We start from the raw sequence: 72,089 nt of genomic DNA, 5'->3' as shown, positions 1-72,089 counted from the left end.
TAGTCAAACTTGTATGCAAGTTGCCTAATAAAACTCGACTTTGACAAATCATTTTTTTAGAGACCAACCAAAACATCGTTTTTAAGCCCCCAAAATAATAAAAAGTTCGATCCAAAATCGATTTCGGAAACTTTTTGGCAAACCAAAATTTCATTGTCACTAGTCAAACTTGTATGCAAGTTGCCCTTTAAAACTCGACTTTGACAAATCATTTTTTCAGAGACCAACCAAAACATCATTTTTGAGCCCCCAAAATTAGCAAAAGTGAAATCCAAAATCGATTTCGGAAACTTTTTGGCAAACCAAAATGTCATTGTCACTAGTCAAACTTGTATGCAAGTTGCCTTTTAAAACTCGACTTTGACAAATCATTTTTTCAGAGACCAACCAAAACATCATTTTTAAGCCCCCAAAATAATGAAAAGTTCGATCCAAAATCGATTTCGGAAACTTTTTGGCAAACCAAAATTTCATTGTCACTAGTCAAACTTGTATGCAAGTTGCTTTTCAAAACTCGACTTTGACAAATCATTTTTTCAGAGACCAACCAAAAAATCATTTTTAAGCCCCAAAATAATGAAAAGTTCGATCCAAAATCGATTTCGGAAACTTTTTGGCAAACCAAAATTTCATTGTCACTAGTCAAACTTGTATGCAAGTTGCCTTTTAAAACTCGACTTTGACGAATCATTTTTTCAGAGACCAACCAAAACATCATTTTTAAGCCCCCAAAATAATGAAAAATGAAATCCAAAATCGATTTCGGAAACTTTTTGGCAAACCAAAACTTTTTGGCAAACCAAAATTTCATTGTCACTAGTCAAACTTGTATGCAAGCTGCCTATTAAAACTCGACTTTGACAAATCATTTTTTCAGAGACCAACCAAAACATCATTTTTAAGCCCCCAAAATAATGAAAAGTGAAATCCAAAATCGATTTCGGAAACTTCTTGGCAAACCAAAATTTCATTGTCACTAGTCAAACTTGTATGCAAGTTGCCTTTTAAAACTCGACTTTGACAAATCATTTTTTCAGAGACCAACCAAAACATCATTTTTAAGCCCCCAAAATAATGAAAAGTGAAATCCAAAATCGATTTCGGAAACGTTTTGGCAAACCAAAATTTCATTGTCATTAGTCAAACTTGTATGCAAGTTGCCCTTTAAAACTCGACTTTGACAAATCATTTTTTCAGAGACCAACCAAAACATCATTTTAGAGCCCCCAAAATTAGCAAAAGTGAAATCCAAAATCGATTTCGGAAACTTTTTGGCAAACTAAAATTTCATTGTCACTAGTCAAACTTGTATGCAAGTTGCCTTTTAAAACTCGACTTTGACAAATCATTTTTGCAGAGACCAACCAAAACATCATTTTTAAGCCCCCAAAATAATGAAAAGTGAAATCCAAAATCGATTTCGGAAACTTTTTGGCAAACCAAAATTTCATTGTCACTAGTCAAACTTGTATGCAAGTTGCCTTTTAAAACTCGACTTTGACAAATCATTTTTTCAGAGACCAATCAAAACATCATTTTTGAGCCCCCAAAATAATGAAAAGTTAAATCCAAAATCGATTTCGGAAACGTTTTGGCAAACCAAAATTTCATTGTCATTAGTCAAACTTGTATGCAAGTTGCCCTTTAAAACTCGACTTTGACAAATCATTTTTTCAGAGACCAACCAAAACATCATTTTAGAGCCCCCAAAATTAGCAAAAGTGAAATCCAAAATCGATTTCGGAAACTTTTTGGCAAACTAAAATTTCATTGTCACTAGTCAAACTTGTATGCAAGTTGCCTTTTAAAACTCGACTTTGACAAATCATTTTTGCAGAGACCAACCAAAACATCATTTTTAAGCCCCCAAAATAATGAAAAGTGAAATCCAAAATCGATTTCGGAAACTTTTTGGCAAATCAAAATTTCATTGTCACTAGTCAAACTTGTATGCAAGTTGCCTTTTAAAACTCGACTTTGACAAATCATTTTTTCAGAGACCAACCAAAACATCATTTTTAAGCCCCCAAAATAATGAAAAGTGAAATCCAAAATCGATTTCGGAAACTTTTTGGCAAACCAAAATTTCATTGTCACTAGTCAAACTTGTATGCAAGTTGCCTTTTAAAACTCGACTTTGACAAATCATTTTTTCAGAGACCAATCAAAACATCATTTTTGAGCCCCCAAAATAATGAAAAGTGAAATCCAAAATCGATTTCGGAAACGTTTTGGCAAACCAAAATTTCATTGTCATTAGTCAAACTTGTATGCAAGTTGCCCTTTAAAACTCGACTTTGACAAATCATTTTTTCAGAGACCAACCAAAACATCATTTTAGAGCCCCCAAAATTAGCAAAAGTGAAATCCAAAATCGATTTCGGAAACTTTTTGGCAAACTAAAATTTCATTGTCACTAGTCAAACTTGTATGCAAGTTGCCTTTTAAAACTCGACTTTGACAAATCATTTTTGCAGAGACCAACCAAAACATCATTTTTAAGCCCCCAAAATAATGAAAAGTGAAATCCAAAATCGATTTCGGAAACTTTTTGGCAAATCAAAATTTCATTGTCACTAGTCAAACTTGTATGCAAGTTGCCTTTTAAAACTCGACTTTGACAAATCATTTTTTCAGAGACCAACCAAAACATCATTTTTAAGCCCCCAAAATAATGAAAAGTGAAATCCAAAATCGATTTCGGAAACTTTTTGGCAAACCAAAATTTCATTGTCACTAGTCAAACTTGTATGCAAGTTGCCTTTTAAAACTCGACTTTGACAAATCATTTTTTCAGAGACCAATCAAAACATCATTTTTGAGCCCCCAAAATAATGAAAAGTGAAATCCAAAATCGATTCCGGAAACGTTTTGGCAAACCAAAATTTCATTGTCATTAGTCAAACTTGTATGCAAGTTGCCCTTTAAAACTCGACTTTGACAAATCATTTTTTCAGAGACCAACCAAAACATCATTTTAGAGCCCCCAAAATTAGCAAAAGTGAAATCCAAAATCGATTTCGGAAACTTTTTGGCAAACTAAAATTTCATTGTCATTAGTCAAACTTGTATGCAAGTTGCCCTTTAAAACTCGACTTTGACAAATCATTTTTTCAGAGACCAACCAAAACATCATTTTAGAGCCCCCAAAATTAGCAAAAGTGAAATCCAAAATCGATTTCGGAAACTTTTTGGCAAACTAAAATTTCATTGTCACTAGTCAAACTTGTATGCAAGTTGCCTTTTAAAACTCGACTTTGACAAATCATTTTTGCAGAGACCAACCAAAACATCATTTTTAAGCCCCCAAAATAATGAAAAGTGAAATCCAAAATCGATTTCGGAAACTTTTTGGCAAACCAAAATTTCATTGTCACTAGTCAAACTTGTATGCAAGTTGCCTTTTAAAACTCGACTTTGACAAATCATTTTTTCAGAGACCAATCAAAACATCATTTTTGAGCCCCCAAAATAATGAAAAGTGAAATCCAAAATCGATTTCGGAAACGTTTTGGCAAACCAAAATTTCATTGTCATTAGTCAAACTTGTATGCAAGTTGCCCTTTAAAACTCGACTTTGACAAATCATTTTTTCAGAGACCAACCAAAACATCATTTTAGAGCCCCCAAAATTAGCAAAAGTGAAATCCAAAATCGATTTCGGAAACTTTTTGGCAAACCAAAATTTCATTGTCACTAGTCAAACTTGTATGCAAGTTGCCTTTTAAAACTCGACTTTGACAAATCATTTTTTCAGAGACCAACCAAAACATCATTTTTAAGCCCCCAAAATAATGAAAAGTGAAATCCAAAATCGATTTCGGAAACTTTTTGGCAATCCAAAATTTCATTGTCACTAGTCAAACTTGTATGCAAGTTGCCTTTTAAAACTCGACTTTGACAAATCATTTTTTCAGAGACCAACCAAAACATCATTTTTAAGCCCCCAAAATAATGAAAAGTGAAATCCAAAATCGATTTCGGAAACTTTTTGGCAATCCAAAATTTCATTGTCACTAGTCAAACTTGTATGCAAGTTGCCTTTTAAAACTCGACTTTGACAAATCATTTTTTCAGAGACCAACCAAAACATCATTTTTAAGCCCCCAAAATAATGAAAAGTGAAATCCAAAATCGATTTCGGAAACTTATTGGCAAAAAAAAATTTCATTGTCACTAGTCAAACTTGTATGCAAGTTGCCTTTTAAAACTCGACTTTGACAAATCATTTTTTCAGAGACCAACCAAAACATCATTTTTGAGCCCCCAAAATAATGAAAAGTGAAATCCAAAATCGATTTCGGAAACGTTTTGGCAAACCAAAATTTCATTGTCACTAGTCAAACTTGTATGCAAGTTGCCTTTTAAAACTCGACTTTGACAAATCATTTTTTCAGAGACCAACCAAAACATCATTTTTAAGCCCCCAAAATAATGAAAAGTGAAATCCAAAATCGATTTCGGAAACTTTTTGGCAAACCAAAATTTCATTGTCACTAGTCAAACTTGTATGCAAGTTGCCTTTTAAAACTCGACTTTGACAAATCATTTTTTCAGAGACCAACCAAAACATCATTTTTAAGCCCCCAAAATAATGAAAAGTGAAATCCAAAATCGATTTCGGAAACTTTTTGGCAAACCAAAATTTCATTGTCACTAGTCACACTTGTGTGCAAGTTGCCTATTAAAACTTGACTTTGACCAACCATTTTTTCAGAGACCAACCAAAACATCATTTTTAAGCCCCCAAAATAATGAAAAGTGAAATCCAAAATCGATTTCGGAAACTTTTTGGCAAACCAAAATTTCATTGTCACTAGTCAAACTTGTATGGAGCTGCCTATTAAAACTTGACTTTGACTAATCATTTCGTCATAAACTCACCAAAACATCATTTTTAGGCCCCCAAAATCATGAAAAGTTCGATCCAAAATCGATTTCGGAAACTTTTTGGCAAACCAAAATTTCAATGTAACTAGTCAAACTTGTATGCAAGTTGCCTTTTAAAACTCGACTTTGACAAATCATTTTTTCTAAGACCAACCAAAACATCATTTTTGAGCCACCAAAATAATGAAAAGTGAAATCCAAAATCGATTTCGGAAACTTTTTGGCAAACCAAAATTTCATTGTCACTAGTCAAACTTGTATGCAAGTTGCCTTTTAAAACTTGACTTTGACCAATCATTTTTTCAGAGACCCACCAAAACATCATTTTTAAGCCCCCAAAATAATGAAAAGTGAAATCCAAAATCGATTTCGGAAACTTTTTGGCAAACCAAAATTTCATTGTCACTAGTCAAACTTGTATGCAAGTTGCCTTTTAAAACTCGACTTTGACAAATCATTTTTTCAGAGACCAACCAAAACATCATTTTTAAGCCCCCAAAATAATGAAAAGTTCGATCCAAAATCGATTTCGGAAACTATTTGGCAAACCAAAATTTCAATGTAACTAGTCAAACTTGTATGCAAGTTGCCTTTTAAAACTCGACTTTGACAAATCATTTTTTCAGAGATCAATCAAAACATAATTTTTAAGCCCCCAAAATAATGAACAGTAAAATCCAAAATCGATTTCGGAAACTTTTTGGCAAACCAAAATTTCATTGTCACTAGTCAAACTTGTATGCAAGTTGCCTTTCAAAACTCGACTTTGACAAATCATTTTTTCAGAGACCAACCAAACCATCATTTTTGAGCCCCCAAAATAATGAAAAGTTAAATCCAAAATCGATTTCGGAAACTTTTTGGCAATCCAAAATTTCATTGTCACTAGTCAAACTTGTATGCAAGTTGCCTTTTAAAACTCGACTTTGACAAATCATTTTTTCAGAGACCAACCAAAACATCATTTTTAAGCCCCCAAAATAATGAAAAGTGAAATCCAAAATCGATTTCGGAAACTTTTTGGCAAACCAAAATTTCATTGTCACTAGTCAAACTTGTATGCAAGCTGCCTATTAAAACTTGACTTTGACCAATCATTTTTTCAGAGACCCACCAAAACATCATTTTTAAGCCCCCAAAATAATGAAAAGTGAAATCCAAAATCGATTTCGGAAACTTTTTGGCAAACCAAAATTTCATTGTTACTAGTCAAACTTGTATGGAGCTGCCTATTAAAACTTGACTTTGACTAATCATTTTGTCATAAACTCACCAAAGCATCATTTTTAGGCCCCCAAAATCATGAAAAGTTCGATCCAAAATCGATTTCGGAAACTTTTTGGCAAACCAAAATTTCAATGTAACTAGTCAAACTTGTCTGCAAGTTGCCTTTTAAAACTCGACTTTGACAAATCATTTTTTCAGAGACCAACCAAAACATCATTTTTAAGCCCCCAAAATAATGAAAAGTAAAATCCAAAATCGATTTCGGAAACTTTTTGGCAAACCAAAATTTCATTGTCACTAGTCAAACTTGTATGCAAGTTGCCTTTTTAAACTCGACTTTGACAAATCATTTTTTCAGAGACCAACCAAAACATCATTTTTGAGCCCCCAAAATAATGAAAAGTAAAATCCAAAATCGACTTCGGAAACTTTTTGGCAATCCAAAATTTCAAAGTAACTAGTCAAACTTGTATGCAAGTTGCCTTTTTAAACTCGACTTTGACAGATCATTTTTTCAGAGACCAACCAAAACATCATTTTTGAGCCCCCAAAATAATGAAAAGTGAAATCCAAAATCGATTTCGGAAACTTTTTGGCAAACCAAAATTTCATTGTCACTAGTCAAACTTGTATGCATTTTCTTGTAAAAACTCGACTTTGACAAATAATTTTTTCAGAGACCAACCAAACCATCATTTTTGAGCCCCCAAAATAATGAAAAGTTCGATCCAAAATCGATTTCGGAAACTTTTTGGCAAACCAAAATTTCATTGTCACTAGTCAAACTTGTATGCAAGTTGCCTTTTAAAACTCAACTTTGACAAATCATTTTTTCAGAGACCAACCAAAACATCATTTTTAAGCCCCCAAAATAATGAAAGGTAAAATCCAAAATCGATTTCGGAAACTTTTTGGCAAACCAAAATTTCATTGTCACTAGTCAAACTTGTATGCAAGTTGCCTTTTAAAACTCGACTTTGACAAATCATTTTTTCAGAGACCAACCAAAACATCATTTTTAAGCCCCCAAAATAATGAAAAGTAAAATCCAAAATCGATTTCGGAAACTTTTTGGCAAATAAAAATTTCATTGTCACTAGTCAAACTTGTATGCAAGTTGCCTTTTCAAACTCGACTTTGACAAATCATTTTTTCAGAGACCAACCAAAACATCATTTTTGAGCCCCCAAAATAATGAAAAGTGAAATCCAAAATCGATTTCGGAAACTTTTTGGCAAACCAAAATTTCATTGTCACTAGTCAAATTTGTATGCAAGTTGCCTTTTAAAACTCGACTTTGACAAATCATTTTTTCAGAGACCAACCAAAACATCATTTTTGAGCCCCCAAAATAATGAAAAGTAAAATCCAAAATCGACTTCGGAAACTTTTCGGCAATCCAAAATTTCAAAGTAACTAGTCAAACTTGTATGCAAGTTGCCTTTTTAAACTCGACTTTGACAGATCATTTTTTCAGAGACCAACCAAAACATCATTTTTGAGCCCCCAAAATAATGAAAAGTGAAATCCAAAATCGATTTCGGAAACTTTTTGGCAAACCAAAATTTCATTGTCACTAGTCAAACTTGTATGCAAGTTGCCTTTTAAAACTCGACTTTGACAAATCATTTTTTCAGAGACCAACCAAAACATCATTTTTGAGCCCCCAAAATAATGAAAAGTGAAATCCAAAATCGATTTCGGAAACTTTTTGGCAAACCAAAATTTCATTGTCACTAGTCAAATTTGTATGCAAGTTGCCTTTTAAAACTCGACTTTGACAAATCATTTTTTTCAGAGACCAACCAAAACATCATTTTTAAGCCCCCAAAATAATGAAAAGTAAAATCCAAAATCGACTTCGGAAACTTTTTGGCAATCCAAAATTTCATTGTCACTAGTCAAACTTGTATGCAAGTTGCCTTTTAAAACTCGACTTTGACAAATCATTTTTTTCAGAGACCAACCAAAACATCATTTTTAAGCCCCCAAAATAATGAAAAGTAAAATCCAAAATCGACTTCGGAAACTTTTTGGCAAACCAAAATTTCATTGTCACTAGTCAAACTTGTATGCAAATTGCCTTTTCAAACTCGACTTTGACAAATCATTTTTTCAGAGACCAACCAAAACATCATTTTTAAGCCCCCAAAATAATGAAAAGTAAAATCCAAAATCGACTTCGGAAACTTTTTGGCAATCCAAAATTTCATTGTCACTAGTCAAACTTGTATGCAAATTGCCTTTTCAAACTCGACTTTGACAAATCATTTTTTCAGAGACCAACCAAAACATCATTTTTAAGCCCCCAAAATAATGAAAAGTAAAATCCAAAATCGACTTCGGAAACTTTTTGGCAATCCAAAATTTCATTGTCACTAGTCAAATTTGTATGCAAGTTGCCTTTTAAAACTCGACTTTGACAAATCATTTTTTTCAGAGACCAACCAAAACATCATTTTAAAGCCCCCAAAATAATGAAAAGTGAAATCCAAAATCGATTTCGGAAACTTTTTGGCAAACCAAAATTTCATTGTCACTAGTCAAACTTGTATGCATTTTCTTGTAAAAACTCGACTTTGACAAATAATTTTTTCAGAGACCAACCAAACCATCATTTTTGAGCCCCCAAAATAATGAAAAGTTCGATCCAAAATCGATTTCGGAAACTTTTTGGCAAACCAAAATTTCATTGTCACTAGTCAAACTTGTATGCAAGTTGCCTTTTAAAACTCAACTTTGACAAATCATTTTTTCAGAGACCAACCAAAACATCATTTTTGAGCCCCCAAAATAATGAAAAGTGAAATCCAAAATCGATTTCGGAAACTTTTTGGCAAACCAAAATTTCATTGTCACTAGTCAAATTTGTATGCAAGTTGCCTTTTAAAACTCGACTTTGACAAATCATTTTTTTCAGAGACCAACCAAAACATCATTTTAAAGCCCCCAAAAAAATGAAAAGTGAAATCCAAAATCGATTTCGGAAACTTTTTGGCAAACCAAAATTTCATTGTCACTAGTCAAACTTGTATGCAAGTTGCCTTTTAAAACTCGACTTTGACAAATCATTTTTTCAGAGACCAACCAAAACATCATTTTTGAGCCCCCAAAATAATAAGAAATGAAATCCAAAATCGATTTCGGAAACTTTTTGGCAAACCAAAATTTCATTGTCACTAGTCAAACTTGTATGCAAGTTGCCTTTTAAAACTCGACTTTGACAAATCATTTTTTCAGAGACCAACCAAAACATCATTTTTAAGCCCCCAAAATAATGAAAGGTAAAATCCAAAATCGATTTCGGAAACTTTTTGGCAAACCAAAATTTCATTGTCACTAGTCAAACTTGTATGCAAGTTGCCTTTTAAAACTCGACTTTGACAAATCATTTTTTCAGAGACCAACCAAAACATCATTTTTAAGCCCCCAAAATAATGAAAAGTTCGATCCAAAATCGATTTCGGAAACTTTTTGGCAAACCAAAATTTCAATGTAACTAGTCAAACTTGTATGCAAATTGCCTTTTCAAACTCGACTTTGACAAATCATTTTTTCAGAGACCAACTAAAACATCATTTTTAAGCCCCCAAAATAATGAAAAGTTAAATCCAAAATCGATTTCGGAAACTTTTTGGCAAACCAAAATTTCATTGTCACTAGTCAAACTTGTATGCAAGTTGCCTTTTAAAACTCGACTTTGACAAATCATTTTTTCAGAGACCAACTAAAACATCATTTTTAAGCCCCCAAAATAATGAAAAGTAAAATTCAAAATCGATTTCGGAAACTTTTTGGCAATCCAAAATTTCAAAGTAACTAGTCAAACTTGTATGCAAGTTGCCTTTTTAAACTCGACTTTGACAAATCATTTTTTCAGAGACCAACCAAAACATCATTTTTGAGCCCCCAAAATAATGAAAAGTAAAATCCAAAATCGACTTCGGAAACTTTTTGACAAACCAAAATTTCATTGTTACTAGTCAAACTTGTATGCAAGTTGCCTTTTAAAACTCGACTTTGACAAATCATTTTTTCAGAGACCAACCAAAACATCATTTTTAAGCCCCCAAAATAATGAAAAGTGAAATCCAAAATCGACTTCGGAAACTTTTTGGCAAACCAAAATTTCATTGTCACTAGTCAAACTTGTATGCAAATTGCCTTTTCAAACTCGACTTTGACAAATCATTTTTCAGAGACCAACCAAAACATCATTTTTAAGCCCCCAAAATAATGAAAAGTAAAATCCAAAATCGACTTCGGAAACTTTTTGGCAATCCAAAATTTCATTGTCACTAGTCAAACTTGTATGCAAGTTGCCTTTTAAAACTCGACTTTGACAAATCATTTTTTTCAGAGACCAACCAAAACATCATTTTTAAGCCCCCAAAATAATGAAAAGTAAAATCCAAAATCGACTTCGGAAACTTTTTGGCAAACCAAAATTTCATTGTCACTAGTCAAACTTGTATGCAAATTGCCTTTTCAAACTCGACTTTGACAAATCATTTTTTCAGAGACCAACCAAAACATCATTTTTAAGCCCCCAAAATAATGAAAAGTAAAATCCAAAATCGACTTCGGAAACTTTTTGGCAATCCAAAATTTCATTGTCACTAGTCAAACTTGTATGCAAATTGCCTTTTCAAACTCGACTTTGACAAATCATTTTTTCAGAGACCAACCAAAACATCATTTTTAAGCCCCCAAAATAATGAAAGGTAAAATCCAAAATCGATTTCGGAAACTTTTTGGCAAACCAAAATTTCAATGTAACTAGTCAAACTTGTATGCAAATTGCCTTTTCAAACTCGACTTTGACAAATCATTTTTTCAGAGACCAACCAAAACATCATTTTAAAGCCCCCAAAATAATGAAAAGTAAAATCCAAAATCGATTTCGGAAACTTTTTGGCAATCCAAAATTTCAAAGTAACTAGTCAAACTTGTATGCAAGTTGCCTTTTTAAACTCGACTTTGACAAATCATTTTTTCAGAGACCAACCAAAACATCATTTTTGAGCCCCCAAAATAATGAAAAGTAAAATCCAAAATCGACTTCGGAAACTTTTTGGCAAACCAAAATTTCATTGTCACTAGTCAAACTTGTATGCAAGTTGCCTTTTAAAACTCGACTTTGACAAATCATTTTTTCAGAGACCAACCAAAACATCATTTTTAAGCCCACAAAACAATGAAAAGTTCGATCCAAAATCGATTTCGGAAACTTTTTGGCAAACCAAAATTTCATTGTCACTAGTCAAACTTGTATGCAAGTTGCCTTTTAAAACTCGACTTTGACAAATCATTTTTTTCAGAGACCAACCAAAACATCATTTTTAAGCCCCCAAAATAATGAAAAGTTCGATCCAAAATCGATTTCGGAAACTTTTTGGCAAACCAAAATTTCATTGTCACTAGTCAAACTTGTATGCAAATTGCCTTTTAAAACTCGACTTTGACAAATCATTTTTGCAGAGACCAACCAAAACATCATTTTTGAGCCCCCAAAATAATAAGAAATGAAATCCAAAATCGATTTCGGAAACTTTTTGGCAAACCAAAATTTCATTGTCACTAGTCAAACTTGTATGCAAGTTGCCTTTTAAAACTCGACTTTGACAAATCATTTTTTCAGAGACCAACCAAAACATCATTTTTAAGCCCCCAAAATAATGAAAAGTTCGATCCAAAATCGATTTCGGAAACTTTTTGGCAAACCAAAATTTCAATGTAACTAGTCAAACTTGTATGCAAATTGCCTTTTCAAACTCGACTTTGACAAATCATTTTTTCAGAGACCAACCAAAACATCATTTTAAAGCCCCCAAAATAATGAAAAGTAAAATCCAAAATCGATTTCGGAAACTTTTTGGCAATCCAAAATTTCAAAGTAACTAGTCAAACTTGTATGCAAGTTGCCTTTTTAAACTCGACTTTGACAAATCATTTTTTCAGAGACCAACCAAAACATCATTTTTGAGCCCCCAAAATAATGAAAAGTAAAATCCAAAATCGACTTCGGAAACTTTTTGGCAAACCAAAATTTCATTGTCACTAGTCAAACTTGTATGCAAGTTGCCTTTTAAAACTCGACTTTGACAAATCATTTTTTCAGAGACCAACCAAAACATCATTTTTAAGCCCCCAAAATAATGAAAAGTTCGATCCAAAATCGATTTCGGAAACTTTTTGGCAAACCAAAATTTCATTGTCACTAGTCAAACTTGTATGCAAATTGCCTTTTAAAACTCGACTTTGACAAATCATTTTTGCAGAGACCAACCAAAACATCATTTTTGAGCCCCCAAAATAATAAGAAATGAAATCCAAAATCGATTTCGGAAACTTTTTGGCAAACCAAAATTTCATTGTCACTAGTCAAACTTGTATGCAAGTTGCCTTTTAAAACTCGACTTTGACAAATCATTTTTTCAGAGACCAACCAAAACATCATTTTTAAGCCCCCAAAATAATGAAAAGTTCGATCCAAAATCGATTTCGGAAACTTTTTGGCAAACCAAAATTTCAATGTAACTAGTCAAACTTGTATGCAAATTGCCTTTTCAAACTCGACTTTGACAAATCATTTTTTCAGAGACCAACCAAAACATCATTTTAAAGCCCCCAAAATAATGAAAAGTAAAATCCAAAATCGATTTCGGAAACTTTTTGGCAATCCAAAATTTCAAAGTAACTAGTCAAACTTGTATGCAAGTTGCCTTTTTAAACTCGACTTTGACAAATCATTTTTTCAGAGACCAACCAAAACATCATTTTTGAGCCCCCAAAATAATGAAAAGTAAAATCCAAAATCGACTTCGGAAACTTTTTGGCAAACCAAAATTTCATTGTCACTAGTCAAACTTGTATGCAAGTTGCCTTTTAAAACTCGACTTTGACAAATCATTTTTTCAGAGACCAACCAAAACATCATTTTTAAGCCCCCAAAATAATGAAAAGTTCGATCCAAAATCGATTTCGGAAACTTTTTGGCAAACCAAAATTTCATTGTCACTAGTCAAACTTGTATGCAAGTTGCCTTTTAAAACTCGACTTTGACAAATCATTTTTTTCAGAGACCAACCAAAACATCATTTTTAAGCCCCCAAAATAATGAAAAGTAAAATCCAAAATCGACTTCGGAAACTTTTTGGCAAACCAAAATTTCATTGTCACTAGTCAAACTTGTATGCAAATTGCCTTTTCAAACTCGACTTTGACAAATCATTTTTTCAGAGACCAACCAAAACATCATTTTTAAGCCCCCAAAATAATGAAAAGTAAAATCCAAAATCGACTTCGGAAACTTTTTGGCAAACCAAAATTTCATTGTCACTAGTCAAACTTGTATGCAAGTTGCCTTTTAAAACTCGACTTTGACAAATCATTTTTTCAGAGACCAACCAAACCATCATTTTTAAGCCCCCAAAATAATGAGAAGTGAAATCCAAAATCGATTTCGGAAACTTTTTGGCAATCCAAAATTTCAAAGTAACTAGTCAAACTTGTATGCAAGTTGCCTTTTTAAACTCGACTTTGACAGATCATTTTTTCAGAGACCAACCAAAACATCATTTTTGAGCCCCCAAAATAATGAAAAGTGAAATCCAAAATCGATTTCGGAAACTTTTTGGCAAACCAAAATTTCATTGTCACTAGTCAAACTTGTATGCAAGTTGCCTTTTAAAACTCGACTTTGACAAATCATTTTTTCAGAGACCAACCAAAACATCATTTTTAAGCCCCCAAAATAATAAAAGGTAAAATCCAAAATCGACTTCGGAAACTTTTTGGCAAACCAAAATTTCATTGTCACTAGTCAAACTTGTATGCAAGTTGCCTTTTAAAACTCGACTTTGACAAATCATTTTTTCAGAGACCAACCAAACCATCATTTTTAAGCCCCCAAAATAATGAAAAGTACAATCCAAAATCGATTTCGGAAACTTTTTGGCAAACCAAAATTTCATTGTCACTAGTCAAACTTGTATGCAAGTTGCCTTTTAAAACTCGACTTTGACAAATCATTTTTTCAGAGACCAACCAAAACATCATTTTTGAGCCCCCAAAATAATGAAAAGTGCAATCCAAAATCGATTTCGGAAACTTTTTGGCAAACCAAAATTTCATTGTCACTAGTCAAACTTGTATGCAAGTTGCCTTTTAAAACTCGACTTTGACAAATCATTTTTTCAGAGACCAACCAAAACATCATTTTAAAGCCCCCAAAATAATGAAAAGTAAAATCCAAAATCGATTTCGGAAACTTTTTGGCAAACCAACATTTCAATGTAACTAGTCAAACTTGTATGCAAGTTGCCTTTTTAAACTCGACTTTGACAAATCATTTTTTCAGAGACCAACCAAAACATCATTTTTGAGCCCCCAAAATAATGAAAAGTGAAATCCAAAATCGATTTCGGAAACTTTTTGGCAAACCAAAATTTCATTGTCACTAGTCAAACTTGTATGCAAGTTGCCTTTTAAAACTCGACTTTGACAAATCATTTTTTCAGAGACCAACCAAAACATCATTTTTAAGCCCCCAAAATAATGAAAAGTAAAATCCAAAATCGACTTCGGAAACTTTTTGGCAAACCAAAATTTCATTGTCACTAGTCAAACTTGTATGCAAGTTGCCTTTTCAAACTCGACTTTGACAAATCATTTTTTCAGAGACCAACCAAAACATCATTTTTAAGCCCCCAAAATAATGAAAAGTAAAATCCAAAATCGACTTCGGAAACTTTTTGGCAAACCAAAATTTCATTGTCACCAGTCAAACTTGTATGCAAGTTGCCTTTTAAAACTCGACTTTGACAAATCATTTTTTCAGAGACCAACCAAACCATCATTTTTAAGCCCCCAAAATAATGAGAAGTGAAATCCAAAATCGATTTCGGAAACTTTTTGGCAATCCAAAATTTCATTGTCACTAGTCAAACTTGTATGCAAGTTGCCTTTTAAAACTCGACTTTGACAAATCATTTTTTCAGAGACCAACCAAAACATCATTTTAAAGCCCCCAAAATAATGAAAGGTAAAATCCAAAATCGATTTCGGAAACTTTTTGGCAAACCAAAATTTCATTGTCACTAGTCAAACTTGTATGCAAGTTGCCTTTTAAAACTCGACTTTGACAAATCATTTTTTCAGAAACCAACCAAAACATTATTTTTAAGCCCCCAAAATTATGAAAAATGCAATCCAAAATCGATTTCGGAAACTTTTTTGCAAACCAAAATTTCATTGTCACTAGTCAAACTTGTATGCAAGTTGCCTTTTAAAACTCGACTTTGACAAATCATTTTTTCAGAGACCAACCAAAACATCATTTTTGAGCCCCCAAAATAATAAAAAGTGAAATCCAAAATCGATTTCGGAAACTTTTTGGCAAACCAAAATTTCAATGTAACTAGTCAAACTTGTATGCAAGTTGCCTTTTAAAACTCGACTTTGACAAATCATTTTTTCAGAGACCAACCAAAACATCATTTTTGAGCCCCCAAAATAATAAAAAGTGAAATCCAAAATCGATTTCGGAAACTTTTTGGCAGACCAAAATTTCAATGTAACTAGTCAAACTTGTATGCAAGTTGCCTTTTAAAACTCGACTTTGACAAATCATTTTTTCAGAGACCAACCAAAACATCATTTTTGAGCCCCCAAAATAATAAAAAGTGAAATCCAAAATCGATTTCGGAAACTTTTTGGCAAACCAAAATTTCAATGTAACTAGTCAAACTTGTATGCAAGTTGCCTTTTAAAACTCGACTTTGACAAATCATTTTTTCAGAGACCAACCAAAACATCATTTTTGAGCCCCCAAAATAATGAAAAGTGAAATCCAAAATCGATTTCGGAAACTTTTTGGCAAACCAAAATTTCAATGTAACTAGTCAAACTTGTATGCAAGTTGCTTTTTAAAACTCGACTTTGACAAATCATTTTTTCAGAGACCAACCAAAACATCATTTTTAAGCCCCCAAAATAATGAGAAGTAAAATCCAAAATCGATTTCGGAAACTTTTTGGCAAACCAAAATTTCAATGTAACTAGTCAAACTTGTATGCAAGTTGCCTTTTAAAACTCGACTTTGACACATCATTTTTTCAGAGACCAACCAAAACATCATTTTTGAGCCCCCAAAATAATGAAAAGTGAAATCCAAAATCGATTTCGGAAACTTTTTGGCAAACCAAAATTTCATTGTCACTAGTCAAACTTGTATGCAAGTTGCCTTTTAAAACTCGACTTTGACAAATCATTTTTTTCAGAGACCAACCAAAACATCATTTTTAAGCCCCCAAAATAATGAAAAGTAAAATCCAAAATCGACTTCGGAAACTTTTTGGCAAACCAAAATTTCATTGTCACTAGTCAAACTTGTATGCAAATTGCCTTTTCAAACTCGACTTTGACAAATCATTTTTTCAGAGACCAACCAAAACATCATTTTAAAGCCCCCAAAATAATGAAAAGTAAAATCCAAAATCGACTTCGGAAACTTTTTGGCAATCCAAAATTTCATTGTCACTAGTCAAACTTGTATGCAAGTTGCCTTTTAAAACTCGACTTTGACAAATCATTTTTTCAGAGACCAACCAAACCATCATTTTTAAGCCCCCAAAATAATGAGAAGTGAAATCCAAAATCGATTTCGGAAACTTTTTGGCAATCCAAAATTTCAAAGTAACTAGTCAAACTTGTATGCAAGTTGCCTTTTAAAACTCGACTTTGACAAATCATTTTTTCTGAGACCAACCAAAACATCATTTTTGAGCCCCCAAAATAATAAGAAATGAAATCCAAAATCGATTTCGGAAACTTTTTGGCAAACCAAAATTTCATTGTCACTAGTCAAACTTGTATGCAAGTTGCCTTTTAAAACTCGACTTTGACAAATCATTTTTTCAGAGACCAACCAAAACATCATTTTTGAGCCCCCAAAATAATGAAAAGTGAAATCCAAAATCGATTTCGGAAACTTTTCGGCAAACCAAAATTTCAACGTTACTAGTCAAACTTGTATGCAAGTTGCCTTTTAAAACTCGACTTTGACAAATCATTTTTTCAGAGACCAACCAAAACATCATTTTAAAGCCCCCAAAATAATGAAAAGTAAAATCCAAAATCGATTTCGGAAACTTTTTTCAATCCAAAATTTCATTGTCACTAGTAAAACTTGTATGCAAATTGCCTTTTAAAACTCGACTTTGACAAATCATTTTTTCAGAGACCAACCAAAACATCATTTTTAAGCCCCCAAAATAATGAAAAGTGAAATCCAAAATCGATTTCGGAATCTTTTTGGCAATCCAAAATTTCATTGTCACTAGTCAAACTTGTATGCAAGTTGCCTTTTAAAACTCGACTTTGACAAATCATTTTTTTCAGAGACCAACCAAAACATCATTTTTAAGCCCCTAAAATAATGAAAAGTGAAATCCAAAATCGATTTCGGAAACTTTTTTCAATCCAAAATTTCATTGTCACTAGTAAAACTTGTATGCAAGTTGCCTTTTAAAACTCGACTTTGACAAATCATTTTTTCAGAGACCAACCAAAACATCATTTTTAAGCCCCCAAAATAATGAAAGGTAAAATCCAAAATCGATTTCGGAAACTTTTTGGCAAACCAAAATTTCATTGTCACTAGTCAAACTTGTATGCAAGTTGCCTTTTAAAACTCGACTTTGACAAATCATTTTTTCAGAGACCAACCAAAACATCATTTTTAAGCCCCCAAAATAATGAAAAGTTCGATCCAAAATCGATTTCGGAAACTTTTTGGCAAACCAAAATTTCAATGTAACTAGTCAAACTTGTATGCAAATTGCCTTTTCAAACTCGACTTTGACAAATCATTTTTTCAGAGACCAACCAAAACATCATTTTAAAGCCCCCAAAATAATGAAAAGTAAAATCCAAAATCGATTTCGGAAACTTTTTGGCAATCCAAAATTTCAAAGTAACTAGTCAAACTTGTATGCAAGTTGTCTTTTTAAACTCGACTTTGACAAATCATTTTTTCAGAGACCAACCAAAACATCATTTTTGAGCCCCCAAAATAATGAAAAGTAAAATCCAAAATCGACTTCGGAAACTTTTTGGCAAACCAAAATTTCATTGTCACTAGTCAAACTTGTATACAAGTTGCCTTTTAAAACTCGACTTTGACAAATCATTTTTTCAGAGACCAACCAAAACATCATTTTTAAGCCCCCAAAATAATGAAAAGTTCGATCCAAAATCGATTTCGGAAACTTTTTGGCAAACCAAAATTTCATTGTCACTAGTCAAACTTGTATGCAAGTTGCCTTTTAAAACTCGACTTTGACAAATCATTTTTTTCAGAGACCAACCAAAACATCATTTTTAAGCCCCCAAAATAATGAAAAGTAAAATCCAAAATCGACTTCGGAAACTTTTTGGCAAACCAAAATTTCATTGTCACTAGTCAAACTTGTATGCAAGTTGCCTTTTCAAACTCGACTTTGACAAATCATTTTTTCAGAGACCAACCAAAACATCATTTTTAAGCCCCCAAAATAATGAAAAGTAAAATCCAAAATCGACTTCGGAAACTTTTTGGCAAACCAAAATTTCATTGTCACTAGTCAAACTTGTATGCAAGTTGCCTTTTAAAACTCGACTTTGACAAATCATTTTTTCAGAGACCAACCAAACCATCATTTTTAAGCCCCCAAAATAATGAGAAGTGAAATCCAAAATCGATTTCGGAAACTTTTTGGCAATCCAAAATTTCAAAGTAACTAGTCAAACTTGTATGCAAGTTGCCTTTTTAAACTCGACTTTGACAGATCATTTTTTCAGAGACCAACCAAAACATCATTTTTGAGCCCCCAAAATAATGAAAAGTGAAATCCAAAATCGATTTCGGAAACTTTTTGGCAAACCAAAATTTCATTGTCACTAGTCAAACTTGTATGCAAGTTGCCTTTTAAAACTCGACTTTGACAAATAATTTTTTCAGAGACCAACCAAAACATCATTTTTAAGCCCCCAAAATAATAAAAGGTAAAATCCAAAATCGACTTCGGAAACTTTTTGGCAAACCAAAATTTCATTGTCACTAGTCAAACTTGTATGCAAGTTGCCTTTTAAAACTCGACTTTGACAAATCATTTTTTCAGAGACCAACCAAACCATCATTTTTAAGCCACCAAAATAATGAAAAGTACAATCCAAAATCGATTTCGGAAACTTTTTGGCAAACCAAAATTTCATTGTCACTAGTCAAACTTGTATGCAAGTTGCCTTTTAAAACTCGACTTTGACAAATCATTTTTTCAGAGACCAACCAAAACATCATTTTTGAGCCCCCAAAATAATGAAAAGTGCAATCCAAAATCGATTTCGGAAACTTTTTGGCAAACCAAAATTTCATTGTCACTAGTCAAACTTGTATGCAAGTTGCCTTTTAAAACTCGACTTTGACAAATCATTTTTTCAGAGACCAACCAAAACATCATTTTTGAGCCCCCAAAATAATGAAAAGTGAAATCCAAAATCGATTTCGGAAACTTTTTGGCAATCCAAAATTTCATTGTCACTAGTCAAACTTGTATGCAAGTTGCCTTTTAAAACTCGACTTTGACAAATCTTTTTTTTTCAGAGACCCACCAAAACATCATTTTTGAGCCCCCAAAATAATGAAAAGTGAAATCCAAAATCGTTTTCGGAATCTTTTTGGCAAACCAAAATTTCAATGTAACTAGTCAAACTTGTATGCAAGTCGCCTTTTAAAACTCGACTTTGACACATCATTTTTTTAGAGACCCAACAAAGCATCATTTTTGAGCCCCCAAAAAAAAGAAAAATGAAATCGAAAGTCGATTTCGGAAACTGTTTGGCAATCCAAAATTTCATTGTCACTAGTCAAACTTGTATGCAAGTTGCCTTTTAAAACTCGACTTTGACAAATCATTTTTTCAGAGACCAACCAAAACATCATTTTTGAGCCAAAATCCAAAATCGATTTCGGAAACTTTTTGGCAAACCAAAATTTCATTGTCACTAGTCAAACTTGTATGCAAGTTGCCTCTTAAAACTCGACTTTGACAAATCATTTTTTCAGAGACCAGCCAAAACATCATTTTTGAGCCCCCAAAATAATGAAAAGTGAAATCCAAAATCGATTTCGGAAACTTTTTGGCAAACCAAAATTTGATTGTCACTAGTCAAACTTGTATGCAAGTTGCCTTTTAAAACTCGACTTTGACAAATCATTTTTTCAGAGACCAACCAAACCATCATTTTCAAGCCCCCAAAATAATGAAAAGTTCGATCCAAAATCGATTTCGGAAACTTTTTGGCAAACCAAAATTTCATTGTCACTAGTCAAACTTGTATGCAAGTTGCCTTTTAAAACTCGACTTTGACAAATCATTTTTTCAGAGACCAACCAAACCATCATTTTTAAGCCCCCAAAATAATGAAAAGTTCGATCCAAAATCGTTTTCGGAATCTTTTTGGCAAACCAAAATTTCATTGTCACTAGTCAAACTTGTATGCAAGTTGCCTTTTGAAACTCGACTTTGACAAATCATTTTTTCAGAGACCAACCAAACCATCATTTTTAAGCCCCCAAAATAATGAAAAGTTCGATCCAAAATCGTTTTCGGAATCTTTTTGGCAAACCAAAATTTCATTGTCACTAGTCAAACTTGTATGCAAGTTGCCTTTTAAAACTCAACTTTGACAAATCATTTTTTCAGAGACCAACCAAAACATCATTTTTGAGCCCCCAAAATAATGAAAAGTGAAATCCAAAATCGATTTCGGAAACTTTTTGGCAAACCAAAATTTCATTGTCACTAGTCAAACTTGTATGCAAGTTGCCTTTTAAAACTCGACTTTGACAAATCATTTTTTTTCAGAGACCCACCAAAACATCATTTTTGAGCCCCCAAAATAATGAAAAATGCAATCCAAGATCGATTTCGGAAACTTTTTGGCAAACCAATATTTCATTGTCACTAGTCAAACTTGTATGCAAGTTGCCTTTTAAAACTCAACTTTTACAAATCATTTTTTCAGAGACCAACCAAAACATCATTTTTGAGCCCCCAAAATAATGAAAAGTGAAATCCAAAATCGATTTCGGAAACTTTTTGGCAAACCAAAATTTCATTGTCACTAGTCAAACTTGTATGCAAGTTGCCTTTTAAAACTCGACTTTGACAAATCATTTTTTCAGAGACCAACCAAACCATCATTTTTAAGCCCCCAAAATAATGAAAAGTTCGATCCAAAATCGTTTTCGGAATCTTTTTGGCAAACCAAAATTTCAATGTAACTAGTCAAACTTGTATGCAAGTTGCCTTTTAAAACTCAACTTTGACAAATCATTTTTTCAGAGACCCACCAAAACATCATTTTTAAGCCCCCAAAATAATGAAAAGTGAAATCCAAAATCGATTTCGGAAACTTTTTGGCAAACCAAAATTTCATTGTCACTAGTCAAACTTGTATGCAAGTTGCCTTTTAAAACTCAACTTTGACAAATTATTTTTTCAGAGACCAACCAAAACATCATTTTTAAGCCCCCAAAATAATGAAAAGTGAAATCCAAAATCGATTTCGAAAACTTTTTGGCAAACCAAAATTTCATTGTCACTAGTCAAACTTGCATGCAAGTTGCCTTTTAAAACTCGACTTTGACAAATCATTTTTTCAGAGACCAACCAAAACATCATTTTTGAGCCCCCAAAATAATAAAAAGTGAAATCCAAAATCGATTTCGGAAACTTTTTGGCAAACCAAAATTTCATTGTCACTAGTCAAACTTGTTTGCAAGTTGCCTTTTAAAACTCGACTTTGACAAATCATTTTTTCAGAGACCAACCAAAACATCATTTTTGAGCCCCAAAAATAATGAAAAGTGAAATCCAAAATCGATTTCGGAAACTTTTTGGCAATCCAAAATTTCATTGTCACTAGTCAAACTTGTATGCAAGTTGCCTTTTAAAACTCGACTTTGACAAATCATTTTTTCAGAGACCAACCAAAACATCATTTTTAAGCCCCCAAAATAATGAAAAGTGAAATCCAAAATCGATTTCGGAAACTTTTTGGCAAACCAAAATTTCATTGTCACTAGTCAAACTTGTATGCAAGTTGCCTTTTAAAACTCGACTTTGACAAATCATTTTTTCAGAGACCAACCTAAACATCATTTTTGAGCCCCAAAAATAATGAAAAGTGAAATCCAAAATCGATTTCGGAAACTTTTTGGCAAACCAAAATTTCATTGTCACTAGTCAAACTTGTATGCAAGTTGCCTTTTAAAACTTGACTTTGACAAATCATTTTTTCAGAGACCAACCAAAACATCATTTTTAAGCCCCCAAAATAATGAAAAGTGAAATCCAAAATCGATTTCGGAAACTTTTTGGCAAACCAAAATTTCATTGTCACTAGTCAAACTTGTATGCAAGTTGCCTTTTAAAACTTGACTTTGACAAATCATTTTTTCAGAGACCAACCAAAACATCATTTTTAAGCCCCCAAAATAATGAAAAGTGAAATCCAAAATCGATTTCGGAAACTTTTTGGCAAACCAAAATTTCATTGTCACTAGTAAAACTTGTATGCAAGTTGCCTTTTGAAATTCGACTTTGACAAATCATTTTTTCAGAGACCAACCAAAACATCATTTTTGAGCCCCCAAAACAATGAAAAGTGAAATCCAAAATCGATTTCGGAAACTTTTTGGCAAACCAAAATTTCATTGTCACTAGTCAAACTTGTATGCAAGTTGCCTTTTAAAACTCGACTTTGACAAATCATTTTTTCAGAGACCAACCAAAACATCATTTTTGAGCCCCCATAATAATGAAAAGTTAAATCCAAAATCGATTTCGGAAACTTTTTGGCAAACCAAAATTTCCTTGTCACTAGTCAAACTTGTATGCAAGTTGCCTTTTAAAACTCGACTTTGACAAATCATTTTGTCTTAAACTCGCCAAAACATCATTTTTAAGCCCCCAAAATAATGAAAAGTGCATTTCAAGATCGATTTCTGACACTTTTCTGCAAACCAAAATTTCAATGTAACTAGTCAAACTTGTATGGAGCTGCGTAATAAAACTTGACTTTGACAAATCATTTTGTCTTAAACTCACCAAAACATCATTTTTAAGCCCCCAAAATAATGAAAAGTGCATTTCAAGATCGATTTCTGACACTTTTCTGCAAACCAAAATTTCAATGTAACTAGTCAAACTTGTATGGAGCTGCGTAATAAAACTTGACTTTGACAAATCATTTTGTCTTAAACTCACCAAAACATCATTTTTAAGCCCCCAAAATAATGAAAAGTGCATTTCAAGATCGATTTCTGAAACTTTTCTGCAAACCAAAATTTCAATGTAACTAGTCAAACTTGTATGGAGCTGCGTAATAAAACTTGACTTTGACAAATCAGTTTATCATAAACTCACCAAAACATAATTTTTAAGCCCCCAAAATAATGAAAAGTGCATTTCAAGATCGATTTCTGACACTTTTCTGCAAACCAAAATTTCAATGTAACTAGTCAAACTTGTATGGAGCTGCGTAATAAAACTTGACTTTGACAAATCATTTTGTCTTAAACTCAAAAAAACATAATTTTTAAGCCCCCAAAATAATGAAAAGTGCATTTCAAGATCGATTTCTGACACTTTTCTACAAACCAAAATTTCAATGTAACTAGTCAAACTTGTATGGAGCTTCGTAATAAAACTTGACTTTGACAAATCATTTTGTCTTAAACTCACCAAAACATCATTTTTAAGCCCCCAAAATAATGAAAAGTGCATTTCAAGATCGATTTCTGACACTTTTCTGCAAACCAAAATTTCAATGTAACTAGTCAAACTTGTATGGAGCTGCGTAATAAAACTTGACTTTGACAAATCATTTTGTCTTAAACTCACCAAAACATCATTTTTAAGCCCCCAAAATAATGAAAAGTGCATTTCAAGATCGATTTCTGACACTTTTCTGCAAACCAAAATTTCAATAAAACTAGTCAAACTTGTATGGAGCTGCGTAATAAAACTTGACTTTGACAAATCAGTTTATCATAAACTCACCAAAACATCATTTTTAAGCCCCCAAAATAATGAAAAGTGCATTTCAAGATCGATTTCTGACACTTTTCTGCAAACCAAAATTTCAATGTAACTAGTCAAACTTGTATGGAGCTGCGTAATAAAACTTGACTTTGACAAATCATTTTGTCTTAAATTCAAAAAAACATAATTTTTAAGCCCCCAAAATAATGAAAAGTGCATTTCAAGATCGATTTCTGACACTTTTCTGCAAACCAAAATTTCAATGTAACTAGTCAAACTTGTATGGAGCTTCGTAATAAAACTTGACTTTGACAAATCATTTTGTCTTAAACTCACCAAAACATAATTTTTAAGCCCCCAAAATAATGAAAAGTGCATTTCAAGATCGATTTCTGAAACTTTTCTGCAAACCAAAATTTCAATGTAACTAGTCAAACTTGTATGGAGCTGCGTAATAAAACTTGAGTTTGACAAATCAGTTTATCATAAACTCACCAAAACATCATTTTTAAGCCCCCAAAATAATGAAAAGTGCATTTCAAGATCGATTTCTGACACTTTTCTGCAAACCAAAATTTCAATGTAACTAGTCAAACTTGTATGGAGCTGCGTAATAAAACTTGACTTTGACAAATCATTTTGTCTTAAACTCAAAAAAACATAATTTTTAAGCCCCCAAAATAATGAAAAGTGCATTTCAAGATCGATTTCTGACACTTTTCTGCAAACCAAAATTTCAATGTAACTAGTCAAACTTGTATGGAGCTTCGTAATAAAACTTGACTTTGACAAATCATTTTGTCTTAAACTCACCAAAACATCATTTTTAAGCCCCCAAAATAATGAAAAGTGCATTTCAAGATCGATTTCTGACACTTTTCTGCAAACCAAAATTTCAATGTAACTAGTCAAACTTGTATGGAGCTGCGTAATAAAACTTGACTTTGACAAATCATTTTGTCTTAAACTCACCAAAACATCATTTTTAAGCCCCCAAAATAATGAAAAGTGCATTTCAAGATCGATTTCTGACACTTTTCTGCAAACCAAAATTTCAATGTAACTAGTCAAACTTGTATGGAGCTGCGTAATAAAACTTGACTTTGACAAATCATTTTGTCTTAAACTCACCAAAACATCATTTTTAAGCCCCCAAAATAATGAAAAGTGCATTTCAAGATCGATTTCTGACACTTTTCTGCAAATCAAAATTTCAATGTAACTAGTCAAACTTGTATGGAGCTGCGTAATAAAACTTGACTTTGACAAATCAGTTTATCATAAACTCACCAAAACATAATTTTTAAGCCCCCAAAATAATGAAAAGTGCATTTTAAGATCGATTTCTGACACTTTTCTGCAAACCAAAATTTCAATGTAACTAGTCAAACTTGTATGGAGCTGCGTAATAAAACTTGACTTTGACAAATCATTTTGTCTTAAACTCACCAAAACATCATTTTTAAGCCCCCAAAATAATGAAAAGTGCATTTCAAGATCGATTTCTGACACTTTTCTGCAAATCAAAATTTCAATGTAACTAGTCAAACTTGTATGGAGCTGCGTAATAAAACTTGACTTTGACAAATTATTTTGTCTTAAACTCACCAAAACATAATTTTTAAGCCCCCAAAATAATGAAAAGTGCATTTCAAGATCGATTTCTGACACTTTTCTGCAAACCAAAATTTCAATGTAACTAGTCAAACTTGTGTGGAACTGCCTATTAAAACTTGAATTTGACAAATCATTTTTTCAAAAACTCACCAAAACATCATTTCTTAGCCCTCAAAATAATGAAAAGTGCATTTCAAGATCGATTTCTGACACTTTTCTGCAAACCAAAATTTCAATGTAACTAGTCAAACTTGTATGGAGCTGCGTAATAAAACTTGACTTTGACAAATCATTTTGTCTTAAACTCACCAAAACATCATTTTTAAGCCCCCAAAATAATGAAAAGTGCATTTCAAGATCGATTTCTGACACTTTTCTGCAAATCAAAATTTCAATGTAACTAGTCAAACTTGTATGGAGCTGCGTAATAAAACTTGACTTTGACAAATCATTTTGTCTTAAACTCACCAAAACATCATTTTTAAGCCCCCAAAATAATGAAAAGTGCATTTCAAGATCGATTTCTGACACTTTTCTGCAAACCAAAATTTCAATGTAACTAGTCAAACTTGTATGGAGCTGCGTAATAAAACTTGACTTTGACAAATCATTTTGTCTTAAACTCACCAAAACATCATTTTTAAGCCCCCAAAATAATGAAAAGTGCATTTCAAGATCGATTTCTGACACTTTTCTGCAAATCAAAATTTCAATGTAACTAGTCAAACTTGTATGGAGCTGCGTAATAAAACTTGACTTTGACAAATCAGTTTATCATAAACTCACCAAAACATCATTTTTAAGCCCCCAAAATAATGAAAAGTGCATTTCAAGATCGATTTCTGACACTTTTCTGCAAACCAAAATTTCAATGTAACTAGTCAAACTTGTATGGAGCTGCGTAATAAAACTTGACTTTGACAAATCATTTTGTCTTAAACTCAAAAAAACATCATTTTTAAGCCCCCAAAATAATGAAAAGTGCATTTCAAGATCGATTTCTGACACTTTTCTGCAAACCAAAATTTCAATGTAACTAGTCAAACTTGTATGGAGCTGCGTAATAAAACTTGACTTTGACAAATCATTTTGTCTTAAACTCACCAAAACATCATTTTTAAGCCCCCAAAATAATGAAAAGTGCATTTCAAGATCGATTTCTGACACTTTTCTGCAAACCAAAATTTCAATGTAACTAGTCAAACTTGTATGGAGCTGCGTAATAAAACTTGACTTTGACAAATCATTTTGTCTTAAACTCACCAAAACATCATTTTTAAGCCCCCAAAATAATGAAAAGTGCATTTCAAGATCGATTTCTGACACTTTTCTGCAAATCAAAATTTCAATGTAACTAGTCAAACTTGTATGGAGCTGCGTAATAAAACTTGACTTTGACAAATCATTTTGTCTTAAACTCACCAAAACATCATTTTTAAGCCCCCAAAATAATGAAAAGTGCATTTCAAGATCGATTTCTGACACTTTTCTGCAAACCAAAATTTCAATGTAACTAGTCAAACTTGTATGGAGCTGCGTAATAAAACTTGACTTTGACAAATCATTTTGTCTTAAACTCAAAAAAACATAATTTTTAAGCCCCCAAAATAATGAAAAGTGCATTTCAAGATCGATTTCTGACACTTTTCTGCAAACCAAAATTTCAATGTAACTAGTCAAACTTGTATGGAGCTGCGTAATAAAACTTGACTTTGACAAATCATTTTGTCTTAAACTCACCAAAACATCATTTTTAAGCCCCCAAAATAATGAAAAGTGCATTTCAAGATCGATTTCTGAAACTTTTCTGCAAACCAAAATTTCAATGTAACTAGTCAAACTTGTATGGAGCTGCGTAATAAAACTTGAGTTTGACAAATCAGTTTATCATAAACTCACCAAAACATCATTTTTAAGCCCCCAAAATAATGAAAAGTGCATTTCAAGATCGATTTCTGACACTTTTCTGCAAACCAAAATTTCAATGTAACTAGTCAAACTTGTATGGAGCTGCGTAATAAAACTTTACTTTGACAAATCAGTTTATCATAAACTCACCAAAACATCATTTTTAAGCCCCCAAAATAATGAAAAGTGCATTTCAAGATCGATTTCTGACACTTTTCTGCAAACCAAAATTTCAATGTAACTAGTCAAACTTGTATGGAGCTGCGTAATAAAACTTGACTTTGACAAATCATTTTGTCTTAAACACACCAAAACATAATTTTTAAGCCCCCAAAATAATGAAAAGTGCATTTCAAGATCGATTTCTGACACTTTTCTGCAAACCAAAATTTCAATGTAACTAGTCAAACTTGTATGGAGCTGCGTAATAAAACTTGACTTTGACAAATCAGTTTATCATAAACTCACCAAAACATCATTTTTAAGCCCCCAAAATAATGAAAAGTGCATTTCAAGATCGATTTCTGACACTTTTCTGCAAACCAAAATTTCAATGTAACTAGTCAAACTTGTATGGAGCTGCGTAATAAAACTTTACTTTGACAAATAAGTTTATCACAAACTCACCAAAACATCATTTTTAAGCCCCCAAAATAATGAAAAGTGCATTTCAAGATCGATTTCTGACACTTTTCTGCAAATCAAAATTTCAATGTAACTAGTCAAACTTGTATGGAGCTGCGTAATAAAACTTGACTTTGACAAATCAGTTTATCATAAACTCACCAAAACATCATTTTTAAGCCCCCAAAATAATGAAAAGTGCATTTCAAGATCGATTTCTGACACTTTTCTGCAAACCAAAATTTCAATGTAACTAGTCAAACTTGTATGGAGCTGCGTAATAAAACTTGACTTTGACAAATCATTTTGTCTTAAACTCAAAAAAACATAATTTTTAAGCCCCCAAAATAATGAAAAGTGCATTTCAAGATCGATTTCTGACACTTTTCTGCAAACCAAAATTTCAATGTAACTAGTCAAACTTGTATGGAGCTGCGTAATAAAACTTGACTTTGACAAATCAGTTTATCATAAACTCACCAAAACATCATTTTTAAGCCCCCAAAATAATGAAAAGTGCATTTCAAGATCGATTTCTGACACTTTTCTGCAAACCAAAATTTCAATGTAACTAGTCAAACTTGTATGGAGCTGCGTAATAAAACTTTACTTTGACAAATAAGTTTATCACAAACTCACCAAAACATCATTTTTAAGTCCCCAAAATAATGAAAAGTGCATTTCAAGATCGATTTCTGACACTTTTCTGCAAATCAAAATTTCAATGTAACTAGTCAAACTTGTATGGAGCTGCGTAATAAAACTTGACTTTGACAAATCAGTTTATCATAAACTCACCAAAACATCATTTTTAAGCCCCCAAAATAATGAAAAGTGCATTTCAAGATCGATTTCTGACACTTTTCTGCAAACCAAAATTTCAATGTAACTAGTCAAACTTGTATGGAGCTGCGTAATAAAACTTGACTTTGACAAATCATTTTGTCTTAAACTCAAAAAAACATAATTTTTAAGCCCCCAAAATAATGAAAAGTGCATTTCAAGATCGATTTCTGACACTTTTCTGCAAACCAAAATTTCAATGTAACTAGTCAAACTTGTATGGAGCTGCGTAATAAAACTTGAGTTTGACAAATCAGTTTATCATAAACTCACCAAAACATCATTTTTAAGCCCCCAAAATAATGAAAAGTGCATTTCAAGATCGATTTCTGACACTTTTCTGCAAACCAAAATTTCAATGTAACTAGTCAAACTTGTATGGAGCTGCGTAATAAAACTTGACTTTGACAAATCATTTTGTCTTAAACTCAAAAAAACATAATTTTTAAGCCCCCAAAATAATGAAAAGTGCATTTCAAGATCGATTTCTGACACTTTTCTGCAAACCAAAATTTCAATGTAACTAGTCAAACTTGTATGGAGCTGCGTAATAAAACTTGACTTTGACAAATCATTTTGTCTTAAACTCACCAAAACATCATTTTTAAGCCCCCAAAATAATGAAAAGTGCATTTCAAGATCGATTTCTGAAACTTTTCTGCAAACCAAAATTTCAATGTAACTAGTCAAACTTGTATGGAGCTGCGTAATAAAACTTGAGTTTGACAAATCAGTTTATCATAAACTCACCAAAACATCATTTTTAAGCCCCCAAAATAATGAAAAGTGCATTTCAAGATCGATTTCTAACACTTTTCTGCAAATCAAAATTTCAATGTAACTAGTCAAACTTGTATGGAGCTGCGTAATAAAACTTGACTTTGACAAATCATTTTGTCTTAAACTCACCAAAACATCATTTTTAAGCCCCCAAAATAATGAAAAGTGCATTTCAAGATCGATTTCTGAAACTTTTCTGCAAACCAAAATTTCAATGTAACTAGTCAAACTTGTATGGAGCTGCGTAATAAAACTTGAGTTTGACAAATCAGTTTATCATAAACTCACCAAAACATCATTTTTAAGCCCCCAAAATAATGAAAAGTGCATTTCAAGATCGATTTCTGACACTTTTCTGCAAACCAAAATTTCAATGTAACTAGTCAAACTTGTATGGAGCTGCGTAATAAAACTTTACTTTGACAAATAAGTTTATCACAAACTCACCAAAACATCATTTTTAAGCCCCCAAAATAATGAAAAGTGCATTTCAAGATCGATTTCTGACACTTTTCTGCAAATCAAAATTTCAATGTAACTAGTCAAACTTGTATGGAGCTGCGTAATAAAACTTGACTTTGACAAATCATTTTGTCTTAAACTCAAAAAAACATAATTTTTAAGCCCCCAAAATAATGAAAAGTGCATTTCAAGATCGATTTCTGACACTTTTCTGCAAACCAAAATTTCAATGTAACTAGTCAAACTTGTATGGAGCTGCGTAATAAAACTTGACTTTGACAAATCATTTTGTCTTAAACTCAAAAAAACATAATTTTTAAGCCCCCAAAATAATGAAAAGTGCATTTCAAGATCGATTTCTGACACTTTTCTGCAAACCAAAATTTCAATGTAACTAGTCAAACTTGTATGGAGCTGCGTAATAAAACTTGACTTTGACAAATCATTTTGTCTTAAACTCACCAAAACATCATTTTTAAGCCCCCAAAATAATGAAAAGTGCATTTCAAGATCGATTTCTAACACTTTTCTGCAAATCAAAATTTCAATGTAACTAGTCAAACTTGTATGGAGCTGCGTAATAAAACTTGACTTTGACAAATCATTTTGTCTTAAACTCACCAAAACATCATTTTTAAGCCCCCAAAATAATGAAAAGTGCATTTCAAGATCGATTTCTGACACTTTTCTGCAAACCAAAATTTCAATGTAACTAGTCAAACTTGTATGGAGCTGCGTAATAAAACTTTACTTTGACAAATCAGTTTATCATAAACTCACCAAAACATCATTTTTAAGCCCCCAAAATAATGAAAAGTGCATTTCAAGATCGATTTCTGACACTTTTCTGCAAACCAAAATTTCAATGTAACTAGTCAAACTTGTATGGAGCTGCGTAATAAAACTTGACTTTGACAAATCATTTTGTCTTAAACTCACCAAAACATAATTTTTAAGCCCCCAAAATAATGAAAAGTGCATTTCAAGATCGATTTCTGACACTTTTCTGCAAACCAAAATTTCAATGTAACTAGTCAAACTTGTATGGAGCTGCGTAATAAAACTTGACTTTGACAAATCAGTTTATCATAAACTCACCAAAACATCATTTTTAAGCCCCCAAAATAATGAAAAGTGCATTTCAAGATCGATTTCTGACACTTTTCTGCAAACCAAAATTTCAATGTAACTAGTCAAACTTGTATGGAGCTGCGTAATAAAACTTTACTTTGACAAATAAGTTTATCACAAACTCACCAAAACATCATTTTTAAGCCCCCAAATTAATGAAAAGTGCATTTCAAGATCGATTTCTGACACTTTTCTGCAAATCAAAATTTCAATGTAACTAGTCAAACTTGTATGGAGCTGCGTAATAAAACTTGACTTTGACAAATCAGTTTATCATAAACTCACCAAAACATCATTTTTAAGCCCCCAAAATAATGAAAAGTGCATTTCAAGATCGATTTCTGACACTTTTCTGCAAACCAAAATTTCAATGTAACTAGTCAAACTTGTATGGAGCTGCGTAATAAAACTTGACTTTGACAAATCATTTTGTCTTAAACTCAAAAAAACATAATTTTTAAGCCCCCAAAATAATGAAAAGTGCATTTCAAGATCGATTTCTGACACTTTTCTGCAAACCAAAATTTCAATGTAACTAGTCAAACTTGTATGGAGCTGCGTAATAAAACTTGACTTTGACAAATCAGTTTATCATAAACTCACCAAAACATCATTTTTAAGCCCCCAAAATAATGAAAAGTGCATTTCAAGATCGATTTCTGACACTTTTCTGCAAACCAAAATTTCAATGTAACTAGTCAAACTTGTATGGAGCTGCGTAATAAAACTTTACTTTGACAAATAAGTTTATCACAAACTCACCAAAACATCATTTTTAAGTCCCCAAAATAATGAAAAGTGCATTTCAAGATCGATTTCTGACACTTTTCTGCAAATCAAAATTTCAATGTAACTAGTCAAACTTGTATGGAGCTGCGTAATAAAACTTGACTTTGACAAATCAGTTTATCATAAACTCACCAAAACATAATTTTTAAGCCCCCAAAATAATGAAAAGTGCATTTCAAGATCGATTTCTGAAACTTTTCTGCAAACCAAATTTTCAATGTAACTAGTCAAACTTGTATGGAGCTGCGTAATAAAACTTGACTTTGACAAATCATTTTGTCTTAAACTCACCAAAACATCATTTTTAAGCCCCCAAAATAATGAAAAGTGCATTTCAAGATCGATTTCTGACACTTTTCTGCAAACCAAAATTTCAATGTAACTAGTCAAACTTGTATGGAGCTGCGTAATAAAACTTGACTTTGACAAATCATTTTGTCTTAAACTTACCAAAACATCTTTTTTAAGCCCCCAAAATAATGAAAAGTGCATTTCAAGATCGATTTCTGAAACTTTTCTGCAAACCAAAATTTCAATGTAACTAGTCAAACTTGTATGGAGCTGCGTAATAAAACTTGACTTTGACAAATCAGTTTATCATAAACTCACCAAAACATAATTTTTAAGCCCCCAAAATAATGAAAAGTGCATTTCAAGATCGATTTCTGAAACTTTTCTGCAAACCAAAATTTCAATGTAACTAGTCAAACTTGTATGGAGCTGCGTAATAAAACTTGACTTTGACAAATCATTTTGTCTTAAACTCACCAAAACATCATTTTTAAGCTCCCAAAATAATGAAAAGTGCATTTCAAGATCGATTTCTGACACTTTTCTGCAAACCAAAATTTCAATGTAACTAGTCAAACTTGTATGGAGCTGCGTAATAAAACTTGACTTTGACAAATCAGTTTATCATAAACTCACCAAAACATCATTTTTAAGCCCCCAAAATAATGAAAAGTGCATTTCAAGATCGATTTCTGACACTTTTCTGCAAACCAAAATTTCAATGTAACTAGTCAAACTTGTATGGAGCTGCGTAATAAAACTTGACTTTGACAAATCATTTTGTCTTAAACTTACCAAAACATCTTTTTTAAGCCCCCAAAATAATGAAAAGTGCATTTCAAGATCGATTTCTGAAACTTTTCTGCAAACCAAAATTTCAATGTAACTAGTCATACTTGTATGGAGCTGCGTAATAAAACTTGACTTTGACAAATCAGTTTATCATAAACTCACCAAAACATAATTTTTAAGCCCCCAAAATAATGAAAAGTGCATTTCAAGATCGATTTCTGAAACTTTTCTGCAAACCAAAATTTCAATGTAACTAGTCAAACTTGTATGGAGCTGCGTAATAAAACTTGACTTTGACAAATCATTTTGTCTTAAACTCACCAAAACATCATTTTTAAGCTCCCAAAATAATGAAAAGTGCATTTCAAGATCGATTTCTGACACTTTTCTGCAAACCAAAATTTCAATGTAACTAGTCAAACTTGTATGGAGCTGCGTAATAAAACTTGACTTTGACAAATCAGTTTATCATAAACTCACCAAAACATAATTTTTAAGCCCCCAAAATAATGAAAAGTGCATTTCAAGATCGATTTCTGACACTTTTCTGCAAACCAAATTTTCAATGTAACTAGTCAAACTTGTATGGAGCTGCGTAATAAAACTTGACTTTGACAAATCATTTTGTCTTAAACTCACCAAAACATCATTTTTAAGCCCCCAAAATAATGAAAAGTGCATTTCAAGATCGATTTCTGACACTTTTCTGCAAACCAAAATTTCAATGTAACTAGTCAAACTTGTATGGAGCTGCGTAATAAAACTTGACTTTGACAAATCATTTTGTCTTAAACTTACCAAAACATCTTTTTTAAGCCCCCAAAATAATGAAAAGTGCATTTCAAGATCGATTTCTGAAACTTTTCTGCAAACCAAAATTTCAATGTAACTAGTCAAACTTGTATGGAGCTGCGTAATAAAACTTGACTTTGACAAATCAGTTTATCATAAACTCACCAAAACATAATTTTTAAGCCCCCAAAATAATGAAAAGTGCATTTCAAGATCGATTTCTGAAACTTTTCTGCAAACCAAAATTTCAATGTAACTAGTCAAACTTGTATGGAGCTGCGTAATAAAACTTGACTTTGACAAATCATTTTGTCTTAAACTCACCAAAACATCATTTTTAAGCCCCCAAAATAATGAAAAGTGCATTTCAAGATCGATTTCTGACACTTTTCTGCAAACCAAAATTTCAATGTAACTAGTCAAACTTGTATGGAGCTGCGTAATAAAACTTGACTTTGACAAATCAGTTTATCATAAACTCACCAAAACATCATTTTTAAGCCCCCAAAATAATGAAAAGTGCATTTCAAGATCGATTTCTGACACTTTTCTGCAAACCAAAATTTCAATGTAACTAGTCAAACTTGTATGGAGCTGCGTAATAAAACTTGACTTTGACAAATCATTTTGTCTTAAACTCACCAAAACATCATTTTTAAGCTCCCAAAATAATGAAAAGTGCATTTCAAGATCGATTTCTGACACTTTTCTGCAAACCAAAATTTCAATGTAACTAGTCAAACTTGTATGGAGCTGCGTAATAAAACTTGACTTTGACAAATCAGTTTATCATAAACTCACCAAAACATCATTTTTAAGCCCCCAAAATAATGAAAAGTGCATTTCAAGATCGATTTCTGACACTTTTCTGCAAACCAAAATTTCAATGTAACTAGTCAAACTTGTATGGAGCTGCGTAATAAAACTTGACTTTGACAAATCATTTTGTCTTAAACTTACCAAAACATCTTTTTTAAGCCCCCAAAATAATGAAAAGTGCATTTCAAGATCGATTTCTGAAACTTTTCTGCAAACCAAAATTTCAATGTAACTAGTCAAACTTGTATGGAGCTGCGTAATAAAACTTGACTTTGACAAATCAGTTTATCATAAACTCACCAAAACATAATTTTTAAGCCCCCAAAATAATGAAAAGTGCATTTCAAGATCGATTTCTGAAACTTTTCTGCAAACCAAAATTTCAATGTAACTAGTCAAACTTGTATGGAGCTGCGTAATAAAACTTGACTTTGACAAATCATTTTGTCTTAAACTCACCAAAACATCATTTTTAAGCTCCCAAAATAATGAAAAGTGCATTTCAAGATCGATTTCTGACACTTTTCTGCAAACCAAAATTTCAATGTAACTAGTCAAACTTGTATGGAGCTGCGTAATAAAACTTGACTTTGACAAATCAGTTTATCATAAACTCACCAAAACATAATTTTTAAGCCCCCAAAATAATGAAAAGTGCATTTCAAGATCGATTTCTGACACTTTTCTGCAAACCAAAATTTCAATGTAACTAGTCAAACTTGTATGGAGCTGCGTAATAAAACTTGACTTTGACAAATCAGTTTATCATAAACTCACCAAAACATAATTTTTAAGCCCCCAAAATAATGAAAAGTGCATTTCAAGATCGATTTCTGACACTTTTCTGCAAACCAAAATTTCAATGTAACTAGTCAAACTTGTATGGAGCTGCGTAATAAAACTTGACTTTGACAAATCAGTTTATCATAAACTCACCAAAACATAATTTTTAAGCCCCCAAAATAATGAAAAGTGCATTTCAAGATCGATTTCTGACACTTTTCTGCAAACCAAAATTTCATTGTTACTAGTCAAACTTGTATGGAGCTGCGTAATAAAACTTGACTTTGACAAATCAGTTTATCATAAACTCACCAAAACATAATTTTTAAGCCCCCAAAATAATGAAAAGTGCATTTCAAGATCGATTTCTGACACTTTTCTGCAAACCAAAATTTCAATGTAACTAGTCAAACTTGTATGGAGCTGCGTAATAAAACTTGACTTTGACAAATCAGTTTATCATAAACTCACCAAAACATAATTTTTAAGCCCCCAAAATAATGAAAAGTGCATTTCAAGATCGATTTCTGACACTTTTCTGCAAACCAAAATTTCAATGTAACTAGTCAAACTTGTATGGAGCTGCGTAATAAAACTTGACTTTGACAAATCAGTTTATCATAAACTCACCAAAACATAATTTTTAAGCCCCCAAAATAATGAAAAGTGCATTTCAAGATCGATTTCTGAAACTTTTCTGCAAACCAAATTTTCAATGTAACTAGTCAAACTTGTATGGAGCTGCGTAATAAAACTTGACTTTGACAAATCATTTTGTCTTAAACTCACCAAAACATCATTTTTAAGCCCCCAAAATAATGAAAAGTGCATTTCAAGATCGATTTCTGACACTTTTCTGCAAACCAAAATTTCAATGTAACTAGTCAAACTTGTATGGAGCTGCGTAATAAAACTTGACTTTGACAAATCATTTTGTCTTAAACTCACCAAAACATCATTTTTAAGCTCCCAAAATAATGAAAAGTGCATTTCAAGATCGATTTCTGACACTTTTCTGCAAACCAAAATTTCAATGTAACTAGTCAAACTTGTATGGAGCTGCGTAATAAAACTTGACTTTGACAAATCATTTTGTCTTAAACTCACCAAAACATCATTTTTAAGCTCCCAAAATAATGAAAAGTGCATTTCAAGATCGATTTCTGACACTTTTCTGCAAACCAAAATTTCAATGTAACTAGTCAAACTTGTATGGAGCTGCGTAATAAAACTTGACTTTGACAAATCATTTTGTCTTAAACTCACCAAAACATCATTTTTAAGCCCCCAAAATAATGAAAAGTGCATTTCAAGATCGATTTCTGAAACTTTTCTGCAAACCAAAATTTCAATGTAACTAGTCAAACTTGTATGGAGCTGCGTAATAAAACTTGACTTTGACAAATCATTTTGTCTTAAACTCACCAAAACATCATTTTTAAGCCCCCAAAATAATGAAAAGTGCATTTCAAGATCGATTTCTGACACTTTTCTGCAAACCAATATTTCATTGTTACTAGCCAAACTTGTATGGAGCTGCGTAATAAAACTTGACTTTGACAAATCATTTTGTCTTAAACTCACCAAAACATCATTTTTAAGCCCCCAAAATAATGAAAAGTGCATTTCAAGATCGATTTCTGACACTTTTCTGCAAACCAAAATTTCAATGTAACTAGTCAAACTTGTATGGAGCTGCGTAATAAAACTTGACTTTGACAAATCATTTTGTCTTAAACTCACCAAAACATCATTTTTAAGCCCCCAAAATAATGAAAAGTGCATTTCAAGATCGATTTCTGACACTTTTCTGCAAACCAAAATTTCAATGTAACTAGTCAAACTTGTATGGAGCTGCGTAATAAAACTTGATTTTGACAAATCAGTTTATCATAAACTCACCAAAACATAATTTTTAAGCCCCCAAAATAATGAAAAGTGCATTTCAAGATCGATTTCTGACACTTTTCTGCAAACCAAAATTTCAATGTAACTAGTCAAACTTGTATGGAGCTGCGTAATAAAACTTGACTTTGACAAATCAGTTTATCATAAACTCACCAAAACATAATTTTTAAGCCCCCAAAATAATGAAAAGTGCATTTCAAGATCGATTTCTGAAACTTTTCTGCAAACCAAATTTTCAATGTAACTAGTCAAACTTGTATGGAGCTGCGTAATAAAACTTGACTTTGACAAATCATTTTGTCTTAAACTCACCAAAACATCATTTTTAAGCCCCCAAAATAATGAAAAGTGCATTTCAAGATCGATTTCTGACACTTTTCTGCAAACCAAAATTTCAATGTAACTAGTCAAACTTGTATGGAGCTGCGTAATAAAACTTGACTTTGACAAATCATTTTGTCTTAAACTCACCAAAACATCATTTTTAAGCCCCCAAAATAATGAAAAGTGCATTTCAAGATCGATTTCTGACACTTTTCTGCAAACCAAAATTTCAATGTAACTAGTCAAACTTGTATGGAGCTGCGTAATAAAACTTGACTTTGACAAATCATTTTGTCTTAAACTCACCAAAACATCATTTTTAAGCCCCCAAAATAATGAAAAGTGCATTTCAAGATCGATTTCTGACACTTTTCTGCAAACCAAAATTTCAATGTAACTAGTCAAACTTGTATGGAGCTGCGTAATAAAACTTGACTTTGACAAATCAGTTTATCATAAACTCACCAAAACATAATTTTTAAGCCCCCAAAATAATGAAAAGTGCATTTCAAGATCGATTTCTGAAACTTTTCTGCAAACCAAATTTTCAATGTAACTAGTCAAACTTGTATGGAGCTGCGTAATAAAACTTGACTTTGACAAATCATTTTGTCTTAAACTCACCAAAACATCATTTTTAAGCCCCCAAAATAATGAAAAGTGCATTTCAAGATCGATTTCTGACACTTTTCTGCAAACCAAAATTTCAATGTAACTAGTCAAACTTGTATGGAGCTGCGTAATAAAACTTGACTTTGACAAATCATTTTGTCTTAAACTCACCAAAACATCATTTTTAAGCCCCCAAAATAATGAAAAGTGCATTTCAAGATCGATTTCTGAAACTTTTCTGCAAACCAAATTTTCAATGTAACTAGTCAAACTTGTATGGAGCTGCGTAATAAAACTTGACTTTGACAAATCATTTTGTCTTAAACTCACCAAAACATCATTTTTAAGCCCCCAAAATAATGAAAAGTGCATTTCAAGATCGATTTCTGACACTTTTCTGCAAACCAAAATTTCAATGTAACTAGTCAAACTTGTATGGAGCTGCGTAATAAAACTTGACTTTGACAAATCATTTTGTCTTAAACTCACCAAAACATCATTTTTAAGCTCCCAAAATAATGAAAAGTGCATTTCAAGATCGATTTCTGACACTTTTCTGCAAACCAAAATTTCAATGTAACTAGTCAAACTTGTATGGAGCTGCGTAATAAAACTTGACTTTGACAAATCATTTTGTCTTAAACTCACCAAAACATCATTTTTAAGCCCCCAAAATAATGAAAAGTGCATTTCAAGATCGATTTCTGAAACTTTTCGGCAAACCAAAATTTCAATGTAACTAGTCAAACTTGTATGGAGCTGCGTAATAAAACTTGACTTTGACAAATCATTTTGTCTTAAACTCACCAAAACATCATTTTTAAGCCCCCAAAATAATGAAAAGTGCATTTCAAGATCGATTTCTGACACTTTTCTGCAAACCAAAATTTCAATGTAACTAGTCAAACTTGTATGGAGCTGCGTAATAAAACTTCACTTTGACAAATCATTTTGTCATAAACTCACCAAAACATCATTTTTGAGCCCCCAAAAGAATGAAAAGTGCATTTCAAGATCGATTTCTGACACTTTTCTGCAAACCAAAATTTCAATGTAACTAGTCAAACTTGTATGGAGCTGCGTAATAAAACTTGACTTTGACAAATCAGTTTATCATAAACTCACCAAAACATCATTTTTAAGCCCCCAAAATAATGAAAAGTGCATTTCAAGATCGATTTCTGAAACTTTTCTGCAAACCAAAATTTCAATGTAACTAGTCAAACTTGTATGGAGCTGCGTAATAAAACTTGACTTTGACAAATCATTTTGTCTTAAACTCACCAAAACATCATTTTTAAGCCCCCAAAATAATGAAAAGTGCATTTCAAGATCGATTTCTGAAACTTTTCTGCAAACCAAAATTTCAATGTAACTAGTCAAACTTGTATGGAGCTGCGTAATAAAACTTGACTTTGACAAATCAGTTTATCATAAACTCACCAAAACATCATTTTTAAGCCCCCAAAATAATGAAAAGTGCATTTCAAGATCGATTTCTGAAACTTTTCTGCAAACCAAAATTTCAATGTAACTAGTCAAACTTGTATGGAGCTGCGTAATAAAACTTGACTTTGACAAATCAGTTTATCATAAACTCACCAAAACATCATTTTTAAGCCCCCAAAATAATGAAAAGTGCATTTCAAGATCGATTTCTGACACTTTTCTGCAAACCAAAATTTCAATGTAACTAGTCAAACTTGTATGGAGCTGCGTAATAAAACTTGACTTTGACAAATCATTTTGTCTTAAACTCACCAAAACATCATTTTTAAGCCCCCAAAATAATGAAAAGTGCATTTCAAGATCGATTTCTGAAACTTTTCTGCAAACCAAAATTTCAATGTAACTAGTCAAACTTGTATGGAGCTGCGTAATAAAACTTGACTTTGACAAATCAGTTTATCATAAACTCACCAAAACATCATTTTTAAACCCCCAAAATAATAAAAAGTGCATTTCAAGATCGATTTCTGACACTTTTCTGCAAACCAAAATTTCAATGTAACTAGTCAAACTTGTATGGAGCTGCGTAATAAAACTTGACTTTGACAAATCATTTTGTCTTAAACTCACCAAAACATCATTTTTAAGCCCCCAAAATAATGAAAAGTGCATTTCAAGATCGATTTCTGAAACTTTTCTGCAAACCAAATTTTCAATGTAACTAGTCAAACTTGTATGGAGCTGCGTAATAAAACTTGACTTTGACAAATCATTTTGTCTTAAACTCACCAAAACATCATTTTTAAGCCCCCAAAATAATGAAAAGTGCATTTCAAGATCGATTTCTGACACTTTTCTGCAAACCAAAATTTCAATGTAACTAGTCAAACTTGTATGGAGCTGCGTAATAAAACTTGACTTTGACAAATCAGTTTATCATAAACTCACCAAAACATCATTTTTAAGCCCCCAAAATAATGAAAAGTGCATTTCAAGATCGATTTCTGAAACTTTTCTGCAAACCAAAATTTCAATGTAACTAGTCAAACTTGTATGGAGCTGCGTAATAAAACTTGACTTTGACAAATCATTTTGTCTTAAACTCACCAAAACATCATTTTTAAGCCCCCAAAATAATGAAAAGTGCATTTCAAGATCGATTTCTGAAACTTTTCTGCAAACCAAAATTTCAATGTAACTAGTCAAACTTGTATGGAGCTGCGTAATAAAACTTGACTTTGACAAATCAGTTTATCATAAACTCACCAAAACATCATTTTTAAGCCCCCAAAATAATGAAAAGTGCATTTCAAGATCGATTTCTGAAACTTTTCTGCAAACCAAAATTTCAATGTAACTAGTCAAACTTGTATGGAGCTGCGTAATAAAACTTGACTTTGACAAATCAGTTTATCATAAACTCACCAAAACATCATTTTTAAGCCCCCAAAATAATGAAAAGTGCATTTCAAGATCGATTTCTGACACTTTTCTGCAAACCAAAATTTCAATGTAACTAGTCAAACTTGTATGGAGCTGCGTAATAAAACTTGACTTTGACAAATCAGTTTATCATAAACTCACCAAAACATCATTTTTAAGCCCCCAAAATAATGAAAAGTGCATTTCAAGATCGATTTCTGAAACTTTTCTGCAAACCAAAATTTCAATGTAACTAGTCAAACTTGTATGGAGCTGCGTAATAAAACTTGACTTTGACAAATCAGTTTATCATAAACTCACCAAAACATCATTTTTAAGCCCCCAAAATAATGAAAAGTGCATTTCAAGATCGATTTCTGACACTTTTCTGCAAACCAAAATTTCAATGTAACTAGTCAAACTTGTATGGAGCTGCGTAATAAAACTTGACTTTGACAAATCATTTTGTCTTAAACTCACCAAAACATCATTTTTAAGCCCCCCAAATAATGAAAAGTGCATTTCAAGATCGATTTCTGAAACTTTTCTGCAAACCAAAATTTCAATGTAACTAGTCAAACTTGTATGGAGCTGCGTAATAAAACTTGACTTTGACAAATCAGTTTATCATAAACTCACCAAAACATCATTTTTAAACCCCCAAAATAATAAAAAGTGCATTTCAAGATCGATTTCTGACACTTTTCTGCAAACCAAAATTTCAATGTAACTAGTCAAACTTGTATGGAGCTGCGTAATAAAACTTGACTTTGACAAATCATTTTGTCTTAAACTCACCAAAACATCATTTTTAAGCCCCCAAAATAATGAAAAGTGCATTTCAAGATCGATTTCTGAAACTTTTCTGCAAACCAAATTTTCAATGTAACTAGTCAAACTTGTATGGAGCTGCGTAATAAAACTTGACTTTGACAAATCATTTTGTCATAAACTCACCAAAACATCATTTTTAAGCCCCCAAAATAATGAAAAGTGCATTTCAAGATCGATTTCTGACACTTTTCTGCAAACCAAAATTTCAATGTAACTAGTCAAACTTGTATGGAGCTGCGTAATAAAACTTGACTTTGACAAATCATTTTGTCTTAAACTCACCAAAACATCATTTTTAAGCCCCCAAAATAATGAAAAGTGCATTTCAAGATCGATTTCTGACACTTTTCTGCAAACCAAAATTCAATGTAACTAGTCAAAACTTGTATGGAGCTGCGTAATAAAACTTGACTTTGACAAATCAGTTTATCATAAACTCCTCAAAACATCATTTTTAAGCCCCCGAAATAATGAAAAGTGCATTTCAAGATCGATTTCTGACACTTTTCTGCAAACCAAAATTTCAATGTAACTAGTCAAACTTGTATGGAGCTGCGTAATAAAACTTGACTTTGACAAATCAGTTTATCATAAACTCACCAAAACATAATTTTTAAGCCCCCAAAATAATGAAAAGTGCATTTCAAGATCGATTTCTGACACTTTTCTGCAAACCAAAATTTCAATGTAACTAGTCAAACTTGTATGGAGCTGCGTAATAAAACTTGACTTTGACAAATCAGTTTATCATAAACTCCTCAAAACATCAACTTAAGCCCCCGAAATAATGAAAAGTGCATTTCAAGATCGATTTCTGACACTTTTCTGCAAACCAAAATTTCAATGTAACTAGTCAAACTTGTATGGAGCTGCGTAATAAAACTTGACTTTGACAAATCATTTTGTCATAAACTCACCAAAACATCATTTTTAAGCCCCCAAAATAATGAAAAGTGCATTTCAAGATCGATTTCTGACACTTTTCTGCAAACCAAAATTTCAATGTAACTAGTCAAACTTGTATGGAGCTGCGTAATAAAACTTGACTTTGACAAATCATTTTGTCTTAAACTCACCAAAACATCATTTTTAAGCCCCCAAAATAATGAAAAGTGCATTTCAAGATCGATTTCTGACACTTTTCTGCAAACCAAAATTTCAATGTAACTAGTCAAACTTGTATGGAGCTGCGTAATAAAACTTGACTTTGACAAATCATTTTGTCTTAAACTCACCAAAACATCATTTTTAAGCCCCCAAAATAATGAAAAGTGCATTTCAAGATCGATTTCTGACACTTTTCTGCAAACCAAAATTCAATGTAACTAGTCAAACTTGTATGGAGCTGCGTAATAAAACTTGACTTTGACAAATCAGTTTATCATAAACTCCTCAAAACATCATTTTTAAGCCCCCGAAATAATGAAAAGTGCATTTCAAGATCGATTTCTGACACTTTTCTGCAAACCAAAATTTCAATGTAACTAGTCAAACTTGTATGGAGCTGCGTAATAAAACTTGACTTTGACAAATCAGTTTATCATAAACTCACCAAAACATAATTTTTAAGCCCCCAAAATAATGAAAAGTGCATTTCAAGATCGATTTCTGACACTTTTCTGCAAACCAAAATTTCAATGTAACTAGTCAAACTTGTATGGAGCTGCGTAATAAAACTTGACTTTGACAAATCAGTTTATCATAAACTCACCAAAACATCATTTTTAAGCCCCCAAAATAATGAAAAGTGCATTTCAAGATCGATTTCTGACACTTTTCTGCAAACCAAAATTTCAATGTAACTAGTCAAACTTGTATGGAGCTGCGTAATAAAACTTGACTTTGACAAATCAGTTTATCATAAACTCCTCAAAACATCATTTTTAAGCCCCCGAAATAATGAAAAGTGCATTTCAAGATCGATTTCTGACACTTTTCTGCAAACCAAAATTTCAATGTAACTAGTCAAACTTGTATGGAGCTGCGTAATAAAACTTGACTTTGACAAATCAGTTTATCATAAACTCCTCAAAACATCATTTTTAAGCCCCCGAAATAATGAAAAGTGCATTTCAAGATCGATTTCTGACACTTTTCTGCAAACCAAAATTTCAATGTAACTAGTCAAACTTGTATGGAGCTGCGTAATAAAACTTGACTTTGACAAATCATTTTGTCATAAACTCACCAAAACATCATTTTTAAGCCCCCAAAATAATGAAAAGTGCATTTCAAGATCGATTTCTGACACTTTTCTGCAAACCAAAATTTCAATGTAACTAGTCAAACTTGTATGGAGTTGCGTAATAAAACTTGACTTTGACAAATCAGTTTATCATAAACTCACCAAAACATCATTTTTAAGCCCCCAAAATAATGAAAAGTGCATTTCAAGATCGATTTCTGACACTTTTCTGCAAACCAAAATTTCAATGTAACTAGTCAAACTTGTATGGAGCTGCGTAATAAAACTTGACTTTGACAAATCAGTTTATCATAAACTCCTCAAAACATCATTTTTAAGCCCCCGAAATAATGAAAAGTGCATTTCAAGATCGATTTCTGACACTTTTCTGCAAACCAAAATTTCAATGTAACTAGTCAAACTTGTATGGAGCTGCGTAATAAAACTTGACTTTGACAAATCATTTTGTCATAAACTCACCAAAACATCATTTTTAAGCCCCCAAAATAATGAAAAGTGCATTTCAAGATCGATTTCTGACACTTTTCTGCAAACCAAAATTTCAATGTAACTAGTCAAACTTGTATGGAGCTGCGTAATAAAACTTGACTTTGACAAATCAGTTTATCATAAACTCACCAAAACATAATTTTTAAGCCCCCAAAATAATGAAAAGTGCATTTCAAGATCGATTTCTGACACTTTTCTGCAAACCAAAATTTCAATGTAACTAGTCAAACTTGTATGGAGCTGCGTAATAAAACTTGACTTTGACAAATCAGTTTATCATAAACTCACCAAAACATCATTTTTAAGCCCCCAAAATAATGAAAAGTGCATTTCAAGATCGATTTCTGACACTTTTCTGCAAACCAAAATTTCAATGTAACTAGTCAAACTTGTATGGAGCTGCGTAATAAAACTTGACTTTGACAAATCAGTTTATCATAAACTCCTCAAAACATCATTTTTAAGCCCCCGAAATAATGAAAAGTGCATTTCAAGATCGATTTCTGACACTTTTCTGCAAACCAAAATTTCAATGTAACTAGTCAAACTTGTATGGAGCTGCGTAATAAAACTTGACTTTGACAAATCATTTTGTCATAAACTCACCAAAACATCATTTTTAAGCCCCCAAAATAATGAAAAGTGCATTTCAAGATCGATTTCTGACACTTTTCTGCAAACCAAAATTTCAATGTAACTAGTCAAACTTGTATGGAGCTGCGTAATAAAACTTGACTTTGACAAATCAGTTTATCATAAACTCACCAAAACATAATTTTTAAGCCCCCAAAATAATGAAAAGTGCATTTCAAGATCGATTTCTGACACTTTTCTGCAAACCAAAATTTCAATGTAACTAGTCAAACTTGTATGGAGCTGCGTAATAAAACTTGACTTTGACAAATCATTTTGTCATAAACTCACCAAAACATCATTTTTAAGCCCCCAAAATAATGAAAAGTGCATTTCAAGATCGATTTCTGACACTTTTCTGCAAACCAAAATTTCAATGTAACTAGTCAAACTTGTATGGAGCTGCGTAATAAAACTTGACTTTGACAAATCAGTTTATCATAAACTCCTCAAAACATCATTTTTAAGCCCCCGAAATAATGAAAAGTGCATTTCAAGATCGATTTCTGACACTTTTCTGCAAACCAAAATTTCAATGTAACTAGTCAAACTTGTATGGAGCTGCGTAATAAAACTTGACTTTGACAAATCATTTTGTCATAAACTCACCAAAACATCATTTTTAAGCCCCCAAAATAATGAAAAGTGCATTTCAAGATCGATTTCTGACACTTTTCTGCAAACCAAAATTTCAATGTAACTAGTCAAACTTGTATGGAGCTGCGTAATAAAACTTGACTTTGACAAATCAGTTTATCATAAACTCACCAAAACATAATTTTTAAGCCCCCAAAATAATGAAAAGTGCATTTCAAGATCGATTTCTGACACTTTTCTGCAAACCAAAATTTCAATGTAACTAGTCAAACTTGTATGGAGCTGCGTAATAAAACTTGACTTTGACAAATCATTTTGTCTTAAACTCACCAAAACATCATTTTTAAGCCCCCAAAATAATGAAAAGTGCATTTCAAGATCGATTTCTGACACTTTTCTGCAAACCAAAATTTCAATGTAACTAGTCAAACTTGTATGGAGCTGCGTAATAAAACTTGACTTTGACAAATCATTTTGTCTTAAACTCACCAAAACATCATTTTTAAGCCCCCAAAATAATGAAAAGTGCATTTCAAGATCGATTTCTGACACTTTTCTGCAAACCAAAATTCAATGTAACTAGTCAAACTTGTATGGAGCTGCGTAATAAAACTTGACTTTGACAAATCAGTTTATCATAAACTCCTCAAAACATAATTTTTAAGCCCCCAAAATAATGAAAAGTGCATTTCAAGATCGATTTCTGACACTTTTCTGCAAACCAAAATTTCAATGTAACTAGTCAAACTTGTATGGAGCTGCGTAATAAAACTTGACTTTGACAAATCATTTTGTCTTAAACTCACCAAAACATCATTTTTAAGCCCCCAAAATAATGAAAAGTGCATTTCAAGATCGATTTCTGACACTTTTCTGCAAACCAAAATTCAATGTAACTAGTCAAACTTGTATGGAGCTGCGTAATAAAACTTGACTTTGACAAATCATTTTGTCTTAAACTCACCAAAACATCATTTTTAAGCCCCCAAAATAATGAAAAGTGCATTTCAAGATCGATTTCTGACACTTTTCTGCAAACCAAAATTTCAATGTAACTAGTCAAACTTGTATGGAGCTGCGTAATAAAACTTGACTTTGACAAATCATTTTGTCTTAAACTCACCAAAACATCATTTTTAAGCCCCCAAAATAATGAAAAGTGCATTTCAAGATCGATTTCTGACACTTTTCTGCAAACCAAAATTCAATGTAACTAGTCAAACTTGTATGGAGCTGTGTAATAAAACTTGACTTTGACAAATCAGTTTATCATAAACTCCTCAAAACATAATTTTTAAGCCCCCAAAATAATGAAAAGTGCATTTCAAGATCGATTTCTGACACTTTTCTGCAAACCAAAATTTCAATGTAACTAGTCAAACTTGTATGGAGCTGCGTAATAAAACTTGACTTTGACAAATCATTTTGTCTTAAACTCACCAAAACATCATTTTTAAGCCCCCAAAATAATGAAAAGTGCATTTCAAGATCGATTTCTGACACTTTTCTGCAAACCAAAATTCAATGTAACTAGTCAAACTTGTATGGAGCTGCGTAATAAAACTTGACTTTGACAAATCATTTTGTCTTAAACTCACCAAAACATCATTTTTAAGCCCCCAAAATAATGAAAAGTGCATTTCAAGATCGATTTCTGACACTTTTCTGCAAACCAAAATTTCAATGTAACTAGTCAAACTTGTATGGAGCTGCGTAATAAAACTTGACTTTGACAAATCATTTTGTCTTAAACTCACCAAAACATCATTTTTAAGCCCCCGAAATAATGAAAAGTGCATTTCAAGATCGATTTCTGACACTTTTCTGCAAACCAAAATTTCAATGTAACTAGTCAAACTTGTATGGAGCTGCGTAATAAAACTTGACTTTGACAAATCAGTTTATCATAAACTCACCAAAACATAATTTTTAAGCCCCCAAAATAATGAAAAGTGCATTTCAAGATCGATTTCTGACACTTTTCTGCAAACCAAAATTTCAATGTAACTAGTCAAACTTGTATGGAGCTGCGTAATAAAACTTGACTTTGACAAATCAGTTTATCATAAACTCACCAAAACATCATTTTTAAGCCCCCAAAATAATGAAAAGTGCATTTCAAGATCGATTTCTGACACTTTTCTGCAAACCAAAATTTCAATGTAACTAGTCAAACTTGTATGGAGCTGCGTAATAAAACTTGACTTTGACAAATCAGTTTATCATAAACTCCTCAAAACATCATTTTTAAGCCCCCGAAATAATGAAAAGTGCATTTCAAGATCGATTTCTGACACTTTTCTGCAAACCAAAATTTCAATGTAACTAGTCAAACTTGTATGGAGCTGCGTAATAAAACTTGACTTTGACAAATCAGTTTATCATAAACTCCTCAAAACATCATTTTTAAGCCCCCGAAATAATGAAAAGTGCATTTCAAGATCGATTTCTGACACTTTTCTGCAAACCAAAATTTCAATGTAACTAGTCAAACTTGTATGGAGCTGCGTAATAAAACTTGACTTTGACAAATCAGTTTATCATAAACTCCTCAAAACATCATTTTTAAGCCCCCAAAATAATGAAAAGTGCATTTCAAGATCGATTTCTGACACTTTTCTGCAAACCAAAATTTCAATGTAACTAGTCAAACTTGTATGGAGCTGCGTAATAAAACTTGACTTTGACAAATCAGTTTATCATAAACTCACCAAAACATAATTTTTAAGCCCCCAAAATAATGAAAAGTGCATTTCAAGATCGATTTCTGACACTTTTCTGCAAACCAAAATTTCAATGTAACTAGTCAAACTTGTATGGAGCTGCGTAATAAAACTTGACTTTGACAAATCATTTTGTCTTAAACTCACCAAAACATCATTTTTAAGCCCCCAAAATAATGAAAAGTGCATTTCAAGATCGATTTCTGACACTTTTCTGCAAACCAAAATTCAATGTAACTAGTCAAACTTGTATGGAGCTGCGTAATAAAACTTGACTTTGACAAATCATTTTGTCTTAAACTCACCAAAACATAATTTTTAAGCCCCCAAAATAATGAAAAGTGCATTTCAAGATCGATTTCTGACACTTTTCTGCAAACCAAAATTTCAATGTAACTAGTCAAACTTGTATGGAGCTGCGTAATAAAACTTGACTTTGACAAATCAGTTTATCTTAAACTCACCAAAACATCATTTTTAAGCCCCCGAAATAATGAAAAGTGCATTTCAAGATCGATTTCTGACACTTTTCTGCAAACCAAAATTTCAATGTAACTAGTCAAACTTGTATGGAGCTGCGTAATAAAACTTGACTTTGACAAATCAGTTTATCATAAACTCACCAAAACATAATTTTTAAGCCCCCAAAATAATGAAAAGTGCATTTCAAGATCGATTTCTGACACTTTTCTGCAAACCAAAATTTCAATGTAACTAGTCAAACTTGTATGGAGCTGCGTAATAAAACTTGACTTTGACAAATCAGTTTATCATAAACTCACCAAAACATCATTTTTAAGCCCCCAAAATAATGAAAAGTGCATTTCAAGATCGATTTCTGACACTTTTCTGCAAACCAAAATTTCAATGTAACTAGTCAAACTTGTATGGAGCTGCGTAATAAAACTTGACTTTGACAAATCAGTTTATCATAAACTCCTCAAAACATCATTTTTAAGCCCCCGAAATAATGAAAAGTGCATTTCAAGATCGATTTCTGACACTTTTCTGCAAACCAAAATTTCAATGTAACTAGTCAAACTTGTATGGAGCTGCGTAATAAAACTTGACTTTGACAAATCAGTTTATCATAAACTCCTCAAAACATCATTTTTAAGCCCCCGAAATAATGAAAAGTGCATTTCAAGATCGATTTCTGACACTTTTCTGCAAACCAAAATTTCAATGTAACCAGTCAAACTTGTATGGAGCTGCGTAATAAAACTTGACTTTGACAAATCAGTTTATCATAAACTCACCAAAACATCATTTTTAAGCCCCCAAAATAATGAAAAGTGCATTTCAAGATCGATTTCTGACACTTTTCTGCAAACCAAAATTTCAATGTAACTAGTCAAACTTGTATGGAGCTGCGTAATAAAACTTGACTTTGACAAATCAGTTTATCATAAACTCCTCAAAACATCATTTTTAAGCCCCCGAAATAATGAAAAGTGCATTTCAAGATCGATTTCTGACACTTTTCTGCAAACCAAAATTTCAATGTAACCAGTCAAACTTGTATGGAGCTGCGTAATAAAACTTGACTTTGACAAATCAGTTTATCATAAACTCACCAAAACATAATTTTTAAGCCCCCAAAATAATGAAAAGTGCATTTCAAGATCGATTTCTGACACTTTTCTGCAAACCAAAATTTCAATGTAACTAGTCAAACTTGTATGGAGCTGCGTAATAAAACTTGACTTTGACAAATCAGTTTATCATAAACTCACCAAAACATCATTTTTAAGCCCCCAAAATAATGAAAAGTGCATTTCAAGATCGATTTCTGACACTTTTCTGCAAACCAAAATTTCAATGTAACTAGTCAAACTTGTATGGAGCTGCGTAATAAAACTTGACTTTGACAAATCAGTTTATCATAAACTCCTCAAAACATCATTTTTAAGCCCCCGAAATAATGAAAAGTGCATTTCAAGATCGATTTCTGACACTTTTCTGCAAACCAAAATTTCAATGTAACTAGTCAAACTTGTATGGAGCTGCGTAATAAAACTTGACTTTGACAAATCAGTTTATCATAAACTCCTCAAAACATCATTTTTAAGCCCCCGAAATAATGAAAAGTGCATTTCAAGATCGATTTCTGACACTTTTCTGCAAACCAAAATTTCAATGTTACCAGTCAAACTTGTATGGAGCTGCGTAATAAAACTTGACTTTGACAAATCAGTTTATCATAAACTCACCAAAACATCATTTTTAAGCCCCCAAAATAATGAAAAGTGCATTTCAAGATCGATTTCTGACACTTTTCTGCAAACCAAAATTTCAATGTAACTAGTCAAACTTGTATGGAGCTGCGTAATAAAACTTGACTTTGACAAATCAGTTTATCATAAACTCACCAAAACATAATTTTTAAGCCCCCAAAATAATGAAAAGTGCATTTCAAGATCGATTTCTGACACTTTTCTGCAAACCAAAATTTCAATGTAACTAGTCAAACTTGTATGGAGCTGCGTAATAAAACTTGACTTTGACAAATCAGTTTATCATAAACTCACCAAAACATCATTTTTAAGCCCCCAAAATAATGAAAAGTGCATTTCAAGATCGATTTCTGACACTTTTCTGCAAACCAAAATTTCAATGTAACTAGTCAAACTTGTATGGAGCTGCGTAATAAAACTTGACTTTGACAAATCATTTTGTCTTAAACTCACCAAAACATAATTTTTAAGCCCCCAAAATAATGAAAAGTGCATTTCAAGATCGATTTCTGACACTTTTCTGCAAACCAAAATTTCAATGTAACTAGTCAAACTTGTATGGAGCTGCGTAATAAAACTTGACTTTGACAAATCAGTTTATCATAAACTCCTCAAAACATCATTTTTAAGCCCCCGAAATAATGAAAAGTGCATTTCAAGATCGATTTCTGACACTTTTCTGCAAACCAAAATTTCAATGTAACTAGTCAAACTTGTATGGAGCTGCGTAATAAAACTTGACTTTGACAAATCATTTTGTCATAAACTCACCAAAACATCATTTTTAAGCCCCCAAAATAATGAAAAGTGCATTTCAAGATCGATTTCTGACACTTTTCTGCAAACCAAAATTTCAATGTAACTAGTCAAACTTGTATGGAGCTGCGTAATAAAACTTGACTTTGACAAATCAGTTTATCATAAACTCACCAAAACATAATTTTTAAGCCCCCAAAATAATGAAAAGTGCATTTCAAGATCGATTTCTGACACTTTTCTGCAAACCAAAATTTCAATGTAACTAGTCAAACTTGTATGGAGCTGCGTAATAAAACTTGACTTTGACAAATCAGTTTATCATAAACTCCTCAAAACATCATTTTTAAGCCCCCGAAATAATGAAAAGTGCATTTCAAGATCGATTTCTGACACTTTTCTGCAAACCAAAATTTCAATGTAACTAGTCAAACTTGTATGGAGCTGCGTAATAAAACTTGACTTTGACAAATCAGTTTATCATAAACTCCTCAAAACATCATTTTTAAGCCCCCGAAATAATGAAAAGTGCATTTCAAGATCGATTTCTGACACTTTTCTGCAAACCAAAATTTCAATGTAACTAGTCAAACTTGTATGGAGCTGCGTAATAAAACTTGACTTTGACAAATCAGTTTATCATAAACTCCTCAAAACATCATTTTTAAGCCCCCGAAATAATGAAAAGTGCATTTCAAGATCGATTTCTGACACTTTTCTGCAAACCAAAATTTCAATGTAACTAGTCAAACTTGTATGGAGCTGCGTAATAAAACTTGACTTTGACAAATCATTTTGTCATAAACTCACCAAAACATCATTTTTAAGCCCCCAAAATAATGAAAAGTGCATTTCAAGATCGATTTCTGACACTTTTCTGCAAACCAAAATTTCAATGTAACTAGTCAAACTTGTATGGAGCTGCGTAATAAAACTTGACTTTGACAAATCAGTTTATCATAAACTCACCAAAACATAATTTTTAAGCCCCCAAAATAATGAAAAGTGCATTTCAAGATCGATTTCTGACACTTTTCTGCAAACCAAAATTTCAATGTAACTAGTCAAACTTGTATGGAGCTGCGTAATAAAACTTGACTTTGACAAATCATTTTGTCATAAACTCACCAAAACATCATTTTTAAGCCCCCAAAATAATGAAAAGTGCATTTCAAGATCGATTTCTGACACTTTTCTGCAAACCAAAATTTCAATGTAACTAGTCAAACTTGTATGGAGCTGCGTAATAAAACTTGACTTTGACAAATCAGTTTATCATAAACTCACCAAAACATAATTTTTAAGCCCCCAAAATAATGAAAAGTGCATTTCAAGATCGATTTCTGACACTTTTCTGCAAACCAAAATTTCAATGTAACTAGTCAAACTTGTATGGAGCTGCGTAATAAAACTTGACTTTGACAAATCAGTTTATCATAAACTCACCAAAACATCATTTTTAAGCCCCCAAAATAATGAAAAGTGCATTTCAAGATCGATTTCTGACACTTTTCTGCAAACCAAACTTTCAATGTAACTAGTCAAACTTGTATGGAGATGCGTAATAAAACTTGACTTTGACAAATCATTTTGTCTTAAACTCACCAAAACATAATTTTTAAGCCCCCAAAATAATGAAAAGTGCATTTCAAGATCGATTTCTGACACTTTTCTGCAAACCAAAATTTCAATGTAACTAGTCAAACTTGTATGGAGATGCGTAATAAAACTTGACTTTGACAAATCATTTTGTCTTAAACTCACCAAAACATCATTTTTAAGCCCCCGAAATAATGAAAAGTGCATTTCAAGATCGATTTCTGACACTTTTCTGCAAACCAAAATTTCAATGTAACTAGTCAAACTTGTATGGAGCTGCGTAATAAAACTTGACTTTGACAAATCAGTTTATCATAAACTCCTCAAAACATCATTTTTAAGCCCCCGAAATAATGAAAAGTGCATTTCAAGATCGATTTCTGACACTTTTCTGCAAACCAAAATTTCAATGTAACTAGTCAAACTTGTATGGAGCTGCGTAATAAAACTTGACTTTGACAAATCAGTTTATCATAAACTCCTCAAAACATCATTTTTAAGCCCCCGAAATAATGAAAAGTGCATTTCAAGATCGATTTCTGACACTTTTCTGCAAACCAAAATTTCAATGTAACTAGTCAAACTTGTATGGAGCTGCGTAATAAAACTTGACTTTGACAAATCAGTTTATCATAAACTCACCAAAACATCATTTTTAAGCCCCCAAAATAATGAAAAGTGCATTTCAAGATCGATTTCTGACACTTTTCTGCAAACCAAACTTTCAATGTAACTAGTCAAACTTGTATGGAGATGCGTAATAAAACTTGACTTTGACAAATCATTTTGTCTTAAACTCACCAAAACATAATTTTTAAGCCCCCAAAATAATGAAAAGTGCATTTCAAGATCGATTTCTGACACTTTTCTGCAAACCAAAATTTCAATGTAACTAGTCAAACTTGTATGGAGATGCGTAATAAAACTTGACTTTGACAAATCAGTTTATCATAAACTCCTCAAAACATCATTTTTAAGCCCCCGAAATAATGAAAAGTGCATTTCAAGATCGATTTCTGACACTTTTCTGCAAACCAAAATTTCAATGTAACTAGTCAAACTTGTATGGAGCTGCGTAATAAAACTTGACTTTGACAAATCAGTTTATCATAAACTCCTCAAAACATCATTTTTAAGCCCCCGAAATAATGAAAAGTGCATTTCAAGATCGATTTCTGACACTTTTCTGCAAACCAAAATTTCAATGTAACTAGTCAAACTTGTATGGAGCTGCGTAATAAAACTTGACTTTGACAAATCAGTTTATCATAAACTCCTCAAAACATCATTTTTAAGCCCCCGAAATAATGAAAAGTGCATTTCAAGATCGATTTCTGACACTTTTCTGCAAACCAAAATTTCAATGTAACTAGTCAAACTTGTATGGAGCTGCGTAATAAAACTTGACTTTGACAAATCATTTTGTCATAAACTCACCAAAACATCATTTTTAAGCCCCCAAAATAATGAAAAGTGCATTTCAAGATCGATTTCTGACACTTTTCTGCAAACCAAAATTTCAATGTAACTAGTCAAACTTGTATGGAGCTGCGTAATAAAACTTGACTTTGACAAATCAGTTTATCATAAACTCACCAAAACATAATTTTTAAGCCCCCAAAATAATGAAAAGTGCATTTCAAGATCGATTTCAGACACTTTTCAGCAAACCGAAATTTCAATGTAACTAGTCAAACTTGTATGGAGCTGCGTAATAAAACTTGACTTTGACAAATCATTTTGTCTTAAACTCACCAAAACATAATTTTTAAGCCCCCAAAATAATGAAAAGTGCATTTCAAGATCGATTTCTGACACTTTTCTGCAAACCAAAATTTCAATGTAACTAGTCAAACTTGTATGGAGCTGCGTAATAAAACTTGACTTTGACAAATCAGTTTATCATAAACTCCTCAAAACATCATTTTTAAGCCCCCGAAATAATGAAAAGTGCATTTCAAGATCGATTTCTGACACTTTTCTGCAAACCAAAATTTCAATGTAACTAGTCAAACTTGTATGGAGCTGCGTAATAAAACTTGACTTTGACAAATAATTTTGTCATAAACTCACCAAAACATCATTTTTAAGCCCCCAAAATAATGAAAAGTGCATTTCAAGATCGATTTCTGACACTTTTCTGCAAACCAAAATTTCAATGTAACTAGTCAAACTTGTATGGAGCTGCGTAATAAAACTTGACTTTGACAAATCAGTTTATCATAAACTCACCAAAACATCATTTTTAAGCCCCCAAAATAATGAAAAGTGCATTTCAAGATCGATTTCTGACACTTTTCTGCAAACCAAAATTTCAATGTAACTAGTCAAACTTGTATGGAGCTGCGTAATAAAACTTGACTTTGACAAATCAGTTTATCATAAACTCACCAAAACATCATTTTTAAGCCCCCAAAATAATGAAAAGTGCATTTCAAGATCGATTTCTGACACTTTTCTGCAAACCAAAATTTCAATGTAACTAGTCAAACTTGTATGGAGCTGCGTAATAAAACTTGACTTTGACAAATCAGTTTATCATAAACTCCTCAAAACATCATTTTTAAGCCCCCGAAATAATGAAAAGTGCATTTCAAGATCGATTTCTGACACTTTTCTGCAAACCAAAATTTCAATGTAACTAGTCAAACTTGTATGGAGCTGCGTAATAAAACTTGACTTTGACAAATCATTTTGTCTTAAACTCACCAAACCATCATTTTTAAGCCCCCAAAATAATGAAAAGTGCATTTCAAGATCGATTTCTGACACTTTTCTGCAAACCAAAATTTCAATGTAACTAGTCAAACTTGTATGGAGCTGCGTAATAAAACTTGACTTTGACAAATCATTTTGTCTTAAACTCACCAAACCATCATTTTTAAGCCCCCAAAATAATGAAAAGTGCATTTCAAGATCGATTTCTGACACTTTTCTGCAAACCAAAATTTCAATGTAACTAGTCAAACTTGTATGGAGCTGCGTAATAAAACTTGACTTTGACAAATCATTTTGTCTTAAACTCACCAAAACATAATTTTTAAGCCACCAAAATAATGAAAAGTGCATTTCAAGATCGATTTCTGAAACTTTTCTGCAAACCAAAATTTCAATGTAACTAGTCAAACTTGTATGGAGCTGCGTAATAAAACTTGACTTTGACAAATCATTTTGTCATAAACTCACCAAAACATCATTTTTAAGCCCCCAAAATAATGAAAAGTGCATTTCAAGATCGATTTCTGACACTTTTCTGCAAACCAAAATTTCAATGTAACTAGTCAAACTTGTATGGAGCTGCGTAATAAAACTTGACTTTGACAAATCAGTTTATCATAAACTCCTCAAAACATCATTTTTAAGCCCCCGAAATAATGAAAAGTGCATTTCAAGATCGATTTCTGACACTTTTCTGCAAACCAAAATTTCAATGTAACTAGTCAAACTTGTATGGAGCTGCGTAATAAAACTTGACTTTGACAAATCATTTTGTCTTAATCTCACCAAAACATCATTTTTAAGCCCCCAAAATAATGAAAAGTGCATTTCAAGATCGATTTCTGACACTTTTCTGCAAACCAAAATTTCAATGTAACTAATCAAACTTGTATCGATCTGCGTAATAAAACTTGACTTTGACAAATCAGTTTATCATAAACTCACCAAAACATAATTTTTAAGCCCCCAAAATAATGAAAAGTGCATTTCAAGATCGATTTCTGACACTTTTCTGCAAACCAAAATTTCAATGTAACTAGTCAAACTTGTATGGAGCTGCGTAATAAAACTTGACTTTGACAAATCAGTTTATCATAAACTCACCAAAACATAATTTTTAAGCCCCCAAAATAATGAAAAGTGCATTTCAAGATCGATTTCTGACACTTTTCTGCAAACCAAAATTTCAATGTAACTAGTCAAACTTGTATGGAGCTGCGTAATAAAACTTGACTTTGACAAATCAGTTTATCATAAACTCCTCAAAACATCATTTTTAAGCCCCCGAAATAATGAAAAGTGCATTTCAAGATCGATTTCTGACACTTTTCTGCAAACCAAAATTTCAATGTAACTAGTCAAACTTGTATGGAGCTGCGTAATAAAACTTGACTTTGACAAATCAGTTTATCATAAACTCACCAAAACATCATTTTTAAGCCCCCAAAATAATGAAAAGTGCATTTCAAGATCGATTTCTGACACTTTTCTGCAAACCAAAATTTCAATGTAACTAGTCAAACTTGTATGGAGCTGCGTAATAAAACTTGACTTTGACAAATCAGTTTATCATAAACTCCTCAAAACATCATTTTTAAGCCCCCGAAATAATGAAAAGTGCATTTCAAGATCGATTTCTGACACTTTTCTGCAAACCAAAATTTCAATGTAACTAGTCAAACTTGTATGGAGCTGCGTAATAAAACTTGACTTTGACAAATCATTTTGTCATAAACTCACCAAAACATCATTTTTAAGCCCCCAAAATAATGAAAAGTGCATTTCAAGATCGATTTCTGACACTTTTCTGCAAACCAAAATTTCAATGTAACTAGTCAAACTTGTATGGAGCTGCGTAATAAAACTTGACTTTGACAAATCATTTTGTCATAAACTCACCAAAACATCATTTTTAAGCCCCCAAAATAATGAAAAGTGCATTTCAAGATCGATTTCTGACACTTTTCTGCAAACCAAAATTTCAATGTAACTAGTCAAACTTGTATGGAGCTGCGTAATAAAACTTGACTTTGACAAATCAGTTTATCATAAACTCACCAAAACATAATTTTTAAGCCCCCAAAATAATGAAAAGTGCATTTCAAGATCGATTTCTGACACTTTTCTGCAAACCAAAATTTCAATGTAACTAGTCAAACTTGTATGGAGCTGCGTAATAAAACTTGACTTTGACAAATCAGTTTATCATAAACTCACCAAAACATCATTTTTAAGCCCCCAAAATAATGAAAAGTGCATTTCAAGATCGATTTCTGACACTTTTCTGCAAACCAAAATTTCAATGTAACTAGTCAAACTTGTATGGAGCTGCGTAATAAAACTTGACTTTGACAAATCAGTTTATCATAAACTCCTCAAAACATCATTTTTAAGCCCCCGAAATAATGAAAAGTGCATTTCAAGATCGATTTCTGACACTTTTCTGCAAACCAAAATTTCAATGTAACTAGTCAAACTTGTATGGAGCTGCGTAATAAAACTTGACTTTGACAAATCAGTTTATCATAAACTCCTCAAAACATCATTTTTAAGCCCCCGAAATAATGAAAAGTGCATTTCAAGATCGATTTCTGACACTTTTCTGCAAACCAAAATTTCAATGTAACTAGTCAAACTTGTATGGAGCTGCGTAATAAAACTTGACTTTGACAAATCATTTTGTCATAAACTCACCAAAACATCATTTTTAAGCCCCCAAAATAATGAAAAGTGCATTTCAAGATCGATTTCTGACACTTTTCTGCAAACCAAAATTTCAATGTAACTAGTCAAACTTGTATGGAGCTGCGTAATAAAACTTGACTTTGACAAATCAGTTTATCATAAACTCACCAAAACATAATTTTTAAGCCCCCAAAATAATGAAAAGTGCATTTCAAGATCGATTTCTGACACTTTTCTGCAAACCAAAATTTCAATGTAACTAGTCAAACTTGTATGGAGCTGCGTAATAAAACTTGACTTTGACAAATCAGTTTATCATAAACTCACCAAAACATCATTTTTAAGCCCCCAAAATAATGAAAAGTGCATTTCAAGATCGATTTCTGACACTTTTCTGCAAACCAAAATTTCAATGTCACTAGTCAAACTTGTATGGAGCTGCGTAATAAAACTTGACTTTGACAAATCAGTTTATCATAAACTCACCAAAACATAATTTTTAAGCCCCCAAAATAATGAAAAGTGCATTTCAAGATCGATTTCTGACACTTTTCTGCAAACCAAAATTTCAATGTAACTAGTCAAACTTGTATGGAGCTGCGTAATAAAACTTGACTTTGACAAATCAGTTTATCATAAACTCACCAAAACATCATTTTTAAGCCCCCAAAATAATGAAAAGTGCATTTCAAGATCGATTTCTGACACTTTTCTGCAAACCAAAATTTCAATGTAACTAGTCAAACTTGTATGGAGCTGCGTAATAAAACTTGACTTTGACAAATCAGTTTATCATAAACTCCTCAAAACATCATTTTTAAGCCCCCGAAATAATGAAAAGTGCATTTCAAGATCGATTTCTGACACTTTTCTGCAAACCAAAATTTCAATGTAACTAGTCAAACTTGTATGGAGCTGCGTAATAAAACTTGACTTTGACAAATCATTTTGTCATAAACTCACCAAAACATCATTTTTAAGCCCCCAAAATAATGAAAAGTGCATTTCAAGATCGATTTCTGACACTTTTCTGCAAACCAAAATTTCAATGTAACTAGTCAAACTTGTATGGAGCTGCGTAATAAAACTTGACTTTGACAAATCAGTTTATCATAAACTCACCAAAACATAATTTTTAAGCCCCCAAAATAATGAAAAGTGCATTTCAAGATCGATTTCTGACACTTTTCTGCAAACCAAAATTTCAATGTAACTAGTCAAACTTGTATGGAGCTGCGTAATAAAACTTGACTTTGACAAATCATTTTGTCATAAACTCACCAAAACATCATTTTTAAGCCCCCAAAATAATGAAAAGTGCATTTCAAGATCGATTTCTGACACTTTTCTGCAAACCAAAATTTCAATGTAACTAGTCAAACTTGTATGGAGCTGCGTAATAAAACTTGACTTTGACAAATCAGTTTATCATAAACTCACCAAAACATCATTTTTAAGCCCCCAAAATAATGAAAAGTGCATTTCAAGATCGATTTCTGACACTTTTCTGCAAACCAAAATTTCAATGTAACTAGTCAAACTTGTATGGAGCTGCGTAATAAAACTTGACTTTGACAAATCAGTTTATCATAAACTCACCAAAACATCATTTTTAAGCCCCCAAAATAATGAAAAGTGCATTTCAAGATCGATTTCTGACACTTTTCTGCAAACCAAAATTTCAATGTAACTAGTCAAACTTGTATGGAGCTGCGTAATAAAACTTGACTTTGACAAATCAGTTTATCATAAACTCCTCAAAACATCATTTTTAAGCCCCCGAAATAATGAAAAGTGCATTTCAAGATCGATTTCTGACACTTTTCTGCAAACCAAAATTTCAATGTAACTAGTCAAACTTGTATGGAGCTGCGTAATAAAACTTGACTTTGACAAATCATTTTGTCATAAACTCACCAAAACATCATTTTTAAGCCCCCAAAATAATGAAAAGTGCATTTCAAGATCGATTTCTGACACTTTTCTGCAAACCAAAATTTCAATGTAACTAGTCAAACTTGTATGGAGCTGCGTAATAAAACTTGACTTTGACAAATCAGTTTATCATAAACTCACCAAAACATCATTTTTAAGCCCCCAAAATAATGAAAAGTGCATTTCAAGATCGATTTCTGACACTTTTCTGCAAACCAAAATTTCAATGTAACTAGTCAAACTTGTATGGAGCTGCGTAATAAAACTTGACTTTGACAAATCAGTTTATCATAAACTCACCAAAACATCATTTTTAAGCCCCCAAAATAATGAAAAGTGCATTTCAAGATCGATTTCTGACACTTTTCTGCAAACCAAAATTTCAATGTAACTAGTCAAACTTGTATGGAGCTGCGTAATAAAACTTGACTTTGACAAATCAGTTTATCATAAACTCCTCAAAACATCATTTTTAAGCCCCCGAAATAATGAAAAGTGCATTTCAAGATCGATTTCTGACACTTTTCTGCAAACCAAAATTTCAATGTAACTAGTCAAACTTGTATGGAGCTGCGTAATAAAACTTGACTTTGACAAATCATTTTGTCATAAACTCACCAAAACATCATTTTTAAGCCCCCAAAATAATGAAAAGTGCATTTCAAGATCGATTTCTGACACTTTTCTGCAAACCAAAATTTCAATGTAACTAGTCAAACTTGTATGGAGCTGCGTAATAAAACTTGACTTTGACAAATCAGTTTATCATAAACTCACCAAAACATCATTTTTAAGCCCCCAAAATAATGAAAAGTGCATTTCAAGATCGATTTCTGACACTTTTCTGCAAACCAAAATTTCAATGTAACTAGTCAAACTTGTATGGAGCTGCGTAATAAAACTTGACTTTGACAAATCAGTTTATCATAAACTCACCAAAACATCATTTTTAAGCCCCCGAAATAATGAAAAGTGCATTTCAAGATCGATTTCTGACACTTTTCTGCAAACCAAAATTTCAATGTAACTAGTCAAACTTGTATGGAGCTGCGTAATAAAACTTGACTTTGACAAATCATTTTGTCATAAACTCACCAAAACATCATTTTTAAGCCCCCAAAATAATGAAAAGTGCATTTCAAGATCGATTTCTGACACTTTTCTGCAAACCAAAATTTCAATGTAACTAGTCAAACTTGTATGGAGCTGCGTAATAAAACTTGACTTTGACAAATCAGTTTATCATAAACTCACCAAAACATAATTTTTAAGCCCCCAAAATAATGAAAAGTGCATTTCAAGATCGATTTCTGACACTTTTCTGCAAACCAAAATTTCAATGTAACTAGTCAAACTTGTATGGAGCTGCGTAATAAAACTTGACTTTGACAAATCAGTTTATCATAAACTCACCAAAACATCATTTTTAAGCCCCCAAAATAATGAAAAGTGCATTTCAAGATCGATTTCTGACACTTTTCTGCAAACCAAAATTTCAATGTAACTAGTCAAACTTGTATGGAGCTGCGTAATAAAACTTGACTTTGACAAATCAGTTTATCATAAACTCCTCAAAACATCATTTTTAAGCCCCCGAAATAATGAAAAGTGCATTTCAAGATCGATTTCTGACACTTTTCTGCAAACCAAAATTTCAATGTAACTAGTCAAACTTGTATGGAGCTGCGTAATAAAACTTGACTTTGACAAATCAGTTTATCATAAACTCCTCAAAACATCATTTTTAAGCCCCCGAAATAATGAAAAGTGCATTTCAAGATCGATTTCTGACACTTTTCTGCAAACCAAAATTTCAATGTAACTAGTCAAACTTGTATGGAGCTGCGTAATAAAACTTGACTTTGACAAATCATTTTGTCATAAACTCACCAAAACATCATTTTTAAGCCCCCAAAATAATGAAAAGTGCATTTCAAGATCGATTTCTGACACTTTTCTGCAAACCAAAATTTCAATGTAACTAGTCAAACTTGTATGGAGCTGCGTAATAAAACTTGACTTTGACAAATCAGTTTATCATAAACTCACCAAAACATAATTTTTAAGCCCCCAAAATAATGAAAAGTGCATTTCAAGATCGATTTCTGACACTTTTCTGCAAACCAAAATTTCAATGTAACTAGTCAAACTTGTATGGAGCTGCGTAATAAAACTTGACTTTGACAAATCATTTTATCATAAACTCCTCAAAACATCATTTTTAAGCCCCCGAAATAATGAAAAGTGCATTTCAAGATCGATTTCTGACACTTTTCTGCAAACCAAAATTTCAATGTAACTAGTCAAACTTGTATGGAGCTGCGTAATAAAACTTGACTTTGACAAATCATTTTGTCATAAACTCACCAAAACATCATTTTTAAGCCCCCAAAATAATGAAAAGTGCATTTCAAGATCGATTTCTGACACTTTTCTGCAAACCAAAATTTCAATGTAACTAGTCAAACTTGTATGGAGCTGCGTAATAAAACTTGACTTTGACAAATCAGTTTATCATAAACTCACCAAAACATAATTTTTAAGCCCCCAAAATAATGAAAAGTGCATTTCAAGATCGATTTCTGACACTTTTCTGCAAACCAAAATTTCAATGTAACTAGTCAAACTTGTATGGAGCTGCGTAATAAAACTTGACTTTGACAAATCAGTTTATCATAAACTCACCAAAACATCATTTTTAAGCCCCCAAAATAATGAAAAGTGCATTTCAAGATCGATTTCTGACACTTTTCTGCAAACCAAAATTTCAATGTAACTAGTCAAACTTGTATGGAGCTGCGTAATAAAACTTGACTTTGACAAATCAGTTTATCATAAACTCCTCAAAACATCATTTTTAAGCCCCCGAAATAATGAAAAGTGCATTTCAAGATCGATTTCTGACACTTTTCTGCAAACCAAAATTTCAATGTAACTAGTCAAACTTGTATGGAGCTGCGTAATAAAACTTGACTTTGACAAATCAGTTTATCATAAACTCCTCAAAACATCATTTTTAAGCCCCCGAAATAATGAAAAGTGCATTTCAAGATCGATTTCTGACACTTTTCTGCAAACCAAAATTTCAATGTAACTAGTCAAACTTGTATGGAGCTGCGTAATAAAACTTGACTTTGACAAATCATTTTGTCATAAACTCACCAAAACATCTTTTTTAAGCCCCCAAAATAATGAAAAGTGCATTTCAAGATCGATTTCTGACACTTTTCTGCAAACCAAAATTTCAATGTAACTAGTCAAACTTGTATGGAGCTGCGTAATAAAACTTGACTTTGACAAATCAGTTTATCATAAACTCACCAAAACATAATTTTTAAGCCCCCAAAATAATGAAAAGTGCATTTCAAGATCGATTTCTGACACTTTTCTGCAAACCAAAATTTCAATGTAACTAGTCAAACTTGTATGGAGCTGCGTAATAAAACTTGACTTTGACAAATCAGTTTATCATAAACTCACCAAAACATCATTTTTAAGCCCCCAAAATAATGAAAAGTGCATTTCAAGATCGATTTCTGACACTTTTCTGCAAACCAAAATTTCAATGTAACTAGTCAAACTTGTATGGAGCTGCGTAATAAAACTTGACTTTGACAAATCATTTTGTCTTAAACTCACCAAAACATAATTTTTAAGCCCCCAAAATAATGAAAAGTGCATTTCAAGATCGATTTCTGACACTTTTCTGCAAACCAAAATTTCAATGTAACTAGTCAAACTTGTATGGAGCTGCGTAATAAAACTTGACTTTGACAAATCAGTTTATCATAAACTCACCAAAACATAATTTTTAAGCCCCCAAAATAATGAAAAGTGCATTTCAAGATCGATTTCTGACACTTTTCTGCAAACCAAAATTTCAATGTAACTAGTCAAACTTGTATGGAGCTGCGTAATAAAACTTGACTTTGACAAATCAGTTTATCATAAACTCCTCAAAACATCATTTTTAAGCCCCCGAAATAATGAAAAGTGCATTTCAAGATCGATTTCTGACACTTTTCTGCAAACCAAAATTTCAATGTAACTAGTCAAACTTGTATGGAGCTGCGTAATAAAACTTGACTTTGACAAATCATTTTGTCATAAACTCACCAAAACATCATTTTTAAGCCCCCAAAATAATGAAAAGTGCATTTCAAGATCGATTTCTGAAACTTTTCTGCAAACCAAAATTTCAATGTAACTAGTCAAACTTGTATGGAGCTGCGTAATAAAACTTGACTTTGACAAATCAGTTTATCATAAACTCACCAAAACATAATTTTTAAGCCCCCAAAATAATGAAAAGTGCATTTCAAGATCGATTTCTGACACTTTTCTGCAAACCAAAATTTCAATGTAACTAGTCAAACTTGTATGGAGCTGCGTAATAAAACTTGACTTTGACAAATCAGTTTATCATAAACTCCTCAAAACATCATTTTTAAGCCCCCGAAATAATGAAAAGTGCATTTCAAGATCGATTTCTGACACTTTTCTGCAAACCAAAATTTCAATGTAACTAGTCAAACTTGTATGGAGCTGCGTAATAAAACTTGACTTTGACAAATCATTTTGTCATAAACTCACCAAAACATCATTTTTAAGCCCCCAAAATAATGAAAAGTGCATTTCAAGATCGATTTCTGACACTTTTCTGCAAACCAAAATTTCAATGTAACTAGTCAAACTTGTATGGAGCTGCGTAATAAAACTTGACTTTGACAAATCAGTTTATCATAAACTCACCAAAACATCATTTTTAAGCCCCCAAAATAATGAAAAGTGCATTTCAAGATCGATTTCTGACACTTTTCTGCAAACCAAAATTTCAATGTAACTAGTCAAACTTGTATGGAGCTGCGTAATAAAACTTGACTTTGACAAATCAGTTTATCATAAACTCCTCAAAACATCATTTTTAAGCCCCCGAAATAATGAAAAGTGCATTTCAAGATCGATTTCTGACACTTTTCTGCAAACCAAAATTTCAATGTAACTAGTCAAACTTGTATGGAGCTGCGTAATAAAACTTGACTTTGACAAATCAGTTTATCATAAACTCCTCAAAACATCATTTTTAAGCCCCCGAAATAATGAAAAGTGCATTTCAAGATCGATTTCTGACACTTTTCTGCAAACCAAAATTTCAATGTAACTAGTCAAACTTGTATGGAGCTGCGTAATAAAACTTGACTTTGACAAATCAGTTTATCATAAACTCCTCAAAACATCATTTTTAAGCCCCCGAAATAATGAAAAGTGCATTTCAAGATCGATTTCTGACACTTTTCTGCAAACCAAAATTTCAATGTAACTAGTCAAACTTGTATGGAGCTGCGTAATAAAACTTGACTTTGACAAATCAGTTTATCATAAACTCCTCAAAACATCATTTTTAAGCCCCCGAAATAATGAAAAGTGCATTTCAAGATCGATTTCTGACACTTTTCTGCAAACCAAAATTTCAATGTAACTAGTCAAACTTGTATGGAGCTGCGTAATAAAACTTGACTTTGACAAATCAGTTTATCATAAACTCACCAAAACATAATTTTTAAGCCCCCAAAATAATGAAAAGTGCATTTCAAGATCGATTTCTGACACTTTTCTGCAAACCAAAATTTCAATGTAACTAGTCAAACTTGTATGGAGCTGCGTAATAAAACTTGACTTTGACAAATCAGTTTATCATAAACTCCTCAAAACATCATTTTTAAGCCCCCGAAATAATGAAAAGTGCATTTCAAGATCGATTTCTGACACTTTTCTGCAAACCAAAATTTCAATGTAACTAGTCAAACTTGTATGGAGCTGCGTAATAAAACTTGACTTTGACAAATCAGTTTATCATAAACTCCTCAAAACATCATTTTTAAGCCCCCGAAATAATGAAAAGTGCATTTCAAGATCGATTTCTGACACTTTTCTGCAAACCAAAATTTCAATGTAACTAGTCAAACTTGTATGGAGCTGCGTAATAAAACTTGACTTTGACAAATCATTTTGTCTTAAACTCACCAAAACATCATTTTTAAGCCCCCAAAATAATAATAAGTGCATTTCAAGATCGATTTCTGACACTTTTCTGCAAACCAAAATTTCAATGTAACTAGTCAAACTTGTATGGAGCTGCGTAATAAAACTTGACTTTGACAAATCATTTTGTCTTAAACTCACCAAAACATCATTTTTAAGCCCCCAAAATAATAATAAGTGCATTTCAAGATCGATTTCTGACACTTTTCTGCAAACCAAAATTTCAATGTAACTAGTCAAACTTGTATGGAGCTGCGTAATAAAACTTGACTTTGACAAATCATTTTGTCTTAAACTCACCAAAACATCATTTTTAAGCCCCCAAAATAATAATAAGTGCATTTCAAGATCGATTTCTGACACTTTTCTGCAAACCAAAATTTCAATGTAACTAGTCAAACTTGTATGGAGCTGCGTAATAAAACTTGACTTTGACAAATCATTTTGTCTTAAACTCACCAAAACATCATTTTTAAGCCCCCAAAATAATGAAAAGTGCATTTCAAGATCGATTTCTGAAACTTTTCTGCAAACCAAAATTTCAATGTAACTAGTCAAACTTGTATGGAGCTGCGTAATAAAACTTGTCTTTGACAAATCAGTTTATCATAAACTCACCAAAACATAATTTTTAAGCCCCCAAAATAATGAAAAGTGCATTTCAAGATCGATTTCTGACACTTTTCTGCAAACCAAAATTTCAATGTAACTAGTCAAACTTGTATGGAGCTGCGTAATAAAACTTGACTTTGACAAATCAGTTTATCATAAACTCACCAAAACATAATTTTTAAGCCCCCAAAATAATGAAAAGTGCATTTCAAGATCGATTTCTGAAACTTTTCTGCAAACCAAAATTTCAATGTAACTAGTCAAACTTGTATGGAGCTGCGTAATAAAACTTGACTTTGACAAATCAGTTTATCATAAACTTACCAAAACATCATTTTTAAGCCCCCAAAATAATGAAAAGTGCATTTCAAGATCGATTTCTGACACTTTTCTGCAAACCAAAATTTCAATGTAACTAGTCAAACTTGTATGGAGCTGCGTAATAAAACTTGACTTTGACAAATCATTTTGTCTTAAACTCACCAAAACATCATTTTTAAGCCCCCAAAATAATAATAAGTGCATTTCAAGATCGATTTCTGACACTTTTCTGCAAACCAAAATTTCAATGTAACTAGTCAAACTTGTATGGAGCTGCGTAATAAAACTTGACTTTGACAAATCATTTTGTCTTAAACTCACCAAAACATCATTTTTAAGCCCCCAAAATAATGAAAAGTGCATTTCAAGATCGATTTCTGACACTTTTCTGCAAACCAAAATTTCAATGTAACTAGTCAAACTTGTATGGAGCTGCGTAATAAAACTTGACTTTGACAAATCATTTTGTCTTAAACTCACCAAAACATCATTTTTAAGCCCCCAAAATAATAATAAGTGCATTTCAAGATCGATTTCTGACACTTTTCTGCAAACCAAAATTTCAATGTAACTAGTCAAACTTGTATGGAGCTGCGTAATAAAACTTGACTTTGACAAATCATTTTGTCTTAAACTCACCAAAACATCATTTTTAAGCCCCCAAAATAATGAAAAGTGCATTTCAAGATCGATTTCTGACACTTTTCTGCAAACCAAAATTTCAATGTAACTAGTCAAACTTGTATGGAGCTGCGTAATAAAACTTGACTTTGACAAATCATTTTGTCTTAAACTCACCAAAACATCATTTTTAAGCCCCCAAAATAATGAAAAGTGCATTTCAAGATCGATTTCTGACACTTTTCTGCAAACCAAAATTTCAATGTAACTAGTCAAACTTGTATGGAGCTGCGTAATAAAACTTGACTTTGACAAATCAGTTTATCATAAACTCCTCAAAACATCATTTTTAAGCCCCCGAAATAATGAAAAGTGCATTTCAAGATCGATTTCTGACACTTTTCTGCAAACCAAAATTTCAATGTAACTAGTCAAACTTGTATGGAGCTGCGTAATAAAACTTGACTTTGACAAATCAGTTTATCATAAACTCCTCAAAACATCATTTTTAAGCCCCCGAAATAATGAAAAGTGCATTTCAAGATCGATTTCTGACACTTTTCTGCAAACCAAAATTTCAATGTAACTAGTCAAACTTGTATGGAGCTGCGTAATAAAACTTGACTTTGACAAATCAGTTTATCATAAACTCCTCAAAACATCATTTTTAAGCCCCCGAAATAATGAAAAGTGCATTTCAAGATCGATTTCTGACACTTTTCTGCAAACCAAAATTTCAATGTAACTAGTCAAACTTGTATGGAGCTGCGTAATAAAACTTGACTTTGACAAATCAGTTTATCATAAACTCACCAAAACATAATTTTTAAGCCCCCAAAATAATGAAAAGTGCATTTCAAGATCGATTTCTGACACTTTTCTGCAAACCAAAATTTCAATGTAACTAGTCAAACTTGTATGGAGCTGCGTAATAAAACTTGACTTTGACAAATCAGTTTATCATAAACTCCTCAAAACATCATTTTTAAGCCCCCGAAATAATGAAAAGTGCATTTCAAGATCGATTTCTGACACTTTTCTGCAAACCAAAATTTCAATGTAACTAGTCAAACTTGTATGGAGCTGCGTAATAAAACTTGACTTTGACAAATCAGTTTATCATAAACTCCTCAAAACATCATTTTTAAGCCCCCGAAATAATGAAAAGTGCATTTCAAGATCGATTTCTGACACTTTTCTGCAAACCAAAATTTCAATGTAACTAGTCAAACTTGTATGGAGCTGCGTAATAAAACTTGACTTTGACAAATCAGTTTATCATAAACTCCTCAAAACATCATTTTTAAGCCCCCGAAATAATGAAAAGTGCATTTCAAGATCGATTTCTGACACTTTTCTGCAAACCAAAATTTCAATGTAACTAGTCAAACTTGTATGGAGCTGCGTAATAAAACTTGACTTTGACAAATCAGTTTATCATAAACTCCTCAAAACATCATTTTTAAGCCCCCGAAATAATGAAAAGTGCATTTCAAGATCGATTTCTGACACTTTTCTGCAAACCAAAATTTCAATGTAACTAGTCAAACTTGTATGGAGCTGCGTAATAAAACTTGACTTTGACAAATCAGTTTATCATAAACTCCTCAAAACATCATTTTTAAGCCCCCGAAATAATGAAAAGTGCATTTCAAGATCGATTTCTGACACTTTTCTGCAAACCAAAATTTCAATGTAACTAGTCAAACTTGTATGGAGCTGCGTAATAAAACTTGACTTTGACAAATCATTTTGTCTTAAACTCACCAAAACATCATTTTTAAGCCCCCAAAATAATAATAAGTGCATTTCAAGATCGATTTCTGACACTTTTCTGCAAACCAAAATTTCAATGTAACTAGTCAAACTTGTATGGAGCTGCGTAATAAAACTTGACTTTGACAAATCATTTTGTCTTAAACTCACCAAAACATCATTTTTAAGCCCCCAAAATAATAATAAGTGCATTTCAAGATCGATTTCTGACACTTTTCTGCAAACCAAAATTTCAATGTAACTAGTCAAACTTGTATGGAGCTGCGTAATAAAACTTGACTTTGACAAATCATTTTGTCTTAAACTCACCAAAACATCATTTTTAAGCCCCCAAAATAATAATAAGTGCATTTCAAGATCGATTTCTGACACTTTTCTGCAAACCAAAATTTCAATGTAACTAGTCAAACTTGTATGGAGCTGCGTAATAAAACTTGACTTTGACAAATCATTTTGTCTTAAACTCACCAAAACATCATTTTTAAGCCCCCAAAATAATGAAAAGTGCATTTCAAGATCGATTTCTGAAACTTTTCTGCAAACCAAAATTTCAATTTAACTAGTCAAACTTGTATGGAGCTGCGTAATAAAACTTGTCTTTGACAAATCAGTTTATCATAAACTCACCAAAACATAATTTTTAAGCCCCCAAAATAATGAAAAGTGCATTTCAAGATCGATTTCTGACACTTTTCTGCAAACCAAAATTTCAATGTAACTAGTCAAACTTGTATGGAGCTGCGTAATAAAACTTGACTTTGACAAATCAGTTTATCATAAACTCACCAAAACATAATTTTTAAGCCCCCAAAATAATGAAAAGTGCATTTCAAGATCGATTTCTGAAACTTTTCTGCAAACCAAAATTTCAATGTAACTAGTCAAACTTGTATGGAGCTGCGTAATAAAACTTGACTTTGACAAATCAGTTTATCATAAACTTACCAAAACATCATTTTTAAGCCCCCAAAATAATGAAAAGTGCATTTCAAGATCGATTTCTGACACTTTTCTGCAAACCAAAATTTCAATGTAACTAGTCAAACTTGTATGGAGCTGCGTAATAAAACTTGACTTTGACAAATCATTTTGTCTTAAACTCACCAAAACATCATTTTTAAGCCCCCAAAATAATAATAAGTGCATTTCAAGATCGATTTCTGACACTTTTCTGCAAACCAAAATTTCAATGTAACTAGTCAAACTTGTATGGAGCTGCGTAATAAAACTTGACTTTGACAAATCATTTTGTCTTAAACTCACCAAAACATCATTTTTAAGCCCCCAAAATAATGAAAAGTGCATTTCAAGATCGATTTCTGACACTTTTCTGCAAACCAAAATTTCAATGTAACTAGTCAAACTTGTATGGAGCTGCGTAATAAAACTTGACTTTGACAAATCATTTTGTCTTAAACTCACCAAAACATCATTTTTAAGCCCCCAAAATAATGAAAAGTGCATTTCAAGATCGATTTCTGACACTTTTCTGCAAACCAAAATTTCAATGTAACTAGTCAAACTTGTATGGAGCTGCGTAATAAAACTTGACTTTGACAAATCATTTTGTCTTAAACTCACCAAAACATCATTTTTAAGCCCCCAAAATAATGAAAAGTGCATTTCAAGATCGATTTCTGAAACTTTTCTGCAAACCAAAATTTCAATGTAACTAGTCAAACTTGTATGGAGCTGCGTAATAAAACTTGTCTTTGACAAATCAGTTTATCATAAACTCACCAAAACATAA

The sequence above is a fragment of the Anopheles marshallii genome, assembly GCF_943734725.1.
Source record: "Anopheles marshallii chromosome X unlocalized genomic scaffold, idAnoMarsDA_429_01 X_unloc_15, whole genome shotgun sequence".
NCBI classification, from domain to species: Eukaryota; Metazoa; Arthropoda; class Insecta; order Diptera; family Culicidae; genus Anopheles; species Anopheles marshallii.
Note: the sequence above shows the minus strand (reverse complement) of the source record.